At 38.3% G+C, this 72089-nt stretch overlaps 2 long non-coding RNA genes across 4 annotated transcripts; one reads left to right on the top strand and one right to left on the bottom strand.

The window, feature by feature from the left end:
• The first annotated feature begins 19615 nt into the window (after positions 1–19615).
• On the top strand, positions 19616–37321 carry LOC121233367. Its single transcript, XR_005932584.1, has 4 exons — positions 19616–19643; positions 21951–21954; positions 26357–26364; positions 37312–37321. It is a non-coding gene; the product is annotated as an uncharacterized LOC121233367 (long non-coding RNA).
• A 10333-nt stretch (positions 37322–47654) lies between these two features.
• Positions 47655–67144, bottom strand: LOC115342781. Of its 3 annotated transcripts, none has more exons than XR_003923896.2 (5): positions 67050–67144; positions 65676–65773; positions 62201–62383; positions 54282–54358; positions 47655–48450 (listed from the first exon to the last, which is right to left on the bottom strand). It is a non-coding gene; the product is annotated as an uncharacterized LOC115342781 (long non-coding RNA). The 3 variants fall into 3 exon arrangements; XR_003923898.2 differs by having other exon boundaries at positions 47655–48447; XR_003923897.2 differs by lacking the exon at positions 62201–62383.
• Between the last annotated feature and the right edge of the window lie 4945 nt (positions 67145–72089).

Below are 72089 nucleotides of genomic sequence, written 5' to 3'. Positions count from 1 at the left end.
ATTTATCAACTTATACAGAACAAGAGACAGTTCCCTCAACTGTTGGTGGATTATTTTACCTATTTCAGCTTCAATCTACCATATCTACAGCAACTTCATTGAACAGAATGGAGGACACTTATCAAACCTATTGGTTGTTAAATATTTGTGAACACTATTTCTTCTGCTCCAACTCTTAACATAAAAAGTTAATAGATTAAGACACATCCCTTTTATAATTATCTAGTGTTCTGCTATTTTCATACCAAATATTTATTTCAAATATGGTTCTTGTTTTGATTTGGTTTTTTAAAGTATAATTCATAAATAGGAACACTATTTGTTAAGCAGCTACACAGAGATAGAAATAAGTTTATCCACGGGCAATCAAATCCAGGATGAGCCAGCCTAGGTAAGAGACCCTTACCTGATGCAACCAAAGCAAGATGGTTCAAAAAACCCCCCCCCCCCCCCAAAAAAAAAAAAACCCACACCACCACATATGAGAAAAGTGAAATCATACTTTATCTCTCCTTTTACATCTGTACTTACAGGGAACAGCATATACTGTGGTCTTACATGCATTTCTAGAATTTTGAGAGTATACATCAGCAAAGTAGGTTTGTAGATTACTCCGATACAGAATACAACACAAAGTGTCAGAGTTTATTAATAATATGCTGTGGAAAATTACTTTCTCATATTATAAACTGATGATCAACATGTTATGTCCCATTTGCTTACTCTGCAGTGAGAGTCATCAGTCTAAGTGTAAGCTTCTGAACAAAACATCATGACAAACAAGGGAGGTTAAATTAATTTCTTTGCCTTTCTAATAGCCACTAAAAACCTAACAAAGGTATACACACAATACTGACAAAGGCAGGAGATGAGGGTGTTCCTCACAATCATATCAAGCCTTTTTTCCTGTATTGTATTCACCCAGTCTCTTGAAACATCTGGTTTAGGTTTGTATAGTTAGTGTCTTTGAAGATGCTGCAAATTAAGACCAAGGCCTCTCCTATGGTCAGCTCATAACTATGAAACAAGGAAGCCAGTTCACAAAAAAATACTAAATTCAGAAGTGAATGTTAATTAGCCCCCAGAATGCCAGAATACCCTATGTACAAAATAATAAATCAGTGTAAACTTTCATATATCCACAAAATTATACACAGAATCAGTGACTAACACACAACTTAAAACATGCCAAAACGTGCAAGTGGTTTTTTTTCACAAGCTTCAAAGGTCCAAAGGCCCTTTGCTGGCTGTGCCAATAAAAAGGCTGTTGATTCCTCTTCCTCCTCTCCTCTCCCCAGGTTGATGGGATTCTCAGCTCCATAAAGGATTAACAAATACTACTGAGAGGCATGGAACAGATGTACTTAGAAGAATTCAAATTACATTAAGTCAAAGGGAGCCTAGGAATAACTCCACAAACTAACCACTGTCCTATCTTTAGGATAGCAAAAAGCTTTTCCATTCATCACAGCTTGAAGTGGCACTGGAAATAGACTACCTGCATTTTAGTTTCTGTTTCTGCTTGATTATTTACATGAAGTTGAGAGTTAACAGACAGGATTTAACACAAGGAAAACCCCACAGAATGGTGTGCGCAATAATTCTCCCAAAAAAAAGCAGGTACTAAGGCAGTGCAAGGAACTGATTCTTGCTCACTCAAATATTGGATGATTGCTTTAAGACTTGGCCTACTTAAGACACCAGTATTCATTTATAATCCTACATTGGAAACCTTATTTCTTGTTTGAATTTGACCTAAATTCATGAACAGTTTCAGATCACATTTCCCTGTACAGACTATTCACCGAGGGAAAGACATCCCCAACTCTGAATATTAAAATCAGGAGAAAAATATCTGAATAGCTTTCTCCAAGAAAGCTCATGAGAGAATACATTCTGGTGTGGAAATTTTTCTGACCTTTTGTTAAGCATTAATATTAAAAAACTCACAAAAAGCTTTTTTGCCTTTTTAGTCACTCAGCAGTTCAACTTTTTCTCCCCCCGCCACCTTTTTGCACACTAGCAACTCCCAAATGCTACCTGCTTGCTGTTTCTCAGCCCCAGAGCCCTCTATCCCCCTCTACAGTGTTGCACTGCTACCTGTCCGTCATTTTTCATTGCACAGAGCTCAAACATTCATGCTGCAAATCTCATCTTGCATTGCATTCAGCCTGACAAGCTGCTACAGTTAATTTTTTTTTCCCTTCCTTTTCTAAGGGTCAGTTTTACAGTAGGCCACTGATTATCAGAGATTAAGAGGCAAGAAGAGCGATAACCTAAGAAGCCATGTTATGCATTGTCAACTTTTAAAGAACAATTTAAATGAAGAAATCACATGGAAGCACGAAAATAAGCATTCACTTATAGAGTAACATCTCATTGCTTGAGCTTTGACTAAGAGCTTCCTACAACAACCTATTTAGGTAAGGCACAAACTGATGAAAGTATTGTTCCTATAAAGCCCATAGATAATGCTGTACGTGCTAAAACATCAGTTAACACTTCATCTATTAACTATTCATAGAGACAGACATCTTACAGATTATTTTTGTAGCAACCTCCCTGCCATAGGCGTGACAGAATAAATTATGATAAACTATGCAGTTCTTGAAATAATTAAGTATATCTATTGTTCTGCCATTTCATTCAATCTTATTTTCGGTCCCTTTTGTCATCTAACCCTTATCTAATTACTGCACCACTAGGTTTTCTGACATTATTTTTGCTAACTGCTGAGCGTCCCTTCTAGTTATATGCCATCACGTAGTTTATGTTGCATCACAGTTTGTGTCTGTTTTAGCAAAAAATTAGTCCTCATACAGAGCCATTAGGCCTGATACAGAGCTTGAACGCTAAGATTGCAACCACCTCTATCTCCAAACATTAAAAATATTCTGTTGCTGTTTCAGACTGTCAGACAGGTGAATTCACTATTGATCTTCTACTATTCTTCCTTGTAAGATTTAACACTGAAATTGGTTACAACAAAAAACAAGACAGACAAAATTAAACTTCAAATATGAACAGAGAAGAAAATTGGGTCAATTATCAGGCTACCCTTTTTTAATTCCTCAGAGCTAATTATACATTTTCATAATTATAACTTAGTGATACACAAATCTATATATTCACACAAAAATATGCAGTATTAAGTACATCTGGAAAGTCTGCTGAGAATTCCTAGAATAAGGGCAAGAGGAATGACATCAGACTTGAAAGTGCCACACAGAGTAATTGACCATTAACATTTATCCTATCTTAAAAAACTATGTTGCTGAATTGCCAAGAATAATCTTTTTCACAGATATCAAAAAACTTTTCTTTTCTTCTGTGATTAGATCAAATTTTGTCCCCTAGGTAAGTTAAAAACCACAGGATATTCAAAAGGAAGGGTTAGTTTTCACTGGGAATCTGACCGACTGGCTGGAAACATCTTTTTATAAGGTGGCTCTTGATGAATAGATTTTTTCAGAAAAATGAAACCACGGCTTACATGGTAATGACCGGGAATGTGGCAATTTCCACTCTGGTGGTCTGTGAAGAGCAGCTTCCAGCCTTTAAAAACCTGTTTGGGTATTGAATCTGCAAGCTGAGATAATGCAAGGCACCACTTCCAAGTGATGGCTTAGTCATCAAAGCATTAGAGAGCGATTACTTCCCTATCACTTCTGCTGAAAAAGCTAAACTAGCTATAAATGAAGTGCCTCGTACTTCAGCAACAACTGCTGATCTTACAGTACGAGCACACCGAATGCTATGTTTGACTACAGGTAAGACGCTCCATCTGAGAAGTAACCACATTTCTAACCTTCAGATGGGAATCGCGGCCAAGCAGCAGAGAGAGCTTTGAGGGAACAATACATTCAGGGTGAGCACTGCTGGTGCCTCAGTTTTATTCCTCCTTCATTTACAAATATTCAGTGAAGGGATGGGTTTCTAGTTTTGATGGCAGTATTTAAAATAGGATCTCGAGACAGATCTCTTCATATTGCATATGGTGGATTATAGAGCACATAGTTTTTACTGTGTTATCACTATAGGCATACCTGACAGAAGTAAGCACACTGCCAATGTTAAGTAAATTGTCTGCTATGAAAAAAATCATTCAACAGCTAATTCCAGGAAAAACAGCCAGGCCCATGTTATTGAAAGGACCAATGACTTTGTATCTGAGTAGCCTGTATAGTCATTTCCCTCCACATTGTTCTGAATTTTACAAAGTCTTACATCTTTAAGCAAAGATGACAAAAGAAGGCTAAAGCTGAATAACTTCACGATGACTACCTAACTCATAGGCATCATGAAAAATCGTTTGTATAGCACCTTAAGAAAAAACAGAGTTTATTTTAGGAAAAACAGATACCTTGGAATTCAATATTCAATTATTCCTATTAAAAGGGCTACCTGCTACAAGGACCAAGGCAATGTATGGGTTGTCCAGAAATGGACCTGTGTTCTTGTAAGGATTAGGTGGTTGAGCACGGATTTTTGTTTCATTTTTGTTTTAATAACCAATACAACAGTTCCAGACCCTACTCCTTAGCCTTTGCTTTCTCTAGTTCCATTTTGATAATTTTGGTTCTTTAGCTCAAAGAACTGATTTGCTGTGAGTCAGTTGCTTTATTGCTTCACTGCCTCTAAACAGTGATACTGTGATTATATTTTTAAATGCTGAATTTTTATTTGCAACTGCAAACCAGTATTGAGAATAGTTTCTACAATAACAGCACAAGAGAGTAGGGTGATGGGATATTGGCAACAAGGTGGTAGGTGGGGGGGGGGGGGGGTTGGGAGAGGGGTTTTTTTTAATTAATCTTGCATCAGCAACTTTAATGCAAGTCAAATAGATAAGAACAGTACAAATCTCTAGCCAGGTATGGTTTTATAATACTTAAGTTATATTTCATTAAGTATTTGCATTTCTTACAGAAGCTTCATTAAAAAAAAAAAAATTCATTTAACACTTTCCATTACAAGTTCAATTTAAGGACTAGCAACATTTTACCCATGCACTCTACTCAAGATAAGAACAGACAGGGCATTGAAGCTATTATAATCACCCTACATTGAGAAAAAATCTTAGTACTGAAATGACCTTTATGTTCCTACAGTAAAATCACTGTCAAAAGACCTTATTACTTGTTCAGTAATAGATAGAAGAAATAAGCAAGCTCAAACTGAAAAGCAAAGCAAAGTAAAAAAGTTTACTAAAGTAACTAAAGATGATAAATACTTTAGTAGGTCAAGAGAGGCAATTCTCCCTCGCTACCCCACTCCCAAGACCCCATCTGGAGTAATGCATCCAGCCCTGGGGTTCCCAGAGCAACAGCTTTAAACTGGAAGAGGGTAGAATTAGACTGACTACAAGGAATTTACACACAGAGTGAAGGTGCTGAGGCACTGGCACAGGTTGCCCAGAGAGGTTGTGGATGCCCCATCCCTGGAAGAGTTCAAGGCCAGGTTGGATGGGGCTTTGAGCAACCTGCTCTAGTGGAAGGTGTCCCTGCCCATGGCAGGGGGGTTGGAACTAGATGATCTTTAAAGATCCCCTCTGATCTAAACCATCCTATGATTCTAACACTAAAAAGCTAGGCTTAAGGTACAATCATTCTTAACAAATCACAACAGTTGAATGACTATTTCCTTAAGTTGCAATATAAAACAATGTGCTTCCTAGCACAAACAGTTTCTGTCTACATTTTACTCATTTAAACATTTATAAAAGTAATCATACATGGAAGAAAGTAATCCCTTGCACAAGGCCTGCTTCAGCTCACTAAAAATCTTTTCTAGAGATGCCTTTACAAGATACATGGGACTAAAACCTCATGTTTAATTCTTCTGAGAGCAAGTGACACTTAGGATGTCAGGATTGCATTTCACATGTAATTGTGTCATCCACTGTGTCTGCAGCACAAAAAAATTTATGTCATGCATGTTCCTCTACTCATTGGGAAACTATATGGTAATTTGGCATGGAAATTAAGTATACCACCGGACTTGCTGAGTGTCTTCCACATATGTAATGGACAAAGCATCCAGGCTCCAGAAGTAGAAAGTTTAAATTACTTTTTTTCTTTTACCTCTCACACAACATTCTTATGGCATCTGAACCAGAAGGGGAAAAACTGAACACCTATCTGCTGTGGCACCTAATAAATGAACATCTACCAACAGTGTGAGCTCTCCTGCTGGAAAATACTTGACAATTATGACAGACCAGTGCTGGGACCAGTACTCCAAAAGGAAATTGAGATTCCAGTGAAATCCCCCCCATTCCTAGGAAAGAGATTAGGACTGACTGCTCTTATGCAGTCTAGTATTTGTATTAAATTCACTAAAATCCACCAACTCTTCCACATTTAAATTTAGTTTGGTAATTAAGTGTTTTAAGTAATTAAATATTTTATATGCCTTTCAGGAAAAAGTTTTATGTAGCATTACAATATCAAATAACTTTTTTTATCTGCTTTGTTCATTACTTTCATATTAAGTCACCAGATCCTGTTAAAAGCTTTCATATTGAACACTCCAAAGTTTGCCCAGGTCTCTCAGCTGTGCTACATTAGAAAGAAGTTTCACATTTAATTTTCCCCAAATTCACATTTTCCCTTGCACGGTACTTTAGCACTACTGCATCAGTAAACCATAGAAGAGTATTAGCTGACCAAAGACAGGAGAGTGGGGAAATCTCTACAGGTCTGTACTTATTTATAGTACTCTTTTCTTTCATGTGAATTCATATTAATTTAACATAGCTCTAAAGGGAAAAAGAAAAAGAATATGGAGAAATTTAATAAACACTGCATTAGTTATGGGGATTTCAGAAATTTGAAGGAGAATTAGAAGATGAACTTAAAGTTTCATACCACACTAAAACCCACAGATGAAGAACAGAAGAAACAGGGATGATTAAAACAGAAGGCATATGTATTAGTCATCTTTGGAAGCATAATAAGTAGAGCCACTTCTTTTTGCATAAAAGTTGTTTGGGGTTGTTTGGGTTTTTACTTTTCTTTAGAGTTGCATGCCAATTATTACCTCTCAAGCATCACTTGTTATCACCCCACACTGAAAAGCAGCTAAGGAACAGCATACCTGGTAACACAAAGTGACCAGCCATCACATAAACATTATGTTTCCACATACGATTTTCTCACTTCTCATAACTAACTGCTTTTCATTCATTTCATTCTTTGGCGTTTGAAGGTATTCTTGCATGTACACTCTTGCTTCACTTCTGAAAACTCCCCGATAAAACTCCCCGCCCCTGGGAGGTTCTATTTCTATCTATAATTACTGTTCCATAATTGCTCCAAAGACAAGACATCTGTTGCTGCTCATTACCATTTCTCATTGCTGTGTTATTTCTTATGCATTTTGAAAGCATCTTTGATTGTGTAATCATTAAAGGGCTTTGGGGTCTTCTGCAAGAGAACACCAAATCAGATAAAGATTATAGTTAAGTCTCTTGTGAATTAAGCTGTCTGGTAGATCTGAGAATTTAAAGAGAAATTTAAAGGGATTTTAGGAGTCTCTTGTTTGAATTTCACATACTACTGACTTTTTTTCATTACACTCACACATGGATACAAAAGAGCACCTGAAGGAGGAGGAGGAGGAGGAATCCAAAGGCCGAGCAGCAACAGAGGCTGATGAGCAACATCCCTGCATCAGGCACTAAGTGGCAATTTTCTCGGCGCTGGCACTGCAGCATCAGGAGGACCATGACACTTCCAGCACACCAACATGCTCCACACAGCTGTCCTACCAGAAAGTAGCTATTTACTGCCCAATCATTAACGTTAATCTAATTTGTTGGACTAACCAAATAACTAAGTGAGCACAGCATTCTCTACTAAGTACACTCACTTATTTAACATGTGCCTTGTTGCCACTTAATCTTTTACTTCAACTTCTAACTGCTCCTTCCCATAGGTATTTGATTTAGCCATACATTACTTCCTCCTAAGGGTTTCTTTATTTTTACCCCAAATTCTACATGCCCATGCTTGGCTTCTCAGGGTTTTTTTTTTTTTGGTTGCGTTGGGTTTCAGGTTTTAGGGTTTGGGGTTTTGGTTTTGGGGGTTGAGAAGGGGGGGAGGGTTGGGAGAGAGTGAGGGGGTTGCTTTAAATTATTAGAGTTTTCCTTTTCTTGTCTGAACTTCCCCCTGCCTTCAGCAGCCCCTTCAGGTGGGCTTTATTAGCTCTATTTGAGCTCTTAAGTACTTTAACTCCTCAGCTACGAAGTATTTCTCAATGGCTACAGTTATCCAATTCAAATGAAAGCCTTTGTAAAAACAGATACCACTTCCAACATAGACGTAGTACTTAAATAATTTTCCTGGGTTGTTGGTGGTTTGGGGGTTTTTTTTGCACACTCTTAAGGATCTCATTTTCTTGTTAAAAGGAGTTTTCAACTAATTAGACATTTCTTTTCAGTGTAGCTTTGCTACTGGTTTTTGTCTGCTATGACAGACATCACATATCTGAGCCACTCATTCAGCTGTGAGACTTAAATAATGATTCCTGCAAGACCTGCCAAAATACAATTTCTATAATTTACCTTTGAAGCCACATAAGGAAGGAAAGATTGGGAAGGTATGCATGCAACAAAACAAGAAGAAAGCACATATGATGCTTTGCTGCTTGCGGAAGGAAGCTGTACACATTACTTCTTCTTAGATAAGAGTACTATAAATTCAGCCATTGCCAAAATTGGTACTATATTTCATTCCAGTCTATGACCTATAGGCACGAGTAGCGAGCAAAACACAGGAAAATGAGATGAAGTAACTCAGTACACAACCCAACTACTTCCAGATGTTCCACCAAAATATTCTCATGAGCTATAGGTTAATGCTATTTCAGTACTTCCATATTTTTTCTTCAGTTTTTCTTTGCATTTAAGTTCAGTCAATAGTACTTGACTGGCATCAGTAAACAAGTACTGATCAACTTCATTTAGTACAGACAATAACTATGCTATTTCCACTTTTATTTTACTCCCTTGAAGCCCATCCTTAACTGATGATAAATTACACCAGCTAGACCAGATCTCCCATACTAAATCTGCATGGTGTCAACTAACTCGGCCACTAACTGGCATCTCAGGATGCTGAAGTTAAATGTGCAGAAGCCTGGATCAGCACCAGAAAGCACAAAACCCAAGAGCTTTGTACACCAGCTGCCAATGCTTCTGAGCTATAGAGAAATGCTGTCCTGTAGCTATTGGCTTACCTAATAGCCAAACTGTCTACATGGTGCAAGCGTGTGGTTCAGCTTCTACTGCACACACACTGTTTCTAACACCTCTCTATTTCCGAACACAACCCAGCACAATGAAAGGACTGCCCTGCTACACAAGGACAAATCTCCACTGTATCATCTGTACAGTTACAACTGGTATCTGACCCTTTATCATGCCTGTAGCTCCTAGATATACAGGAATAGACAGACAAGAAGTTTTGCACCAGAAAGATTTCTTGATGGAAAAAGATGACAGGTGGGTCATTAAACAAATGCATGACACACCTCTCTATATATGCACAGGTGGAAAAAGGATCTCGTTGCTCTTTCCAACAGTGATCTTTACTGCAGATTAACAGTGCGCAGGGCAGAGGTCTCAGTTAAGTCAGGTGCTGAGACACCATCCTGCCCTGTGCTACACTTCAAATAAGTGCCCTCAGGACTAAGATGTCTTAACACATGTACATCTAAACACGGCTTTGGCCTGTTGGTATGTTTGCAGTGTCCTTGATGCATTTACTTTTGATTAATTGCTCAGTAATCAACCTAAGTCAAGCATTTACAATTAACCAGTGCTGGTCAATAAAAAAGCAAGCCATGCAACCCAACTGGGGGTAGCAGCATATATTTTTCTGAAAGAAGGTTCTGCTTTCATTTACAGTTCCTCACGATTCATTAAAATGATAGTTAGTAGTACCATCTAGTCTTCCATTATTTATTGAACTCAAGCTGCTTACATAAACATTTATATTTGTTTATCAATTATATAAATATAATTGTCCCATTTACCTTTTAAAGAGTAATGAGGTGTTACTAGCTGCTGTTAGGCTGTACAGACTTGTTTCTTTTTAATCAGTTTATGAAGTAGTTTAAAGGCAGAGGTTTAGGGGTTTTTTTCATTAAGATAATCAGCAGTCTATTCATTTCTACTTTCATCTATCCATTCCACAGTAAAAATTACCACTTTTAGGGTAGCTATTAGCAAAATAGTTTTGAGCTAATATTTTGATGTATTGCCTAATGGCAACAAGTCATCTATTGAGCTATTTCAAACAGGCACCATGAAAAGGCTTTTAACATAACAGACTGTTTTAATATTGTTTCCCTAGAGAAAACCTGTGAGCTTGACTTGAATTCTCTGCAGCACATAAATATTTTATACATTGAAGAGGCTGTTGATGAATATATCTGGACTGAAGAGATTAAGCAGACAGACACAGTTCATAAAAAAATTACAGTCACTTTCCCTAAATGGGAACTTCTGCTCTTCAAAGCAGAAGGTACTTATAGTATCCCAATGTTTTTGAAGACATTTTAGAGTAATTTCACAAGAGTGTCAAAAGGACAAACTTACTACAATAAACCTTATTTTAAAAGTTGTTGCAAGCTAGTCTGCTTAAAACTCAGAATAAGTCATTTTGTTCCTTGAAAGCATGATAAATAAAAATGCTGAATTTTACTCAGACCCAATAAATGATACTTAATCACATTAATTTAAACTCACTTCAATAGTAATCAAAATCTAGCATGACTACTGTATCTCTCCAGTTGATCGTCACACCATTTCCCTTTTGTGTAGCTACAGTGAATGACAAATACTGCTACACAAGTCATTGAATACAGGCCATGGCCTGAAACAATGCACCAGGAATTTAGTTAAATCTCCCTTATTCACCTTACAAGAGTGCTCTGTTGGGCAGGATTTCCAGTCCTATATGACATACAGTTCACACAGAGCTGAGAAATAAGAGCTGTTGTATCCACAGACAAGACCTGAAACAATTTCTGTCTTCAGCACAGCACTCAATTGCAGGTGGAAAGTGATTTCCAGTGTGCCACCCTGTCCCACAGACAAACCACACAAACACCAAGTAGTGCTGGAAATTAGGAGTCTTATCTGGGCAATGCTATGCCCACATGCACTGTGCCCAGTTGATGTGTGTGATCATACACACATGTGCCTCAATAAAGCAAACACCATGCCTTTTTCCAAATATAACCTTGTCAAATATTGAGAATTACATAAAGTGAACCATAGTTCAAAAACCTTTCTGGCCCCAAAACTGTAACATAGAAAGCCTCAAACCAGTGAGAACATCAGAAAAAATATTTAAGCTAACACAGAGAAAAAAAAAAAACAAAACCAAACACAAAAAAGGAATATCTTGTTTTCCTACTTTTTTCTTTGAGTCTGAACTTGCTTTTGCACGATCCATTTTTAAGCACAGAAAGATCCAACTGTCAGTTCATCTGCATGTGAAAGAGCAAATCTAAATGCAGATCAGCAAATACTGAAAATACCCTATCTATTCATGCCCAGGTGTTAAGGAACACCCTGGTATGCATGCCCTTCTGCCAGGGTTTGACTTGGGAGCTGAGAAGCGAATGGAGAATGGCTACAGGATCTGTTGAGTGATTTGAAATCTGCAGATTAAATTCACATTTCTCAGCATACAGAGGCTTTTGAAAGAGTCTTTGCAGGAGTGACTGAGAGGTAAGACACAAGGTATAGAACAGTTAAGAAGCCAGTACAAATCAGGATATATGTGTATCTCACATTAAAATGATGTCTCAGGAGTAAGACAGTCCTAGTCCCATTCTGTACTACAGCTTTCTCCTTCAAATATTACAGGAGTATGCTAATACCACTACTATCAACGTAACGGTCAACTAAGACACAGCAACAAAAATGGAAAGCTTAATCTTTTATCTAACAAAAGGCAAACAATTTGCCAAGGAACAGAAACGTAGTCATGATCCCAGGTAATTACTGCAGACCAACATAAGACCAGAAGCAACCTCTAGAACTGAACCCAATGTTTCCCCCATGAGAGGATGGGGAAGCGACTGCAGCATCCTTTCACTTAGGAGTTTCTGCTTCAAAGCAGCAGAAAAACCATTACAGAAGGTACTCAGTATTTAAATATAATAAAGTTCCTAGCTGTTTGTTTAATAGAAATTCCCTTCTCTCATTTAACATTGTGCTTAGACATGAATTGAACACCATCAATCAGCATGTTATCTACTGCTCTGCATGACTACTGTTCCATCAGTGTCAAGAGACAGATTTGCAGTATCAAGTTCTTCAGTGCAGATGTTGTCCCACAAACGGGGTTCATTTACCCAGTGTGCAAGCCAATAACACACAGAGTCGAGGTATTTTCAAATTAATTTCATTGATGCACATGAATGGGTGCCTATCTCAAGACAGCACACCCTTGTCTCAAAAATCCTCACATTTATACACTTAACATACATATTCATTGTTATGTTTCCTTAATGATTGGTTCTTTCTTCGTCGTCCCTCATGTAAATTAGTGCACAGACTCTGTCTTCTTCCTTCATTGTCTTCTTTTGAGTATGTGGTATCATTTGAGTAGGTGGTTGATGAGTCGGTGGTCACGATCTTCCCCTGTAGGAATTACCTTTTACCTAATTCTTCCCTAATCTTGGCAGTTCCAAGCGGTTCTTCAAGGTTTATTGACCAGACCACAATCCATTACCTTTTCTGACAAAAACATAAAGCCTCATTGTCTACTAGTTAGTTCCTAAACCCTAAATCATGTCTAGTTATTGTTTCCCTATTTTAAATATTAACTGATGGGGGCTGCACACAGGACTTCAGCAGCTCCCTGGTTATTTCATATTATACACATTAATTGATAATACAGATGTGGCTGCTTGTCTTCAAATGAAGAGGAGAAAAACAGACAACAAATGCACAACTACAACAACAGAATACCTGAATTTTTTTACAGCAATTTGCTCTAAGAATTCTAGCACCGTAAATACTTTCTGTTTGACTTCTTGATAATGGAACAGAAATTGTCTCAAGGCTTAAAAATAGATGCATGCTGACAGAGCACATTTTAAAATAATTCTTCAAAAGATCTCAACACAGGAGTGTACTTGCAGAAACCAGAAATGTAAAAGTAATTTGAGGAAGCAAACTCTATAAAGGAACTAGATAAATTAGCATAATAAATTCAATTGTTTGGGGTTTTAATCCTCCTTATTCAATATCAGACAGACTTCCAGATTTCCCCTCCAAAGGGGGAATCAGGATTCCAGGAATGCTACAGGTCTTTCCACCTGTTGTTATTCTCATCTCCCTCAATACTGTGCCTCTGGCTGGTCTTCTCTGGAAATACAAACACAACCATCATTTCTGAGTGAACGATTCATCTCTTGTCTTTCTATTCTGTCATGTCCTTATGGCTGTTGATATTTCAGCTACAGCTCAAGAAGGCAAAAATGGAAATCCTGACCTTCCCACTCAAGTTAACTCTTTTCCGAGTCATCCAAGGCAGTACTCTGCTCCTTGTCACCCAAGCTCATCACTTGCACGTCACTGTCAAGTCTTTCCCTCCCATCCCATACCTTAAACCTTGGTTATTATTCTTGTGATCTTTCAGGTTGGGCTTTCCTATCCATCCACGCAACAAGTTTTCACAGCCACTATTCTCATTACAATACATTTATACTACTGTAGTACACTCAACATGGTCTAAAAAAATACTGCCTTGCTTCACTTTTACATTTAAAATGCATCTGTAAACACCACCTTCCTGATACATTGTTTTGATCATTATCAAAGTGTTTTCCTTCACAACCCTTCGCTACCTCTCTTGTTGAAAAATTGGTGCTACACACAAGCTCCAATGTGCAGTACATGTTACTGGTTATTCAAAGCCAATACTAGAATATTGCTTATAACCCTACGGAGCAAATCTTCACTGACTCACTTGCTCATATTTCCAGTCAGTCTTTTTCCTCCCTGTGTATTGCTATTCATACTAGGGAAGAGTGCCCTATACACATTTGCAAGCCAGTTCATTGACCAATCCTCCAACTTCATTGACAGCTCTTCTCACACTTTCACCACTATCTTAAATGCATTTTCTTTTTAAGAAGAAATTATTTTTAAATGCAAGCATGTATAGTGGAAACACAGAAGTTGTAGTCAAGGCGTGGTGATCTTCACTGGTCCGTACTGTTGCTGAGCCAACTACTGCATCACCATTGCCACACACCCAAAATACATAATGCAAGTTACTGCATTCAAAGATGAGGAAGTACCAGAAATTAAGACTGATGGGCAAACTTCATATATCCCACACTAGACCAGGCATGTAACAAGGAAAGGATGGGCATGGAGGGGGAACGAATAGCTATTCTGAAGCGGAAGAATGTCTGTAAGGAGCAAGGACATAAAGGTAAGAATGAAAGCAGGCAGATCAAAAGAGCAAGTCTTTTTTATGACATAAAAGTGGTGACAAAAAAACCAGAAACATAAGATAGTGGCTGCACAGAGAAAGTCAAGACAGGTGAGGGTTCCATGTTTCCAGGAATTCTCCACTTTCACAGAATCTTCACAGGTAAGTGATTTTAAGCCAAACCCCTATTTAACAGTGATGGGAGCCAAAACGAATAGAAAATGCAAAGAAAGGAAAAAACAAGATGTGATAAGAAAGTTTGAAGTGGAAAAGTCCACTGCGTGAAAGGATGATCAGATGGGAGATAAATTGCACAGAAAGACAAACTAGTAGCTCTGATCTGTTCAAAATCAATAGGAATCTTTCAAATAATTTTAATCAATGAATCAGGGTTTGCTTTGGAGAAAAGGACAGAGAGGGAGATTTTAAGGTGAAAATGAGTTAGGAAGAAGAACCTATCCTGAAGGAAGTGGAAACAGATTGGAACACTGATTTTTATCCATTCTTATTGCTAGTTTCATGAACTTCTAGGTAACTTATATCTTCTGCAATTAATATTTCAACTGCAGTCTTTCATCAACATAAATACAATAGAAATACACAGTAATTATACTAGCAATGTCAGTCATCATCTTAATTAAAATTCATTTGCTTAGCAAGTCTCTCCTTTCCACATAAAGTATGTGAGGACAAAACCCCTGACTACCAAAGTAAAATTTTAAACCCATCTTTGTACACCTTTAAAAGTTTTATTACAATCCAAATTCCTAAACGTAACAGAAAAGACCTGTCCCATAGATAATAGTTACTATCACATTCAAAAAGTTTAATAAAAATGACATACAAAAATTTTTGACCAAGACAACTCTTTACTTAAAACTACATCTGCTAAATGTATTCTTTATTTTCAAGCCTTGTTCAACATTTCCTACAATTTACTGATAATTTTCTCCTCTAAAAATACCCAAAAATCTTTTGCAACAAATGCTGAACAAAATGCTGCATATTCCTTCCGAAGAAAGCTCTCACAAAGTACAATTAGAAATGTCAATCTGAAAATGTCAAAATATCTCAAAAATAAACCCTTTGAAATTCCAGAAAGTTAAGTGTTTCAGCATGCTGATCTGAAAACTTTCAAGTCGACAAAAAATGGCACACTGTCTACAGTGAAGCTTTTCCGTTGATACCTCTATTCTGTCCTAACTATTAGAGCCACTCAAATTGTCTTCCTTGGTACACAATTAGCTGACTTGACAAGATTATCAGATAGAATTTAAGCAAATTAAAAACTCCATCACTTGGTGACAGAAGGTGTGTTCCTCCAGTGCTCGCCTACAGGGGAACACAGAGATGCAGTCTGAGCTGTCAGGGCGTAAAGGAGGTTTTTTCACGGAACTGGTTTGAAACAACACACTTTGAGTCAGCTCAGCATAGTAAAACATTATATTCTGAGAGGAACAGTGAAGCCTTTCCCTCTGTGTTGACAGGCAAGTATCAGACTTTACTAGCAAGTGATCTCAGAAACTTGGTTCTAGTATTACAAACTATAGGCATATTTTGGCTTTTATGTAAGGAATAGACGACTGTGGTTCAGAAGCTCAAGTCTAAACATTACTTTTTCTCCAGAGCTGAGCCTGTAGATTCAGTTCTGTGGGCTTTTCATTTAGTATATCAGTTTTATTTGTTCCCTGAGAAGTACTGGTATAGCTAACTACTGATGTCTACAAGTACTTGCATGATTAGGATATGGATTATTGCTTGGGCTGGAAGCAAAGAGACACCTATGTGAATCCCAGTCCGCACCAAGAATAAGTGTTTCTCCGAACCCCCATCCCTCCCCCCCCCCCTCCCTCGAACAGACAGATACATCCTCCTCCTTCCAGGATTCAAACCATTAGTTCACTTGTAATTTAGGCTGATCACCTTTGCAAGCCTGACACAAGCTCTAAATTTGCATTTCTGAGAAGGACTGAAAAATTGTTCAAAAGTTTTCAAGTTGAACCCTTTTTTTTGGGCAAAAGCATTGGTGAGAAGACACTTGGTGGAAGGATGAACGGAGTCAAGACACATGCTATGGCAGCTACTTAACCCCTGTCTGCTGTGTAAGGCCACCACCAGCAGTACAGCCCAGGGCATCCTGCCTCCGCAGGAGTTCCCTCCGCATCAGTCCTTGTACTGAGCAATAGTAACTGGATATTTAAAGGCTAACTTTTCATGTTTCAGTAATCCCCATACCAAATGCTCTTTATGGGTGATCATTTTAGCTGTTCTCACCGTACACTACCAGCCTTTCTCCGCTTGATGAAGAACTGAGCTAGCGAGGCTTCTGCTAATTTGTTAGCTGTTGGAAATACCCATTAGTCACCCATCAGAAATTACTATGTCCTACAGGACACTAAGCAACATATTGTAACAGAGTAATGAAGAGGTCACATATCTGTTCTGTCTGGCTGAGCCAGCTTGCTCCCAGGGCCTTGCATCTGCCACGCTTTTAGTAATTAAAGTTTCTAGAGTCCTGCTTGCTTTTTTTTTTGTTTTTTCTTTGTTAAAAAACCCATCACACACCATACACAGAAAGTCCTTCATATGTTCAGGGTGAGTTTGGTTTTCAACTTTTGCTCTTGCTTCCAGAGAAGACTGACCCAGTGTATTGCTTCAATTCCTTGGAGAGACACCAGAGGAAAAAGTTTTGACACACTCTGCAACTGCTTCTGCCTAAACAAAAGCTGTGCGGTCTCCTGAAAACTTAACAAGGGGACACCAACTGGCCTGGAGAAATCTTGTTCATCTGCAAGCTGGTCTTAACAGCTGCCACTTTCCCTACTCCACCCTGATACTTCTACATACCATCCTTGCCATCCCTATTCTTCATGCTTCAAGTATCACAACAGCTAAACATTGACCAGCTACATCAAGGATCTGCTGAGATTCATGTCATTTACTGAGAGGAATGGAGTTCTTAGTTGAAAAGAAGCCATAAGCAACATCATCACAGAAGGATGACACTGCCAACTGTATTTTTTCTTATCATAAAGTGTGACCATTAATCTCATTGTGATTACTACCTCTGTAATTGTGTGCATGAACTTACTGTAAATTTTGAGTTGGAAAGAATTTCAAAATTTACACTAGGGTGTAAAATACAATTTTCAGTTCAAGTTCTTTAATGATTATCCTGGATTTTACTTGCAAGGAGAGTGGGGGAGAATTCAGAGGTGAAGCAACTTCTGTAGCCAAATGCTAGGAAAGTGTGAATAAAACCAGGAAAAGACTGACACATCAAAATAAACTACAGAGATTTAACCCCTCTCATACACAGTTTCCATCCATTGTCTCTTAGTAGAAAGCTATTTCCAGAAGCAGTCTGCTCTAAAAAACATTGAGCACCAGAGCTAGGCATATCTTAAGGAAAAATGTGTCCATGTTTTCTAAATATTAGCAGATTAATATGGACATACCACCAACTTTAAAGAGTTGAATACTACTTAGGAAAAAAAGTATCTGAATTTATACACACTAGAAAAATCCAATTTTTAATTAAGAGACTACTGGGGTACTCTAACAGTCTGACATTCCTCTTGTGAAGTTTAGCTCCAGGTTAGAAATACTTTACATAGTGAATTTAGTGCACTGGATCCTTTAACAGGATTCTTGAGGTCCTTCTTGAAAGGCAAACAGGCACAGACTCAATGGCAGTGAACACAAGTCATCGTCATAAGCAATTGAGTCTTGGTGGAGCTTATTTTAGTTGCTGCACAGCTTGGTCATCTCTTGCTATGTTATAAAAGGCTAACTTCTCTGGACATGACAGATCAAGGCTTGGGAAGATTTTCAGATTACGTAGACCAGTGCACACACGTGCATTCCCAACATGAACTGAAAGCTACTTATCACTCACTCTGAACTCCCAGAACCCTGCTCACAGATTATCTGTGAATAGAAAGGGATGACAATGACTCAACTCCCTACACATTGCAAATTAACTGCTATTATGAATTACTCATTCCGGCTCTAAACACCATATTTAAATGTGTGAATCTTCTCACTTCCTTGTTAATAGGGAAGGGCACTATTATATTTACATTTCTCTTGGAAGGTTGGTAAAGCAGTTTATGCCATTTCTTCCGGGGGGAGGAAACTGGAAATTGGTACAGACTCCCTGTTAATATCTTTTTTTTTTTTTTAAGTTACTGTTACTTGCCAAAGTTTTACATCAGAACGTTTAAAATGCATCTCAATTCTTTCAGTGTCATGCCCATGCCAACAGAGGAAAATCACCCTGCTCTCTTCCAGCAATTAGTTATTCCCCAGATAACAATTAATGTTCGGGCAATAAACTCGTAAGCGTGGATGAAGATCAAATTAATTTATAATCATCACAGCTGGAATAGAAAGATGTACCTTCATTAAATGTTCTGTTTAATATGCTGTAGTGTATGATTTAAGTGATGACAGAGCCTATTTCTGTCAAATACAAAGCAGAAATACAAAACAGGCACTGGCATACTCTGTGGTCTCATACAGCGTATATGCCACACAGGTCCTACTTTTCCTTCCTGAATGCATCTTGTATACTGGAAGGCATTACAGTGGTTTAATGACTTTAATTTATGCTTCAATAGAGCTACATAGCAGTGTAACTACCTAAACCCAAGACCCTTCCCTTAAATCACATTATCTTCTTTAATACAGAGGGGTGCCCTTAAGAAATGCTCTGGAGGCCACACAGAGACCACCAGGACAGTTCACCCACCCTGAACCCAGGATAACATCCAGGCACAGCAACATCCCTCCTGCTGTATTTTAAAGAACACTGCTAGTTTTCATCATCCATCCTTATGCATTAACTCACATAAGTCATCCTAAGACATGGAAAGCTTCATACAGTAGAAGCAAACCTGAGTTGAATCATCAGCATCAAATATTTCAACATTTGTATTAACAATTAATACAATCTGTATTACCAAAAGCACAAGAGGCAAACAACATCCCCCATCAAACACTGGATTTTTTATGCCCTCCCATTCAATTAAGACACATGCTCGCTTTCAGAATATACAATATATTCATTTGTTATGTCCCCATGACGAAGGGGTTGGGGAAGGCAAGTCAGCCTGATTTATCATACCAAAAAATAACACTACATATAAATTGCTTTGTATTAAATAATGCTAACTTGTCTACCAGATAACACACTTGACAGTTAACTAACATTTCCAAACAATTTACAATGACAAGAAAAATAGAATTAATACAGAATGTCAACCTTAGCTGGCTGGATTCAGCAGCTTAATGTTATTTGTTCTATTTTTTATTAGTGCTTGCCTGATATTTTGGCCTATTTTCAAGTTGGGGTTTTTTTGGTTTTTGTTTTTTTTTTTACAGCTAGGAATATTCTTTTGAACGCAAGTAGTAGTAAATCAAGCCATTACAGAAAAATATTCTACTCCAAAACCCACTGCGGGGGGGGAGTTGAGGTTTGTTTGGGTTTCTTATTCTAAAAACTTATTCTTATGTCGCATGTCCAAATGACAAATGCATCCTGTTTTTACAAGTGTTTCCTTCCAAAGAAGTAAGTAAAAAAACTCAGTCACTATCATAAAACAACAAAGGCATTCTCATTATATCTACTCTCTCAATTTTTTTGTATTTGTTTTTTTAATAAATAGTTTTAATATCATATGTATGATACATAATGACACCTAAACTAAAGACCACATCTATTGAAAATTTAAATAGTAAATTAAAACAGAGTATAATGAAACATGTTGTAACCAGAAAATCTCACTCATGATGCTATTTAAAAACTGAAAGAGATAGTTCAAACAATGAGGCAAAACACAAGTATAATGTGGAAACTTCATTTTGCTGATTTGGGGGGTACAGACCCATTGGGAAGGGGGTAATGCAAATTAGAGCAGTTCATCCCCGTTTCCAAAGGCAACCATATGTACATAGAAAAAATGAAAGAAAATATCATAGCGATTAATATGAACTGGGAGTCTCAAGTAATAAGAGAATAATAAGAGACCAGAAGTCTCACAGTAATAAGAAATGTTGAAGAGGCAAAGCTTTGGTGAAAAAGTTAAATTTCTCAAAGCGTATCGAGAGAACTGTACAACCAGCAGAACTGAAGAAAATAAGAAAGAATGTTCTACCACGAAAACAGCAGGTTCCAAAACATTGACAGTATTACATGACAATGCTTGAACTTCATAATAGAAAAGGAAGAAAGAGTCAAAAACCCTGTCAGCCTTTTTCCCCAAAATGCAGAGCTGTATTTCTGTGACAAGAACGTTTTATTCCAAAACTAACCAAGGAGGGTATTTAGAAGCCACTGCCACCACTGAACACTTTCAAAACATCAATAACTTGATGCCTTCAGCAATTTTTAGAGAGCTGGTCAAGAGCTGAATAGACCATCAGAACTGACCCACAGTGCTGTACAACACTGCTTACCAGGCGCTTGCCATACCAGATACCTGCATCTAAAACCAGCAAAACAGGATGACGTGGGAGACAGGGAAATAATGGAATGGCCAACATATAATTATTCAATTGTTTTCAACTGAGTTATCACAAAATTAATTATAGCATCTGTTGTATTTATGGAACTAGACTGTGTCAATATAGCCTATGGTAAAACATTTGGTTCTACTCGAGCTATATCCATATGGGGTAAAAGATATTTAGGCATCAGAAATAACATTTAGTTATATCTGATATCAGATATTTAGAGACTTCAAGAAGGTGCCTGCAATGATACTGAAAGAGCTTTTGACTAAGACAGATGCCTTCAGAGTGTAAAATGCCTAAGATGGTATATTCTGAGAAGTAGAAAATACAACCAGAAAGCAGAAATCATTATACACGCATGTTGCTGGCAAAAGTGCCTCCCTCAACCTTACGTTACTCGCTGCTTTCATCAATATCCAGAAGATGCAACCAGATAGCTTCTGTCAAATAATCTGGGATGCATCAGTAACACGTGCTCAAATAAACAACACATTGACTTCTTTTAAACAAAAGGTAGTGTATTTAGGGATTAAAATAACCATATTTTGATATGAATTAAAGACTTGTTCCTACCATGCCTTAATTTTTTTTTGTTCTATGGAAACATCTTTATATGAAGTATGCAATCAATAAAAATGTACGTAGATCCTTATTTCCTCCCAAACAACTCTGTAATTAATATAATTTTATTTCACTGAAATTGGGACAAAAGATAGCTGCTAAATCAATCCAAGCTTGTGATATTCTGTGTAAGAATTTGAGCTATCCCACATTTTCAATCACCCACAAAACTATAAATTGATGGATCTGTGCTTGAACTCAAGAGCTTCCCCACCAGAAAAACCCAAACCTCTATTTCCATATTTCTCATTCAGAACACAGTAGAAATATCCTGATGCATTCAGCAAAAGCACTGATGTTATCGAAGTGGCATGCCAAAAGGAGCCATCAGAAAGGCATATATCTGAGCTGTGTGGGAGAAGGGGGTCTGGTGTCACTTTCATAGTTTGAAATGCAAAAACAGTTTTAAAAAGGGATTCAATTAGCTCATACATTTACTGTGAGTAGGAGGTCTCATTGGGGTTGTCAGAGGAAATGATATTTAATCAACATGATGTCAGTCAAGTGCTTGTCAAACCTACTACAATTTTTCAAAATCCAAAATGTTTTATACAATAATTGATGAAAAATTGTATCTAGAGATCTGGCCACTTCAAAATAAATTAGAGCATTTGAGCCTTTTCTAAGAGTTTCTGGCAGGAGAAATTGTTACTATGTTTATTTTTAAAGCCTTTATTTCTACAGTATGGAAGAAAAGTTCAATATAATTCCCTCCTCCACCCCCCCCGCCACCTACCCACCCCACCCCCCAAGTATGATTTGGACCAAATATAAGAATGTTGAATTATATAATTATGAAACTACACAAGACAGATATTAATTTAAGCTGTAACATTTCCTACCCGAGCTGCATTACCACAAGCGTTTCTGAAGAGTGAACAACCTAATCATCCAGAAAGAGACTGCCCCCGTGGAAGTGTACTGGGGCATGTGCAGTTTACTCCTGGGGAAATCAAACCTGCTCCTGGACTTGCCCCACATCAGAGGTTAATTAGCTTTACATTACGCCATTTTAGCAGCACTACCTGGTGCACAGAAGGATTAGACTAGGGTTAGACTTAAAAGACTCTGGAGAGGAGAAAACTAGAAGATACACTATGAACAAGGTTCAGAAGAAGCTGCATGAAGTCAGCTCAGGGCTACTACCAAAATCAGAGCTATAGTTAAGTCTCAAGACTGACTCATGACCTTGGCTTTGATGTTTGATTACGGTAAGTCTAGAAAACCCTGAATTGCTTGCACGCTGTTGCCCTCCCAGATATGCGCACATTGAAAATCCCCCAAAGGGCCAGAGCAAGCACCTGGGAGACAGCAGTGGGCAAAGCTCCACACAAAAATCTTGTGGAACTTCATTTGTCTAAAGGACTGGGGATCAGAAGCTCTAAAGGTTTATCTGGTATAGTCTCCAGAGTCTCATCAGTTTACTACCTCTACCTGCTGCCCAGGGAATTTCTCTTAAGCAACAGAAAAGTTTTTGTTGGTTTTGTTTTTTTTTTTTAAATGGAATAAGTTTCTAAGCAGCAAATTAAGTCAATAGTATTCAATAACTCATAACTACTATCTGTTCAAAATACCACAGTTTTGTATCATGCAGGGATGTAGGTTAGAAAGGTTGAACTACAGGGAGTAGTGTAGTGGGGCACTGCAAGCCTGATTATATTAAGAAACTGTGAATGCTACTCCAGAGGACTAAAACCTCTGCATCAGCTTTCCCTAAAAAAGAGCAAGTTCACTTCAGATTAGGGTCAGGTCACAGAGCAGAGCACATTACAACTTATGCAGAACTACATAAAAAATATGATGGATGAAACAGCTTCGTAAGCATTTGCAGGCTCCAGCAGGAGCTCTCAGCACAGATAAAGCACTGCAAGTTCAAAAGGAATTATTCATAAGAGGAACAGATGTTCCTGCAGCAATAGATGAACAAACCATTAGTCCCAAATCAAATGGAAGACTTCTTACTTCTAAGCTTGATACACTGGTTGCCAACTCCCCCCTAACTGAAAAGAGTTTACAGTGACTACAGGAACTGCATTAGGAGACTAGAGGTAAACTGATAATTAGATAAACTGGAAGAGAAACAACTTACAGTATTAGTAATACTACAGTGAGGCCCTATTCAAAGCAATAGGTAGTTAACTTTACTTAAAAAGCTTAGTTTGTTAAGTTTTTGGAATTACTGTGCCCGTGAGAATTCTTTGCTGCCTTCCAGTAAGCTCGGGTTATAAAAGATGTGTTTCTGACACACATAACTTCATTTTTCTTTGGTTTGGAGAATAACATTCTGGAGATAGGCTTTTGAAATCACTGGTTTGTTTTGCTGCTACTGCAGGAATCAGCCAAGGAATGAAGACTGTCTCCTTTAATCATATTGAGCTCTAAATTGCCATTAAGGCAGAATGTCCTTCCGCAAAGCATGATTCAAAATTATACACCTATATTATTGTATTGGGTCTGGCTGAGATGGAGATAATTCTTCCCATAGCAGCCTGCGTAGTGCTGTGCTCCGTATTGGTAGCTAGAAAGGTGTTGATTACGATTTTGAAGCCGGGGGTACTGAGGTTCAGAAGCCCATTACACCCCGACTGAAAAAGAGATACTAGCAGCATGTAAGTGAGTTTGAGCCGCTTCAGAAGTTGTTGGTAAAGAAGCATATCTCCTCTTGGCACCACAATTGCCCGTGCTACACTGGATATTCAAAGGAAACATCCCCTCTACACATCATGCAACCAGCGCTACATGGAGTGAGTGGATAGCATTCATCACGCAACGAGCTCGACTGGGGAAATCCAACCGCCCAGGAATTCTGGAAGAGATCACGGACTGGCCAGAAGGCAGAGATTTTGGAGCATTGCCTGAGGAGGTGGTTTGTGCCCAAGAGGCACCACCATATAATAAGTTATCAGAAGACGAAAGGCGTTATGCTTTGTTTACTGATGGATCCTGTCGTGTGGTAGGGAACCATCGGAAGCAGAAAGCTGCTGTGTGGAGTTCCACACGACAAGTCATTGAGGCCACTAAAGGAGAAGGTGAGTCAAGTCAGTTTGCAGAAGTGAAAGCCATCCAACTAGCCCTAGATATTGCTGAATGAGAAGTGGCAAGTACTCTATACTGACGCCTGGATGGTGGCTAATGCCCTATGGGGGTGGCTACAGCAGTGGAAGACCACCAATTGGCGGCGCAGAGGTAAACCCATCCGGGCAGCTGCACTGTGGCAGGACATCGCTGCCTGGGTAGAACACATGGCTCTAACGGTACATCACACATGCCCAAAAGCCGTGCCGCTGAAGAACATCAAAATAATGAACAGGTAGACAAGGCTGCCAAAATTGAAGTAGCTCAGGTGGACCTGGACTGGGAGTGTAAGGGTGAGCTATTTGTGGCTCGATGGGCCCATGAAACATCGGGACATCTAGGGAGAGATGCAACACATAGATGGGCTTGTGATCAAGGGGTGGACCAGACCATGGAGGCCATCACACAGGTCACTTATGAGTGCTGCAATCAAGCAAGCCACAAAAGTAAAGTCTCCCTGGAACAGAGGGTGGTGGCTGGGTTTTCAATATGGCAAGGCCTGGCAAATTGACTACACTGGACCACTGCCACACACCAAGGCAAGCGCTACATACTCACCATGGTGGAAGCAACTACTAGTTGGCTAGAAACATATCCTGTAAACCATGCCACTGCCTGAAACACGATCTTAGGCCTTGAAAGGCAAATTTTATGGCAACATGGTACCCCAGAAAGAACTCAATCAGATAACGGGACTCATTTCCGAAGTAACCTCATAAACTCCTGAGCAAAGAAACACAGGATTGAATGGGTGTACCACATCCCCCATCACCCGCAAGCATCTGGAAAAATTGAGAGATATAATGGACTGTTACAGACTACGTTGAGAGCGCTGGGCAATGGGGCATGGAAGCATTGGGATACAAATTTAGCAAAGCCACTTGGCTAGTTAACACCAGAGGATCTGCTAACCGCCCTGGTCCTGCCCAAACAAAACCCCTGCATACTGTGGGAGGAGATAAGGTCCCCGTAGTGCACATGGGGAAGTGGCTGGGGAAGGCAGTGTGGATTTCTCCTCCCATGGGAAAAGGCAAACCCATTTGTGGGATTCTCTTTGCTCAAGGACCTGGGTGTACTTCATGGGTAATGTAGAAGGATGGGGAGACCCAGCGTGTGCCTCAAGGACATTTAACCTCGGGGGAAAAATAATCTGTGATGTGAGTTGTATGCTGTAGGAAGTAACGTAGCAGGAACGACCTGAACCACAGAGGAGTAAACTTCACAAGGAAACAGATGAGTGCAACTGTGACCCAAACCAAGCCGGTGTCAGTGCCCAACAATCAAACATACTGCTTCTCCTGTCCTGACCACTTATGTTGATGGATGGGGCCCAAGTCATAACCTGTGTGTGAACATCTGGAGGAGTGGAAGAAACCCATGGAATATCTATCTGTTAAAGGACAGGGGATAGTAGTTAATAAGAATGTGTAAATCTGTATGTTGGGTATAAAGGTGGTTTAAGTATGTAGTTTCAGTTGTAAGTGTTGGTAAGAAGGAATTTCAGTAATAAGAATTAAATACAATGGCATGGTTAGAAGATATATGTGTATTAAATTATGTGGGACCTGAGCATGATGCAAATGGTATGGAATAAGGGGTGGAGATTGTATTGGGTCTGGCTGAGATGGAGTCAATTCTCCCTATAGCAGGCCTCATAGCACTGCGCTCTGCATCAGTAGCTAGAAGGGTGTTGATAACACACCAGTGTTTTGGCTACTGCTGAGCAGTGCTGGCACAGCATCAAGGCTGTCTCTCCAACACTTCCCCCCGCAACAGCAGGCTGGGGCTGGGCAAGATCTTGGGAGGGGACATAACCAGGACAGCTGACCTAAACTAATCAAACAGATATTCCATACCATATGACATCAGCTCAGATATAAAAGGTAAGTAAAGGGAGACGGAAGGGGCAGCATTTCATATTCCAGAGCAACCACTACGCATACTGAAGCCCTGCTTCCCAGGAAGTGGCCAGACATTGCCTGCTGATGGGAAGTAGAGAATAACATAATTTGTTTTCCTTTGCTTTCACACACGACCTTTGCTTTCACTTTATTACACTGTCATTATCTCGACCCATGAGCCTTTTGTTATATTTTCTCTCCTCTGTCCAGCTGAGGAAGGGGGGGAGTGATAGAGCAGCTTTGGTGGGCACCTGGCGCCCAGCCAGGGTCAACCTACAATTATATACATACATTCAATAAAGAAATTCTAGCAATGCGTCTACATATTTAGCAATACCTGACAAAAATGCAGCTTTGTTATTTGGAAAGAAAACTGCACTTGATAAGTAATTTGGCTCAGAGCCATCCTCAGTATCAATATAGACTAGGGGACAAGTGGATTGAGAGCAGCCCTGCTGAGGAGGCCTTGGGGATGCTAGTGGACAACAAAAAACTGGACACGGGGCAGCAGTGTGCACTTGCAGTGCAGAAAGCCAGTCTTATCCCAGGCTGCATAAGCAGCAGCATGGCCAGCAGGTCAAAGGAAGTGGTTCTGCTCTACTCCACTCTCATGAGACCCCACCTGGGGTACTGCATCCAGCTCCGGCACCCCCGGAACAAGATAGACACAGACCTGTTAGAGCAGGGAGAAAACTACTGGAGGGCTGGAAAACCTCTCCTGTGAAGAAAGACAGAGAGTTGGGCAAGTTTAGCCTAGAGGAGAGATGCCTCCAGGAAGACCGTATTGTGGCCTTTCAATAAATAAGGGGGGGCTTATAAGGAAGATGGAGAGGGATTTTTACCAAGGGCTGTAGTGACAGGGCAAGGGACAACAGATTGGATTATATCCAATTTAGATTGAGATAAGGAAGATTTATTTAAAAAAAAAAAAAAAAAAAAAAGAACACACACAACGAGGGTAGTGAGGCTGGAACAGGTTATCCAAAGAAGCCATAGATGCCCCATCACTGGAAGTGTTCAAGGTCAGGCTGGATGGGGCTTTGAGCAACACAGTCTAGTGAAAGACATTCCTGCCCAAGGCAGAGGTGTTGGACTAGATGATCTTTAAAGATCCCTTCTGACCCAAACTGCCCCATGATTCTATGAAGCATCCAACAGTTCACTGGGATATCCCTAATTTTCAAGCAAGAAACCAATACCATAGAGAGTTTTGGGTGGTTTTTTTTTTTCTTTCAAAGTTCATTAAATCCAAGATATTTTAGACAAATAGCAGACAAAAAAGTAGTTAGTTGTAGAAACACATGTAGCATTTTATACCATATAACTGGACACCAAACATGCTGAGCTTCACTCTCTCAAACATCACCAACAAAAGTACTTGCAAGCTCAGAATATTGAGACTGCTTTGCTTAGTGTCTTTGAAGGAGTGGACCTCAAAGTGTTTATTATAACAACCTGTCACTGGAGAACTACTCTTATGTAGTACATGTGCTATATATAAATACATGTATTTTAGTTAGAAGCCTGAAAACCCTGGGTTCTCTGCAAGACAGAAGCATTTCTGGGATAAAATGATGATTCAAAACCTAAACAGCACATTTAAATGCCTGTCTATTGCTACATCTAACCTCTGCATCTTCAAAACAGGTTTACACAACCTATTCAAATAGACTTCTACCTCCACTAAGATTCACCATTTACATGGACTTCTGTTCCACATGGGTCACAAACTCTGTAGTCCATTGCACAGGTATAGGATTACAGTTTTATTTGAAGTTTTTTTCCTATATCATTAGAAAGAACATTTGAATTAGTAATTGCCCAAGTTATGCTTTTGCTTCTTTATGGTTGTTTGCCACTATGTTTCAAATAAGCTCAAATGTAATTTTCAGAATCTAATACAGCCTATTTTTAGCAGTGCAGAGGGTCTGATTACAATTTTTTTTTTTTTCATTTTACTATTTGGTATAAGATGGGCATTCACATTTAATCATATCCATAGATTACCTCAATGAATACAAATGTGTTACATTATCTTTAAATAAATGAATGTCAATATGTTCTAGGGTAACAGAAGTAATTGCATATTGATAACAGTCATTATCATAAGTCATGGTTGCTGGCAGAAAATCCACTTGTATTTTTTAATAAGGTGCAATATTATGGTCTATTTTGAGATGATAGCTTTCTATTTCCCCATACATAATACAATATCACTTCAATATAGCTGGCAGACCCTGGGAATAGATAAAAAATTCAGAATGTAAACCTGCAAATTGTAAGATTTTACAGTCTTTTGAAACTAGGGTGGATATTCCAAGTACCTCAGCAAAACTGATATGAGGGAATTATTATCTGTGCCAGGCCAATGTACCTTCCATTCCACTCACCACAGCAGATAACAGCAACTAGCATATTACCCTAAATTCATACAACCAGATATTTCAGATTTTGCATTGTAGTTTATTGCAGTTTGCAAAGTAATCTGAAAGACACTTGAGAAAGGGACATCTCTCCCTCAATTTTAAGAGGCACAAAACTTTAAAGCTAACTCAGATATTCTGGGTGCACCTGCTACAGGAGAGTAAGGAAGTTATAATATCCAATATCAAGATTGGAGGCTCTCATTCTGCGCTGCTGCTCTACTTTATTGCTTTAAAGCAGCAGAAAGATAGAAATTGATAAAATAAGCAGACAACCACAGAGTCCTGCACCATGGACAGAATATCCCCGTGAAACCGTACAGGCTAGAGACGGACTATGTAGCAGCTTTGCAAAAAAGGATCCAAGGGATCCTTTTGGACAGGGGATTTTAACACATGTCAATAGTGTGTGGATCAGCAAGATCACAGCAAGGTCAAAGAAAGCTGAGTGATTCTACCCCCTACTTGGCAGCTGTGAGGCCATACCTGGAATACTCTGCCTAGTTTTGAGCTTCCACACACAAAAAATACCAACAACTGGCCCTCAATGGAGGCAAAACCAAAGTGAACCTCTAACTCCCCACTAAAGTGGAGGCTGGAGCTCATGAAGTGTAGAAAGAGATTGAAGAAACAGGTTTTCTTCACCCTGGAAAACAGGAAGCTTCTAAGAGCTGGATCTCACTGCTGTCCTCAACAGCCTAAAGCATGGTTATAGAGAAGACATGACTCCTACTCTTCCCCAAGACAGTCAGTGAAAGGACAAGAAGCAACAATCACAGGCTGCAGTAAAGGAAACTCCCATTACATAGTAAAAAAAGGGCATTTCACAGTGGGAGTGGATAGGCCCTGGCACCACCTGCCCAGAGAAGAACCACCACCTCTGGAGACTTTCAAAACTCAAATGGACTGGGCCTGCCTAGGATCAAGTTAGTTTTCTTCATAGCAGCTCACATGGTGCTGCGGTTTAGATTTTTTTACCAAAACAGTACTAATAACACAGTAATGTTGTAGCTTTTGCTGAACAGCATTTGCACAGCATTGAGGCCTTCTGCTTCTCACTCTGCCTCACCAGTGAATAGATTCAGGGATGTGCAACAGAGGACAACTAGGCAGGTGACCCAAACCAACTAAATAGATATTCCATACCATATTACATCATGCTCACCAATAAAAGAGAAAAGAGGGGGTTTTAGAAGGGTTAGCCATCTTTTGCTCAGAAACTGGCTGGGCATCAGCCTACCCAAAGGAGGTGGTGAGCGATTGCCTCTGCATCACTTGTTTTATTTTCTTCTATTCTTCTGCTTAATCAATTTAATTCTTTTTAATCTTGACACCACCACACCGCACCCCCCAAGTTGTCTCACTTTTATTCCTCCTTTCTTCTTCTCCTATCTCATCAAGGGTGAACAGAACTGAGCAAGCAGCTGTGTGGTACTTCACTACCCACCACTGTCAACCCACAACACCTGAGCAGTGTGGTCCAACTGTGAAGTTGGTCCTGCTTTGAGCACAAGTCTAGACTAGATGAGCTCCAGAAACCTCTTCCAACCTAAATTATCCTGCAGAGCAATGCACAAGCTTCATTCCAAACTTCCCCAGTAGAAATAGCTCCCAGTTTGATAACAGCGAGTACCACACGTAAAAGGCCATCTGAGCCCCCTAACAGTCACAGCAGAGTAGATGGATTTGTGTGTGAGTGCAATTCAGAAAAATAAAGGTAATCACCCTGGCTAGAGTGCTGTCCTGTCCCTTGGGAACAGCACTCCAGCCCTGCCACTATCACCAACTCCCAAGAGACACCCACACCTAACGATGTAGGGAGACCCTCATTTATAATTGCTCATAACTTTTGAGGATAAATATGAAATAACATTGCTTTGTAGTACAGTTGTGTCATTTTATTTAAGTCTCATGCAGGCGAAAGGAAAGCATCAGCTCTAACTTTGCTTAGTCATAGGTAGAGAAATAATATGTTCAGGCACCCAGAGCTGGAGTAGCCAGTGAGCATATTCATCACAAAAGCTTTCTCCTGAAGTGAAAATTCTTAGGGGGAAAAAAAAAATTGAGTGTTCTCCTGAACTCCTCTATAATGAAGTGTAATTAGATCTACATGTTTGTTTCTATGCCATCATTCAATCGGTCTCAAGGCCAAAACTTTCTATTCAGTATCCAAAGCACCCGATTTAAAAAAATCCAAGTATTTTTAAATATTAATAAGAAAAATCCCCCAAGACAGGCCTTGCACGCAAGCTGCACTGCCCCAGAGTACTCCAAGGCCTCACCCCAGGAGGCAGCCGTACCACAGACCGCTTCACATACTTTATTAAAGAGTGTCCCTCAGAGCGAGGCAAACGCTACCAAGCCCCTGTACCGCACCTCACAGGCTCTTTGAGGCACGCACAAGCGGGCTTTGACTTGGTTGGTTTTGGTTTGGGTTTTTTTGTTTTAGAGTTAACTTCGCCACAGACCCAGCGCCTCGGGCCCGCCCGGCCCCGCTGCGCGCGCAAGGCCCCGTCAGCCTGTCGCCTGGCAACCCCGATCTGCCCAGCAACCAGGGCCCCGCCGCGGGTGGCTGCAGCGGCCAATGGCAGAGCAGGGGGCCGCCGCCCGACTGGCGGCCAAGCGCCTGCCCCCGCCGCTCTGTCTCAGCCGCGGCCGAGGGTCAGGTCCCCGCGGGGGACAGCTGCTGAGGCGGAGGTGAGTGCGGCGCGCCTCACGCACCTCAGTGGACGCCATCCTCGTAGTTTTTGTCCAGACGTCTGGTGAACCAGTGCAAACTCACGTATTTGGATACTGCCACCGTGACCTGTCCCATACCCGTCAGAAAGGCAGAGGCCTTGCCCGGTTGCCGCAAGCACAGGCAGGCGGACGGGCAGCGCAGCCGCTCTCGCACAGGCGTGAGGGCGGGCGCGCACCCGCCCTCCCAGGCGAGGCAACAAGTACTCTAACCCTGCTTCTGCGAGGCGGCACAACCAGCAGCTGCTCCAGTGAGCAATAACAGAGGGCAATACCGCAAGCTAATAGTCACAACAAAGACCATACCCTCCTGCGGGCTGAGCTGCTGGTCTTCCTTCAGAGAGGAAACCTGCTTCTGTCTTCTCCAGACCTACTCCTACAGGAACCGATCCTGACTGAAAGAAGGAGTATTGCCCACCCCCCAGGTTTTGTAGGCTGGGAGCCTGCTCTGGGCTGCTGCGGCAGCACCTGGGTATTAGCATTGTTAACTGGGACCAGCTGGTGGGTGCTGCGGGCCCGCAGAGGTGCTGGTGGGAACACCCCCAGCCACAGGTGCAAGTGATAGAGGGGATGTGGTGGGGGAACCTTGCTGGAAGGGCTAGAAGAACTTGGGGGAATCTCAGAGTCAAGTTTGGGTGTTCCCAGGGCATTAGCTGTGGAATTAGGGCTCACCTAACGGCCCAGCAGCCTTGCAAAGCATGTCAGGTGTTAGGCCTTCAAAAGTTTTTCTGGATTGGAGTGATGTGAGGGAGAGTTACACCTTGCCCTGTATCTTTCTTATCCTCTAGAGAAGCAATATACTTGAGAGTACCAGGAATCTTACAAAGCCTTCAGGATTCTCCACAGACCCAAATCTTGCCCAGCTTTCTACATGATGTGGAAGAAACTCCACTCCTCTGTCAAACCTGTGTTACTGACACCTACTTAAAGATACGGCCTCTGCGAGGGACGAAGCGTCAACAAAAATATGTCCTTCAGTATTCAGTTGTGACTGACTATATGAGTTTAAAAATGGACTTCAGTATTCACATACTAATTTTTTTTTTAATGGTAGAGGTCTGCCAATGTTGGTATTACAAGTGTAGTGTAAACTCGACTTGAAAGTGGGCATGTAAAAATACTGAATTTGTAATATTTTACTGCCTCATGAAAGGCATCTAATTTGGAACATTTTTGCAGTGGGTAAGCATTTCTATGAATTTCAATATACATATTTTCCCACAGATTGAAATTTTGATGGAAAGTTGCACATTTCCGAGCTGCAAATACTGTGTGTGCTTAGTTAACAGTTTTATGAGCAGCCAAGTTGTGGTTGCTATCAGGTATCATTTTCTGCTGTGTGCTCTTCTTTAACTTCACAGCAAGTATAAAGGTTGTTCTTAGGAGAAAATCACCTTTCCACTGAGAATTAATCTTTTTTGTTATGGTCCCTATTTCTGGCTTCCACTGTTCTGCTGCTGTCAATATCCAGGTTCTGTACAAGGTGACTGACAGATTGAATGCCCCTTCCTTCTCTCATTTTTGATCTACAGACAAAATTATTTGTTCATGCTTTTGTGCATTTTCTGGTCAAGTAATTTTTCCCTTTATATGACTATTCTCCAATTTTACTAATTTTTTGCAAATATTCTAGTTACAACTAAGGCTGAAATAAAGAGTCATGCTGTTAAAACTGTCCAATGGGTACCAAAGAAGCCAATACTTATGACCAGCCTGTCTAGCCTGTACAGCCTATTTCCTACAATTTTCAGGGTCCTTAAAATTTGAAAGGATTCTCAGTTAACTGTAGCAGCTCTGAAATTGGACAAAATTGTCATGGGTAGTTCAGTGAAGGTCTCTGCTCAAGGAAAGCAGAAAGGGGAACAAGATACTAAGATGTATAAGGAATGAGACTAATGTTGATAGTATTTATAATGCACGTAGGTACAGCAGTAATACTGTTCTCGATATTGAGCAGTATCAGAAAAGTTACGCAATAAAAAGTGATTAAGGCTATCATTTGAAAAGAAACTTAAAAGATGGGATTGTTTACATTCAACAGGAGACACAGAAGGCAATATTTAAAAAATAAAAATATTTCAAATATTTGCATGCATCTCATAATGCTACAGGAGATTTGCCCTCTCTCTCTGTGCATATATATAGAAACTATGTTATAATGTGAATTATCCAACTAAAATAAATCCTTATTGAGGGAGGGGGGATTAGAAATAGCAATTATAATGGATTTTCAGCACAGAGGGCTGGTAACTCCATTACTGAGTGGTGTAAATGAGATCAGAATTTAGTCCAAGAATCTGTTCTCCAGTTCTAAACCGGGTACCTCCCACTACGGCAGATGTGAATACATATGGGAGAAAGAACAGAACAGATCCATCTAGTGGGAGGACAGGAACAATATACATATTGCTGTATTATATGTGAACACAAAGCAAAGTTAAAATTTTAACACAGAACATAGACTTATGTATATGTTTCATGTATGACATATGTTGTATTTTTAATAAGCATTACATTCAAAGTCAGGTAAAGTGATATCACATAAAGATACGATAAAGGAAAATCGGAAGTTATATCATCAGCTATTCTTTAAATCAACACATTCTGCTATATTAGCTTTATAGCTAATGTTAGCTTTAGTATTTTTCTGTGTTTAAGCTTGGAGTCCTTTAAATATACCTAATATGAACTGAAATATTTCTAATAAGAATAGGGCACAGTGGAACTTTTTTATTTCTCTAATTCTTCATCCTTGCCCTGTCTGTATTCTCACTCTTAATGCCCATAGTATTTTTTATTTTTTACAGTGATGACTGGTTTTGTGGAACTCATTTTCCAAAGTGAGTTAGTGGTGATTGTTCATTGCAATGGGATTTTGTTGGTGTTTGTGTCAAATAGTAACAAGCTATCTTTACAACAAAAGAGCTGAGCATCATGATGGAATACCATCCAGAAAGTTTCTGAATTTTAAAAATATGTAAATTATGCAAAACTAGGTCTTGCCTGAAGGGTGAGAGACAAGAAACCTTAAAGTAAGTTGACACAGTTTGTGAAGTGAGAAACCGACCTCATTCTTGTGCAGTTTTTAAAATGTTAGGAAATTCCAAAGAGAAAAGCCTAGTTAAACTGAAAATAACACAGCGCCACAAATCTGAAGTAAACATTTACTGGGATGATTCATTTGCTGGTGTGAATGTCCAGCAGCTTGGCAAATGAGAGTCAGCCACATCTGGTTGAATGTTTATCGTGACACGGGTTTCATGAATACTTTCACAAAGTTTTCATGTATCTGTCCAAAGCAGAAATAGTAATTCAGCTGCTGATTTGGTTTCTCTCTGTATTCTATTCTGTTGCAAAAGATGTTCTCAAAAAGGATTTGCTGCTGCCATAGAAGAGTGCTTTCGATGATGAAAAATGCATCAGATCAAATTATTCTTCCAAAATGGGCACAGCCTTGCAGGAAAAGGATGAAGATGCTACACGATAATGGAGGATGTAATTCTCTTCCCCACCATCACCAAGATGATACAGGTAGATCCTGGCAGGGAGATGCACCCATGCACCTGCCTGTTGTGTCATGCACCAGTTTTATTCCTGCTCTGTTAGCGCGTCTAACTGGCTGGAAGTAAGAGAGAAGTGGCAGAGCTTTCAAAAGATGGTGGAAGTTTTCATCACCATGCCAAGAAAACAGGAAATGAATGGAGAGGTTAAAAACCTCTTACAGCTATCCTCTCCTAGAAAATCTCTGCTTAGGCCTATATGCTCTTTTACACAATTTCCAAGAACTAGAGTATACACAGCAGTAATCAGTGCTGCAAACTGTTTAACATTGGCCTGAAAACTATTATTTGCATGCAGTTTCACCTAGGAGCTTTAGATCTTTGACCATTGTGGTCAAGACTATATAAAGAAACCACAAAAAGTTGCTTACTGTCCTGTAGGGAAAGCAAAACAGTTAAACCTACTAAACTTTAACAATTTTATTTTGTATTATAACTGTATTCCTAGTGTTTAGAAAACTGATTCAATGGGGAGTAAATCTGGTTTCCTGTGAGCCCATCCTTGTAAAGTGTAATAAATGATGTATTCGTTTTATTTTCTGAGTCACTGCGCTGGTTTTGCAGTATATTTGCCATGAAGCAGAAGTTAGTTCAGAAGAGTGCTGCAATCTGTCACAAGAAAAAATGAGAAGACTGGAAAAAAGAAAAGAAAGTAAATACTTTAAATATATACAAAGTTGGAGGCCTAAGGGCCTAATTGGTTTCCTGATGCAAGGGTGAAACGAAAGCCTTCAGTTTAACAGCTTGTATAGAACTGCGAGCTACCATTCTGTCACCCGCTACTGAAATGTTGGCCCCCTTTGCTGCACATTTTATTAAAAAGAAGGTAAATCTGCACTCTGGATTGTCACTGGGCAGCTTCCGGGACTACAGTAAACCACAGACCATGGTAAGCAGAAGATAGCTGAAAACGACCCAGAGGACAAGAATTCATAGTTCATCAAAAAGCTCAGTAATAGTCTAAACTTAGTGGTGACTTAGAGAGGAGGCAAAAAAGGAAAAATAAACAGAAAAAGTCTCAGCTTTATGGAAATGAGACATTTTTTTGAGATGCCTGCACTCTCTCTTGCACAGACTAAATTATTTGTTAATAAAAACTGGCACAAAAGTTATGTGAAAAAAAACAGAATGATGACCATGGTAATCAATTGGCAAATGTTCACTATATAGATTTTTCAGTGTACTTTTTTTTTATAGTATTGAATTCCTAGAAATGGTTGGGTTGAATCATACCCACTTCAGACTAGTTTATTTGTCAAGACCCAGCATAATAAATTCTTAGCAGATCTAGATTAACTGTCCATATGTCATAATGGTGTACTGTTTGGTATCAGCTGATGTTTATTTGTTCAGGAACCTAGCAATACTTTTCAGGGCTGTTAATATCACCTAAATTTAAATAATTATCTTAACCTCTGTACATTATTTATGCAGTCTAAGGGAAAAAATGTAGGACCTCCAAAAGACTACTGATAGCAACAACTTAGTTTAGCATTTTGGATTGCCTGCTGGAATGTCCTCTCTCGGTTAGTCATATGGTAAACTGAGGGAAACTGTTCTTCTAATTTAGACATTTGAGTTAGTTGCCAAGTGGCAAGAAGTATAAATATCCCCATTTTTCTTCTTTTTAAATACTTGCCTCAGGATCTCATTTGATCTTGGGGGTAATACACTATTTTAAAAGTAGCAGGATTAAGCCTTTAGCAAAAAAAAGAAAGCAAAATTACAGAGAGAAAGACTATGAGAAGGAATAAAAAATGGAGCTGGCAAATAATTTAGCCATTCTTCTATGTTTGCATTTCAACCACTTATTTATATCTAATTAAATCAGGACATTTGGTTGTATTTTCTATGAAGACATTGATTTTTTTTTTATCTGCCCTCTCTGAAATGATCAATTTGAAACAGATTTTTTAGACTGTAATAAAAGAAGTGTATTTCATCCTGAAATCATCTTCAAGTTAAAACAGAAGTCAGTAAAGATAGCTACAATGTAAAACAATCTACTTTAAAGATACCAATTTGTGCTTTTTTAATTCACCTTGTCGAAAAATTTAGAAATGTTTGAACATACTTGGTTCAACTGAAAAGTGCTGGTTTGGTTCTTGCCATTTCTGAGATTCAGAAGTATCTAAACCTCACCTCGGGTCTCTTCCAGTCCATTTCTTCATTATTTCTTGTAGGTTTTCCAGTTTCTAATTTTCTAGAAAATTGTATTTTCATTAATAGATATGACATAAAGTGAAGGTTTAAATAAAGTAAGTGTAGATAGCAAGCAAAAATATTTAACAACAAGGGTAACTGACCATTGAAAATAGCTCAGATAAACTGTGGAGTATTCATATTTTTATCTTCAAAGCAATGCTGGAAGATGGGTGTTATGAGAATAGTAACTGTTAAAAAAAACATAAATTAGGCTGTCCAACCTCATTTAGGGTGTTAGATACTTCTAACACAGAGATATCAGGGTAAACGTAGAATCTTGTGCTTTACTAAAAGATAGACAAGATGATCCATATGTCTCATCCATCTCTACAGATACTTGATATTTTCAAGTCATCAAAGCAAATGCTTGTCAGATCGAACTGCTGAATAACAGTTTACAATGCAAGATCCAGCATTGCCTTCTAACATCAGCAAAATACAGATATTATTTAAATGTATGTATATTTATACATAAGTGTTATCCACACTACTGTTCCGTAGATTTAACCTCATGTTTGCAAATCACATGACTGGTGGAGTTCATAATCCCAAAATCACCAAGAACCATGAAGACTTGCAGTAGACTAACAGGGCAAGACACGGGCATAGAAAATGCTGCACCATTGTTCCACGAATAATTAATCACTCAAAAAAAAATATTAAAAGTTAAACTATATATATTTTTTTGAACTTTTCTAGGGCTTAGATAAAAAGTGAGCCAGCTGAGCAGAATCTTAGCTGGCATGAATCCAGATGGTGCCCCAATTTCCTTAAAGAGACATCAGTGTCTAGTCTGTTGTATCTGTTCTCAGAAGAATAAAGAGAGGACAAATATTAAACCCTATTAAAGTAACTCATGTGGACCCCATAAGCGATAAGGTGGTTGATGAAACAGCACATAGTGTTCCTTCCATGTGCTAATTTGCAGCATAAATTCCTGTTCACTCCCCTCTTTTCTAACCAGAACTAGTACTTTTCGTGACTGAAGAGAGTGCACGGAGCAGAAGAATAGTCCTGGAAATAGCAATTGAATCACTTGCTGACTCAACAACAATTTAGCTAAACAAACGGGGTCTTCAAATTCAGTTATCAGTGGAGAAAACAATGTTTTTCTTAAACACTTATTGAAAGATCTGGAAAAAATCATGTATATTCTTACCATGGAAATCCCCACTTACTTCAAGTGCTTCTCACTCATCTCTACAGAGAGTAAGATGCTTACATTGGACTAGAGGCTGATGAGATCTCTTTCATATGAGATATTTTAATTACTTTACTATATATAACTTGTATAACATTTATTTTTTCAAATATCAGCCAGTTTCATTACTAAACTTTTCATAAAACATTTATTGCACTTATATTTATAATAGAGATCAAGAGAAAGTAGGAAGTGGAAAGAAACTGGAAGGGTCAATGAGAACGGAAAAGCTTTAAATCAGTCCAATACAAGTAAATGTAAGAAGAATAAAGGTTATTTTAGACATCTGATATCTGGTCCAGAAATGTGTAAAATCAGGAGAGCAGAACTCCTTTTAGGAAGGCGTACAGTTGTTTCTTTAGACATGAATAGCTCAGTGTGCAAAACAGTGGTTAACAGGGCATATAATTTAAAAATCCAGCTTCCACAACAGATGGCTTTATTTGCCATGTTTAGAAACTTTACATGGGGGAATCTTCCACTGGAACCACAGTTGTGTGTGCTGCAAAATAATCAGATCTGGGTCAAAAAATCAGACTGCCCTAATGCTTGGTGCCAGTGTTTATGTAAGATTGTCACAATCTGTCTAAAGCAGAAAATGATCCAAATAATTAGACATACTTAGTGTGTGATGTTTTCCCTCCTAAAATAATTGTGACTGTCTCAACTGGAACATCCATAAGGGAACAGGTTTCCAGTGTTGCTTTTTTCCCCTTGGTACAGTGCTTGCAGTGTGACTTTTGTAATACCCTTTCTTGCCATAATGACCTGTAACCATTCAATCTGTCAACCTTCTGATAAACTCTGGGAAATACGAAGCTGTGTAAAAATCATGGTGTGCTGAAGAATGAAGAGTGGCTCGTGAATGGAAACACTGAAGAACAGCTGTAGGAGAGACTAGAAAGAAATGCTGCATTACAGCACAGGAAAACACTACTCGATCCTCTTTAAATTTCCTTGCTAGTGAATGTCTTGGACCTAAGAAAGTACCAAGTGATTTTCTCTCTCCTCGTTTTTATGGCTAAGAACGCTGTTGACCAGTATGACCAGAGGAAAAGTAAAAGGTGCTATAGCACAAAGGCACCCAAACAAGTAATCAAAAGGAAAGACTGGAACACAGAAGGCAGACTGGCAGTAGTAGTCTGTGTTATGTGGTGGAGAGACAATGTTTTGTTAGGAGGACAAAATTGACTTAATTAAAATGGAGATGTTTCTGTAGTTCATGGGCATCCTGCATTCAGACAGAGCTGCTAGGAGCTGATCTCCCTTTAAAAAATCTTTTGCCTCCTAAGTTCAGTTTCTTTCCATGCTGTTCATACTTTAACTAATAGTAATTAGTTTTTTAAAAAATTAGTAATTAGTAAAAAAACAATTATATGGTTAGTTTATGGATCCTGAGGTTTTGAGGTTTCTTTCAAATTTCCCTAAAGCCAGAAGTAGTTTCTAATGAAATTAAGGTCATTGACCAGTTCCAGAGTGTGATTTGCTATTGGCAGTAGTAGAACCAAATTTCCATAGTGGTTCAGTCGTAAGCCCGAGTCCTAAACCGTATTTTCCTGTTTTGTGTTTCAGAGGAAGGTCATTAGTATAACATAACTGCACGGGTGTTACTGGACTTCTCAGGCAGATTTTCAACCTGTGGAGCCAGAACAGAAAAAGAACAACAGAACTGGTAGATAAAAGCACAGAGAGAACTGGGATGTTCTTCCACATTACCAGTTTCTAAACTAGCAAACAATCATTAACCTAGAACTGTTACTAATTTTAAGTAGGAATGAACCAAATGAGTTTTATCAGTTCACTGACATAACAAATTGTTTGAGGAAAGTAAAAAGAAAGGAAGTGATACCAGCACGCTTATCTAAAGATTCATTGTTATTGTACAAGAAACTGAAAAAAGGCTGCTCAATAGTGTTGCCTGTCTTAAGCTAGAAAAATTGTTTGGTTTATACAGGCATTCACTGAACAGCATAATCAGGATCTTGGGGATCTTCAGAAAAAGAAATGAGGACAATTTTAAATGCATTTTTTAAAAGTAAGTGTATGTTGCAAGGGGTGGCAGGCTGATTAATGTTACTTCGGGGTTTATGGCTTGATTAGCTATAAATTCTATGTTGCTGCAACAACACTGAGGGCCAGAGTTTTTATTATATATTTTTTTAAATTGTGGCATTATTTTCTGTGTTTGATTCTGTCATTTTTCTCATACTGAAAGTTTGTTGCCTTGCTGATTTTTACACTGTTGACTGTCCAAATTGTGCCAGACTCCACTGAACAAGTCTGATATCTTGGCTCCATTAAACCAAGTGGCAAGCTGACTTTTCAGTGAGAGAAGGATTTCATGTCTTCACAGCATATGTTGTAAATTGCCTCGAGGGCAGCCTCACTAAAAAAAACCCGAGGAGAATACGACAAAGTCTACTGTTTCTAACATGCATATCAATGGGCTGGAAGCTTATCAGAGTTTGAATGTGCTGTGGAGGTATTTTGCAATATATCAATGCCAAAAGTTGCTGCTAGTTCAACACTTTCCATAATGATTTCCAAAGAAAGGATCTAGAAGCCAGAAAATAAATGGGTTAAGTGCTGTGCAAATTGTGTGCCTTTTGACATCAGCCAACTCCTTTGAGGTGTTAATTTAGAGAACTTGTCTCTCTACTCCATAAGTTTAAGCATCATTTCTTGTTAATAGGCAGCTAAAGCACTCTGATGGTGATAAATTTTTGAGATAAGATATTTGATAACAGTTCCAAAACAGAATAGTCCTTTTCTTCTATAATTTTGGGTAACTATATATAGCATAAATTTCTTTTTAGGAAGACTTGGGAGCCACCAACAAAAAATAATTTTCTTATGAGGAAAAAAAAAAAAGTGTCGATTTCTAAAGTGACAGACAACCCAATTAATGGATATTATGGCCAAAATACTTCGTATTTGCCTCCATCAAAATGGTGGATGAAATTGGAGGGGGGTGGGCAGGAAGGAGGGGGAAGAAAGGAAAGAAGGGGACACTATTTTTTCACGTCTCTAACAATACCATGTATTTTGCTTTTGAAATTTTTCCTGACAGCAGTATTGTCTCTTCAAGGAATGAAGTTAGTGAAATTGTTCCTGCATGTGTTTTTTCTATTAATAGCACTTGCAAGCAGATTTCCTGCTGAGTTTGATTCTGTGTCTTTCATCGGCCACATCTGCCGATTGTGCGAAAGCCTATGTGCGAGATCAGTGACACTGAGGAAGGGCAGTAAACTGACACCACATTAATTCTCCATGGCCAAGCTGTAAGTATGGCGTACAGTGGAGCAGTGACCATTCTTCTATCTGTAGTCTCTTTGAAGGGTGGGCTGCTAGGCAGCGAGAGCTTAGCACTGCACCTGTAAGGTCTGAAAGAACCTCTGCATACCTGGGTCTGCGATAATAGACGCAGAGGCAAGGATTGCACAGATGAGTTGAATTTCTGCTTTACAGGCTTTGGTAGGAGTTAAAGTAGCAGCAAGTAAAATGTGAGTTTAGTTTGTTGAAAAAATTAATGAATGTGATTGTGAAAGTAGTTACAGAAGGGAACGTATTCTGACTGCTGTGAAGCTCCTTGTTTTTGTTCAGAGCATTAACCAACATCGTGTACTAGGCCTTCCAGAAAGTTGCTAGATATTGAACATTGCTACAGTGATATCAAGTTTATCCTAGGTCCTAGAAAAAGCAAGAAAGTGAGATTGTTTTCATGAGTTCTGTATGAAAACCAAAAGCCTGCTCTTGATTTTCTGGGTCTTTTTTGGATAATGATTAACAGTTAATAAATAAGAGGTTCAGTATTATCTCATTATCAGTGTTTTCAAAAGTACAGAATTTTGTTAGACATTGGCTTTGTGCCCGCAGACATAAAAATTCAGAAGAAGTTTTCGTGACTTAAAATCATTAAGCTAACATCTGAAAGAGTCCTATGGGAGGTGTTTGATGGTTTGAGATGTGCTGATAGTGATGGATAACTACTTCAGGTACCAGGCCTTCTAGAGTGAATTATCACTCTGAGAGAAGTCACGGTTAGCAGAAGGTGAGCGTGGAAAGTCAAGTCCCCGCGGATGAGTTCAGCTCTCCTTCTCAGTGGAAGTACAGCCACCTGTCGGGGTGTGAGAAGCCCTGTCCTACCTGCTAGGACTTTCCTTCTAAGAACAGCATTTTGCCTTTCCGTCACCTGGTGCTGATCTGTTACTTAGACATCAAAAAAGGGCAGAAATTTTTAGGCTGATGTGGTTAATCCTACCGGCAACACATACCTAAGGCAAAAAACCTGAGTTGGCTGTGTGTTGAATGCATGTGACACCAAAGATGTCTGCCTCTAATTAGGAAGGTATATAGACTGACAGTTGGTTTTTTTTAGTTTAACATATCATTAACAAGAAACAAGCTATGATTTGAAAGAAAAAGAGAAAAGACAAACTTAAAATGATTTTCAGTCATTTAAGTTACATAGTTCTCACTCCAGAAGCTTTGATCATGTATAACCCTGTTGAAAGGCTGAATTGTAATCAGCCTCACATATGTTATGTTGCAATGCTGTGGCACTAGTGCATGACAGAATTTTATTTTCCATTAGTTCATTCTTTGCTGGAAATATTAACACCCTATGTGCTTAATAGTCCAAAAAATGAATGTTATTGCTTTTTAAAATTGCCTGTTAATGAGAATTTTGCTTGCTATTAAAAAAAGTCTGAGTGCCTTAGGACCATCTTTTGAATGCTGACATACCTGTTTTCAGCACCAACAGTGTTGAACAATCAAAACAAAATCATCCGGACACCACTTTTAGTAAAAGCAACCATGTTTTTTCACTGATCAAAATGGATGTTTACAGCACCTGTGCAACCAGGACTGATTTTGAAATGGCTTTTCACTGAACTATGAACAATTTCCTATCTAGTCCAGTGCAGCAGTGGTGGCTGTGCAAACACGTATGTGGAACAAAGACAGTTATTTTCTAAGGAAAAAGCCCACTGTTCTAAAAAGGCTGGTTTTAAGTAGAAGAAAAAAAGATGGTAGGAAAGGTTGCGTTGACCTGAGTCACAGAATCCATGCAAATACTCAAGAAAAAGTGAAAGGTCCAAACAGCACTTTGCTTTCTCTTCTGCGCTTGTGCAGGGTCCCATTTTCTGTAGCACCCGTAGACCTCAGTTGGAATTAAGGTTGGCTGTAATTTCTAAACATCAGGACCACACATTGTAACTCTTATCACAGACCCCTTGAAAGAGCATACTTCTATTGCCTAACAGCCCGTATCGATAGGAGAGAGACCGTCAGTGGAAGCAGAACAAAGTGAAGAGAAGGACGATTGGAAAACTTCCAGCCGGTTGCAGGTACGGTTAATTTGGTGGTCTGTACCATGTGGCACACTGACAGGGCCTGGCAAAGCTGTCGGCACTTGCAGGAAGGATCATTTACCCTGGAAGGGGGCACTCACTCGACTGCAGGAGGGGGCTGAACGCACGCTGGCATGTGGGAAAGGCTCCTACAAATCCCAGTCACACCCAATTTACCCAGCTCTGCCAGCAAAGAGGAGAGATTTGTAAGAGCTTCTGTATACTAACAAACCACTTAATTAGTAATAAGTACCGAGTGCAACTGTGCACTCTAAAGAAAGAACGGAATTCATATTGTTACCAGTTTTACAGAATATGAACTAAATCTGGATTATCATACCAACAGTTTTTCATGTAATGAAAAAAAAAGGTTTACTAAATTAATGGTTCTGCTTTCCATCATATAGGGGAAAAGAGATCATATGCACATGGACACACTCAAATACAAGGTATGATTAAATAATCTTTGTCAGAAATAATCTTTTCATTATATTCTGGTAGGATACGGAAATACCACATCTAAAAATATTTCATTTTATCTTTCTGATGTCCTATGGTGGTGTTCTGAGAGGGAGCTGGAGAGCTGTAGACAGCCATGGGTATTTTTATAATTATTATGTTCTATGTTAAAATGGAAAAATAAAAGCAGGAACAGAAATTAAATTTAGGAAAAAAGAGTGCACCTCCACTCAGTTGTAAGTAAGAATATATTCAGATCACAAAACCTTCTTTGATGGCAGCAGATGTAGTAACTGATAGAAAGGTGTCTTGTTGGACAACTCGGGAGGGAAGTTATGGGCTGAGTGGGTCTGATTAATGATTCGAGATGACATACTTCCAAAGGGATCACTTCTGTTCCTACTTCAAGCATCTTAACAGGCAAGTATCTAACACTGTTTTGGCCCATGGAGTGTTACATTTCATCTCCAGGGCTGTCATTCTGGCATGCTTCATAAGTAGTTAATTGTGATGAGGGAGGCAGGGGGAGATGGAGAGATAAAAAAATCTCCTGCATTTATCACTCGATAATGCATTTTAGTTCTTTGGCAGCATATTGGGATACTTTTTTTTTCAGCCATTTGCATTTATTTTGTAACAAGGCTTTCTTTTTTTAAATTGATACCGGGCAAGAGAATAGGAATAAAACATTTTTTGAAACTCACTTGTCTCAAATGAAAAAAAACATTCAGTCTGGGAAAAAAAGATTCTGTGGGCAAATGTATCATCTACTTTCCTTCTACCAAAAGCTGCTGAAGGTACTGTACATAGCTGATGAGCGTGCTTACAAGAAAGGAGTATTTTTTTATTGTTATTTGTTTACTCCTGTTCCCATGATGCTGGCTTGGTTGTTTGTCTGAAAGAGGAAGCTAACAAAAGAAAAGTGATATTAAAGAAAACAATGTTTTCTTTATTATTATTTATACTGAAAACTGAAAATAAATTGAATATAATGCAGCATAAAACTATGTTGCTTTTTCAAAAAAATTCACTGAAGCTGCATTTGTAATGATACGTCCTGGGTTTTTGCACAGCCAGTGAAGTTTTATATGAAACATCTAATAATGTACCTATTGGAGATGCCCAGGTATAATTTAGGGAACCATATATTCCCAGCACACCACTGAGAACAGTGTAAAGAAATACTTTCTTTCCTGGTTTAATTGCCAGCATATCTGCTTGTACGAACTGTGCACTACTCCATTATGTATAAATATATATTTTTTCCCTACAAGCAATCACCACATAACACATACAGGGTGCAGACCTTAACTATACATAAATAAACAGTTCCCAGAGGGCTTGCTGCTGAGGCTGTATTTTCTGATACTCAAAAATACATTCTCGGGCTCTTTTCTTAGATCTCTAATTTCATCATGCACCTAAAAAATATGGGACAAGGAACCAAGCCAGATCCTCATACATTAGGAAACCCATACATGAACTCCACAGCACATGGAATTAATGGCTCAGAAAGACACTAGTAAGGTGCCCAGTCACTAACAATTCATTTGTCGTACCCGTATTTGATAGCAATTCATGTGTATCAGGCATGAATTGTAACTACAGTGTAACCTTCTTTACTGCACTGCTTAATATTTTGCCCTCAATACCACAAGGTTGGTTCAAAAACTGAACCAGAAATTAAATTAGTTCAATCTGAAACAAATACATTTGATCCATTTTCCTTGCTTAAGCAAAAAGGTGATCCGCACACAAAGTATTTTAGTTGGTTTGGAACAAACCAGACTGCTCTCAAAGACTGAAATGGCTCTCAAAGACTGAAATTAGATTTCACGAAATAGCAGGAGGAGGAACCACTACCACCTCTTTCATCATTTGATAGCTCACACTATAAATCTTCAATTTCTTCTTCTACAAGATGTGAAACTACTTGTCTAAATTCCCAGGCGTTATAGCTAAAAGGCACTCTGGGATGAAGATGATGAAGGAACTAGGCGGAAGAAGGGCTCTTAAGCTCTTCTGTAGTAATTGATGAACTTGCTATGTATAGTTCAGTGCATTTGCCAGAAGTGGAGCAGATGCTGGCTGGGCTCAGCTGCCAGGTGAGTGAACCGGTTACTGGGCTTGAGAGCTGTAACCCTTTGCGCTTTGCCAGTGCACAAGTGGCACAGTGTCGCTGGGGGGGGGGGGGGCACCCCAGCCCCTTGTCCTGAACCCCTCTCTGGTACATCACACCCCCCAAAATGCAGAAAGGGCAAAACACAGTCCTGTCATATAGGGAGTGCCTACAGCTTATGACCCTAAAGAGGCGTGCTTGACCTCTGCTCTGAACCAAGCCAAGAATTTTCTTTTCTTTCAGTGGAAAACCGGTGTTTTGTACATTGTACGATTATGACCACAAATTGATGTATGATATAAAATGCAGACATCAAGGAGGGAAGATAAGCCCTGTATGAAAAGGGTTTACAGTTACTTTGCTTGTCTGCTATACTGGTGTCTGGAATAAAGATGAAGTACCAAGTGTAAAAGACTTAGACCCTGAAAGAATGAGGAGGAATAGGTCTCCCTGGTACCTGGAGCCCTGTTTCTAAGGGTAAGGAAATTGAAATCTGTCTGCTGAATTCCATTCTGGTAACCTGGTCGTCTAATAGTGTCCTGTAGCACTGTAAAGTGGTACAGATGTTAATAAGCTGGAACCTCAGATTAAAAATATGTGCAATATGAGGAGAAGCTATACAAATTGAAACTACATCGTCTTAAAATGGTCTGAGGAGGAAGGCAGTGGTGTAATTAAAGTACTTAAATTTTTGAATAAAATAAATGAGGTCAACTCAAGTTGCTATGTTCACCAGAAAAAAAAAAAGGCATTTAATTGTTAATTAAATAAAAAACAAATTCAGAGCAGATGTTTCTAAGTACTTTTTCATGTACAGAGTTGTACTGAAATAGTAGCCTTACCAAACACAGAAAAAAATTACTAGCCCATTCAAGAAAGAACGAAAAAGAAAATACACAAACAATAGGCTACAGAAAGAACCCGGATGTATTATTTTTAGATGCCTGAATTGCAGCCATTAAAAAAATGCTTTTCCAGATCTCGCTCTGCCTTTAGTTTCCATAAATTAATAACACACGTTCTGGCAGAAATAAAACTATATGGCACACTTGCCTCAGAAAACATAGGTAAAACATGTCTCCTCAGCCACACAAATGCAGGCTCTCTGTATACTGGCTCTAATAAAAGTCTGTGAATGCAGTTGTTTTTTTCCAAGCATTCCTGTTTATTTTACATTAAAGTTATATAATGCCATTAATGTCCACTTATAAAGGTTTAAAAGGCTAGATATAGTCTTCTTCAGAAGCGATGGCAGTTTCCATGAGAACAGTGTAATTTTCAGTACAGAAGAACAAATCAGTGCTTTAATGACAGAGTAGATACTGAGATTAAACGCAGCGGGTTAGTGAAACCTGCTTGGATTTCGAAAGGAGAGTGCATGAACTGAGATTTTAAGAGTGGACTTTCTCTGACTTCCTTATTGTCCCTGCATTAAGCATCAGAAAACATTCCCTTTGGCTCACATACTCCACTTTGTACATTAACTACCCAACAGAAACACTAAACAATAAAATCGGCAAATGCCAAACAACATCAAACACTGTTCAACAACTGTTCTTCAGTTTCACGTAACCCTAGGTCAGGCTTTTCCATGCAATTAGGTCATGTAAGAAAGGAAGCGATGCCAATGGCATCTCCTTTATGAACTCACTTCAGATCTTTCCCAAGGTCAAGACTTTTTGTCAGTCATACTTCACAGAATGGACAGTGCTGCTTCTTCCAGGAGTTTGGGTCCTATGGTCCAGACAGACAATTAATCCCATAGTGTAGCCTTGCCTCTGTCATCATTGGCCTTCCATATTGTACCGAACCCTGCTGAAATACAGAGAATTTTCAAATTACAGCTAACTCCTTAGAATCCTTCTCTGAAAAGAAGTCATGTTTCCCAAGATTAGTGATGATATTCTGACGTGCAGAACACTTGGCATACACATAGTGCATATATTAGTATCAATGCCAAAAGAAAAATTCAAAATATTAATTTGAAAATTAAGTTCTTAAACTTTCCAGTTTTCCCTCAGAGATACAAGCCAAAATGTTCTGTTGCCTGAAGGAGATCAAGAGTGTCATTGTGATTTCTTTATTTTATTCCTCTAAACAATTACTATCTGACAAGTTTTAAAAGTAATTATTTAGAGGAATAAAATAAAGAAATCAATACCTGAAGGCACAGGTGTATTACTGTGCCAGAGAGCTCTGCTCAGGCCATGCCCTTGTGCACTACTAACTAGCCTTTTTCAGCAGCTCCTCTGTCAGCAAAAAGTGAGTATTTCTTCAGTATACGATTGATACCTGGTTCAAAAGTTTCACTGTAGCGCAACCGTTGTGGAGCCTCCATCCTTGGAGATACTCAGAAGCTGTCTGGACATGGTCCTGGGCAGCCAGCTCTAGGTGGCCCTGCTTGAGCAAGGGGGTTTGACAAGATGACCTCCAGAGGTCCCTGCCAGCCTCAACCATTCTGTGATTCGGTAAGGTCCCACAGTATAATTATTAAAGGCTTAATAGGCTTTTGTAGGCTACATGAAGTACTTTCTGCTGGATTTTTCCCCTATAGGTTGTATGTTTCTTCATTTATCAGGCCTTAACCTGTATCTTTCGTCTCCATTTGAATCTTTGTGATCGCACCCAGACTGTCTGCAAGGCACATTTGGGTTGTATGAATGAAACTATTCAGCAGATAGAGACCATGTCAAATTTAAGATTCTCCATATGGACCTTGACTCCTTGACTGGTAATTTTAAAGTAATTATTTTGATGGATATTATTCTTCAGGTTTCTTTGTGATAATTTTTCTGTATGTGAGCAATTTCCCCTTTATTTGCTGTATTTTATTAAAAGTTGCTAAGACCAGCAGGAAGCCAAACAAGAATAAAGGTTCAGTGGTACCTTCACCTACAATTACAGAAGCTGATTATGTGCCATCTGACCCTTAAATGGGATGTTTTTATAGCTCTCCACAAGAATAAAAAAACCTCCCCTTTGCCTACCAAACCAACTTGGTAAACAAGGATTTCCAAAACAATCAAGATTTGATTAAAAAAAAAAAATCTAAATTCATAAAATCATCAACCATGCAAAGTCCATATCCTGATTCTCTGTATGAATACCTGCTAATTAAAGATGAAAGGCTCATAATATGGCTTTCAGGTAGGCATCAGAAACATAATTTGCTTTCTCAGCAATCCTTCAAGAAAACACAATGTCCACATTTGCTGTTGCACCTGTTAAATGTGCCATAGATATGAGCCCCTCACTTTTGATTGCCTTCATCATGTTGTGTTGCAGGAATGCAATGCGGTGTGACCTTTCTGACAGCATGGCAGAGCAACAATCAGTTCAACACATCTCGAGCAAGTAGTTTTTGAAAACAGGAAAGCGAACATGCAGGCCAAAGGAAAGCCACAAACTAGCAGTGATTCTTTTGCAGGGTCCAAAATGTTTCTGTTCAGATGAAAACTGAAACACTGGCACTCTTTTCTTGCCCTGAAGTAACTGATTTAATTTAAAACACCTTACACTGTCCTACAGGAATTGGAAGGGTGAAAGCAAGAGGCAACTTCAGGAAAAAAAAAAAGGTTTAGTATTTTCAGGGTAGGGTTTATCGCTTTGTTCTATACCATTAATTACACATATCATGCATCTGATCTGACAGTTTTATTGTGCTTTGTATCTTTAGTTAATCTTTTCCCTGGGAGGGAAGAAAGAGAAATTAAAAACTTGCCAGTGTTAAGACTCAGGAGAACCCCCTTGTCAGGATAATTTATTTTTTTTTAAAGTCCATACAGTTGCTGACCACAATTTTCAAAGCAAAAATTTGTGTCTAAAACCAGGATTCTAACCTCACACTTCAGAAACTTAAATAAGAAGCTTGATGTAATGCCGAGCAGCTAGTAATCCCAAAAATGCCGGAGAACTGCTGAATGCTCTGCGCTTTGAAAAATCAAGCCAGCAAACTGCACATACTACATTTTCAGGTTTTCATGAAGATGTAGTTGGGAATTCTCAGATTAGTTTGAGAATACAGCTGTGGTTATCTTACAGGAGGAAAAGGAAAATGGATAATTTAGATTTAGATGCTAAAATTGAGGTCTAGGAAAACTTGCTTTCCACCTAACTCTCGGTCTGTCTTAGTTTCAAAACATTACCTGTAAAACGGTAATAACATTTTTTCCTACCATTTCTGCTAAGCTCAGAAGGTCTCCGAAGACTCGCTTCCCTTGCTATGTTTGTGAAATTTATATGCCCAGACACTGCTTCAATGTACACCAGAATAATACAACACCAGGCTAAGGAACACAGACTAGTGCTAAATGCCTACTTCTTAAAAATCAGACCTGATTATTAGCAGAAAAATCCGTCTTGGTTCATCACCTCCTTAGCCCTCCCTCTCCCCCTCCCTACAGTCTGTCTTTATTGGGTGCTCAGCCCTCAGAATTGGACCTGCAGGTTTCCCTTGGGCAGCACCTTATACCGCCTTCTTCCACCTACACAAACAGTAAGTGAAATAGTGTAGCTCCATGATTTTGGTGAAAGGGTGGCCGTGGGCTTTGGTACCTTGGCTTGTTTTCGGACCTTAAAATTGAGGAGTGTTTAACATTAGGACCTGGCTGAGCACCTTCCTGGTGCATCACAGAAAGGTTCTGTCGCAGCCAGTTTCAAGCTTATTGATTTATGGGAGAGATTTTAGGCTTCTTAACTCACCTCCCAAATATGCATCTATTAATAGGAAGCTTGATGATCAGCAGGCTCCTGCCCTATAACTTTGATTTAAGTATCTCTCCCGCGTCTGTGCTCCACCTCTACTGAAGAACATCCTGGGAGCTGCCGAGCACCGTTGCCAAACTCCTGGTTCGCAAAGCACACGAGTTAGCATGGGCGGCAGTCACTCCTAATAAGAGTTTGCACTTCTTCCGTTCAACTTTAAGCCTCGTTTTAGAAGCATCTAGCATCAACCTTCTGTAGCTGACCCTTGCTGTATTTAACAAGTATCTTTTGTTTCAGCAGCTTCTCTGCTAATCTCACACTTGTGTGAAATTGTTGTTGACGAGGTGAGACCCTTTGTGGAGCTGACTGCTGCAGAGGACCTGCAGCTTAAATGAAAATGACAGCACGTCAGCAAGGCCTAACATAAATTCTTTGACAGACTATAGATTCACAAAGAGAAGTAATTCTTGCTGCTGTCATAAAACATGGCTTTTTTGAGATCTCGGGACCATATGGTACCACCGTGAATGGAGCAATTGCTAGCACCATCTACCGGTAAACGCATTGAAGTGAAAAAATAGAGGCGTTTTATTTCCTTAGAGTGGATCTCAGAAGAAAAAAAAACACATTATACGATCATCTTTCAGATATGCAGCAGTCTGTGCCACACTAATGACAGCTCTCCAGTTGCACTGGTAGGGAAGGAGCCTGAAGAATGAACTACGAGCTAAAGCCTATTTGTTCCCTCCAGCCCACGGATGATACTTTACTTTTCAGTTCTGCCTTGCATTAAAAAAAACATGGCTATTCTGCTCTCTGCACCTCTTTTCCTCTTACTGGGAAAACTACGTTAGGATGTGGTGCAACAGGATAACAGCAAAAGCATCACATCCGAGTGCTAGAAATACAGAGTCCTGACACAGGACTTGTGTATCTGAGAGGAATTCAGGATAGATGGAGCTGTGTCAACATTACAAAGGAACTGGGAATTATAAAAGAATTTTTAAAAAAAGACTGTACTGTAGTACTATGACTCACTGTAAGTCTGATCCAAATATTATCAAATAGGAACACCTTATTTTACTCTGTTGGGAATTAAAGTAAGCGCTAGGCAAAGTATATTGACAGGGAAGTTTGATACTTCGTAAAAACTTTTCTGATTTAACTGTAAAACTGTCTTTCCTCAGAGGGATGGTACTATAGTTGACTTAGACATTTTAAGCACAGCCTCCTGATTTTTTTGAGCTTAGACATTATTTAAGTCAAAAGGAACATGCAGATAAATAGTGTCTTAGTTTAAAAAATCACAATGTATTCCCCCATTTTTCATTGATACTGATTGAAAAATAATTCGGGGTCTTGCATTAGGTTCCAACATCAGAAGAATAAATTAACACTATCATATTCAATCAATTTTGGTTGTGTTCTCTGCACAAATCAAGTCCAGAAGAGATCTTAGCTAGGACATTTAATTCCGATCCTTTCACCTGACAGTAAAACCAGAGCCAGATCGAGATGATTTTATGCTCATTTATAGATTATCACAGGGGATCATAAAGAAATTCACCAACACCTATGTCAGAATCAGGATGAAGTATTCAGACTGACAACCAGACAAATCAGGAAATGCTGAAGTCCCAAAGCCCTTGCTCCACATTTCTTCCTGAAATCTCCACATCTCCACTCTAAACTACAGGACAAATGACAGCCTGAATCTGGTCTTCTGCCTAAACATGAAGATTTCTGACAACCAGTTACTCTCTTGAAGAGACTATCTGTTTGAGGCAGTGGTCAGCAACTTTCAAGCTTCCAGACAATGATGTTGATTCATTACCACTTATATCTTCACAATTTCCTGCTATCCTTTACCGCATAGAGCGCAGAGACTACAGCTAAATACCAAAAAGCAAGAACTGGTACAAACATGACATAACACAGTAAAATCCTGAGCCAAGATCTGTTGAACCAGCCAAATTGCATCCCAGTGAACTATTTGAAACCATAAAACCATCAGTTCTGAGAAGCTGTACTCTACATCAGTGCCCAACACCAAATACTACCAAGAAGTCTTACTGTATTTCACTTTTAAGTAACCTAGACATTTGGGAAGCTTCCTCAGACAGCACGGACCCCCTCTGCCTATTTCCATCAACTGAGAACCCAACTATGCTCCCACAATTCACTGCATTCACTCATTGAGAGATTACAATACTTCAAATTTTAACCAAAAAGTGGTGATCCACTCCATGGTTCTGTAGTCTCAAGAAACAGCCCCTTGAATCACCATTCAGCTTCATTCAGGAGATAATTCTCCTTTTCTTCCCTCAAGTAATATGATGTTTGTTGAAGAAACCCACCTTCCAGATGATAGTCATAACAGCTGTCCGTTTAGGACTTGTCATGAAATGACCACTCAGATCTAAGACCATAACACTTCCCATACTTTGTTTTAAGTGCAAACTACGTATCTGTACCATTGCCCTAAAACATATATGGAGTCCCGACTGTTGAGATCCAAACGTCAGCAAGACCCAGGCTTAAATTTGGAGAGTTCACCAGTAAAACAATTTAAACTGCTACAGAGCTCGTGTTGTGACATGCGTCCACTGCCTATGCGTCGCTCTCCTTTGCTCCACCAGCCCCTCTTGGCTTGCCAATGGCTCTTGACCCTAGTCCTGACAGCTCTGTAACCAGTTTGTGTTTGGTCAGTGCTTCCACACATGTGTAAAACCACCTTGCTCCACATCTGCCTATTGATCCTTTCACTTCCTCCTTTTTCCCTTCATCAAATATCAACAGACCTCTCTTCTTTTCCAGGGTGCCCCCCCCGGCATTCACTGTGGGTACTGCTATTGTTTTAGGCCACAGCCACTGGGCTTATAGATGAAGCTTCCTTTAAAAGAAAATCTTTAAACTTTCTTTGATGAACACGTACAACTGACCTGTTTCTTCCCGTGGTGGAGGGCAAAAGACCATCTCATGACAGTTCTGGCAGTCCTCCAAGTCCTCCAGGAAGTATCTAAGAAACGAGAAAACAAAAGAAAGTAAAATGGTTTGTCTGATTCTCTCTCCACCAAAATAATGCAATTTCTCTTATGTTTTGGAATTTATTTATATCGGAAATAAGGTTAGAAACCAAAGTAAATAATTCTGGCTTTTTCCCCTTGTTTCACTTCCCTTTAAAATACTGTTGCAAACAGTATTATTTCTTGACAATACCTGTTACTTTTGCTTCAATCTTTGTGGCTTTTTACATGGTCAAGTATTCCAAGTAATGTTGTTTCTCTGCCTGAAAAAGCCTAGATAGCCCAAATTTTTTATTTGGTTTCTTCACTTATCCTTAAAAGCTAATTGGTTTGTTGTTTTTCTCCAAGCCCTACCCTGGATTTTATTAATCTGTGACTGCAGGAAGATAGTTTTGTGGTAAAAGTATAGGCATGGTTATAGCCTTGATTCTCTGTCGCAATTACGTGACTTCCCGTACATCATATTTCTGGGCCTGATTCTGACCATATAAATCCTGTAAGGTGCTGCAGGTACAAGATGTCTCCTATTCCTACTGATTATTTTATGAAGGCATTCAGCATGTCACAGATTTAAGCTTTGTTGGTGCCAACAGCTCCCAGCTGGGTGAGAGAACAGAACTGAGCTCTCTGTGCTTGTACCTTCTTTAATAAAGAAAATTGGGAGGCATTGAAAGCATCTAAATGCTTATAAATTCATCAAAATTGAGGTGTTGAAGTCTTCTTTTCTAAGGTGACTTGGTCATTAGATGCCTAGTTACTACACCGCCTCAGTAGGACTCCTCAGAATTTTATGCAATAACTTTTTCTTCTGTTGCAACAGTCCGGCAACATTTATAAAGAAGAGCCTCAGATGAAAGGACTTGTAAATGTAGAATATGTTATTAACTCTCATTAATTCATTTCATGAACTACCTCTGGGACCCTCTCCTGATGTCCTTCTTAAGTTGCTGCTGCATCTGGAACTGTTTCCAGTTACAGCTGGGATTAGTATTACACAAAGTACAAATTTGAGTAACCTGGCTATGAAAGGAAAAGAACAGGCTGTTCACATGATGTGTATTTGTGTTATTATGCATTTTTATATCTCCTGTAAATGTTAATGAACAAAAAAATTTCGATTGTCGGTCTACCTTCTTCCTGATTAATAAATTTGCTCATTTTAAGCTATGATCCTTTACTTTTTCCTTCAAACCCTGTTGCCTGAACTATTCATTAATTTTCCAACTAAAAAAATTCTTTGGTTAACTCTTCTGCATATTTATTGGTTCTTTAACTATCCAAAGAGTGCTGGACATGTACCAGAGAAACAACTCCCATTTCAGAAATAGGAAATTCATATTTATTTACTATGAAGTGGACTAGGTCATCTTAAAATTAACCAATGAAGTAAAACCAACAAAAATAGTGCCATAGGATTCAAGTGTGATTGATTGGTTGCAGCTGCTTTAAAAACAGGTTCTTCTTCAAAACATGGGGTTTTTTCTTCAAGGAAAAAAAAACCAAAATCATGAAGGTAAGATTATCCCTTATTTGATGTTAAAAAAAAAAATAGTTCACTGTAATCATTTTTCTTCATCTCACTAATGAGTAAGTCAAATTCCTTTCAGGGACAGATTAGACTTTCTCATAATGTGACACACTCTGGAATGCTATTAATGTTCTGTGCTGTGCATACAGTGTTCATTTTGAGCTACCTGTATGCTGTTTCCAGCACTTTAAATGATTACATAGTAGGTATGTGTTTATATATAGCATGTAATCATCTCAAATGCTAGGATTGCAATATGAATAGATAATAAGAAATAAACTTTACTTTTGATTACATAGGTTTGTGGTTAATTGTTTGAACTTTGGTAAATGAAAGAGACTTAATTAGTTTTTAAAAAAAAACAAATCCTGAAAATGGGCTGTTATTATTTAAGGTTAATATATATTTTATGGCTTTTATGTGCAGAGTATAGCACTTTTTGGGGTTTTGTTTCATTTTTTTATTCAGTTTGGTTTATTACTTTATTCATTGATTTCCCATAATAATGTTTGTGCTTATATACTGCCTTTCAGCTGAGGCTCATAAAGTACTTTACAAACATTAATATATTTTTCTCACCACTTTTATTTACATTGCCCTTCTAATGAAACTATCATAAACTAGCTGTATATAAATTACACTGAAGTAGCAACAGAAGTAGAAGACAGAACGTGCACCAGAAAAAAAAAAAAAGACAAAAAAAAAGACAAAAAAAAGACAAAAAAAAAAGACAAAAAAAAAGACAAAAAAAAAAGACAAAAAAAAAAAGACAAAAAAAAAAGACAAAAAAAAAAAGACAAAAAAAAAAAACAAAAAAAAAAGAAAAAAAAAAAAAAAAAAAAAAAAAGACAAAAAAAAAAAAAGACAAAAAAAAAAAAAGACCGGAATGAAAGCCCAAAAAGCTACATCCCAGGTAGCTGTTCCAACTTCTAGTCTGCCCTCCCTGATGAGACGTAGGATTGTGGACTGAGTCAACTACACAGCGATCACTCAGACATTAGTCTAACCTGTTCTTAAAAATTTCCAGTTATGGAGATTGTCTGGGGAGAGTACAGAATCTATTCTCACACTGAACTACCCGTATTGTTAGAAACTTTTTCTTAATGTCTAATCTAAATTGGTTGCTCAAATCGAGTTTAGCTCATTACTTCATGACTTATTCACTTGGACATGGAGAAAAATTATGCCCTATCTTTGCACAGTGTCTTCTGAATTTGAAGGCAATTACCATGTAGCACCTTGGTCATCTTTTCTCTTCAGATGAAATAACACCAGTTCATTAAATCTTCACTAGTACAGTCCTTATCATTGCCTTACACTTGCCATTCTCCAGTCTCGTCCTCCACGAAGCGTAGTGTTGAAAACGGACATAGGATTTCACCAGGGTGCCTTCACTTACCCTGCAGGGCGTGTTTCTTCATGTGCACCCAGGGGGTGCTTGTATTTTGCACAACAGCTTGACAGCGTTTAAGTGTTTCCACTAGTGATGCTCAGTAAGACCCCAGATCTTCCCCTGCAGATCAGCCACCCGGCTTGTTCTGAACTGGCACAGCTGGTTATCGTTGTAAAAGTTCAGCACCTCATATTTGCCCTTATTCAAGTCCACTCTGTTTTTCAGACTGTTTCTCTAAACTATCAAGTTATTTGAAATTTTTTCTTAATTTTGCAACAAGCCTGAAGCTGCCTAGGGTGGTATTGTCTGCATATTTACTAAGCATAGCCTTTGTTTCATCATCCAAGTTAATGATGAAAATGTTCAGTTCTGCTGCAAAGAGTACACAGGATCCTGCTTGATAGTTTGGCAGTGAATCGTTAAGAACCTCTCTGTAAATGTGGCTTTCCAGACGGTCTTGTATCAACCTTAGGGCAGTTTAATTACAGACATGCTTTCTCCAGTTTACTTTTGAAGCTGCCATGTTATGCTGACAAAGGTCAAAGTACACAACACTGACTAGTTCTACTATAGCTGCTCTATTCTTTCATAGAAAAAAGTTGGTTTGAAACTCAGATAATATACCCTTGACAGATCTTTGTTGCTTCACACTTTCTTGGGTTGTTTTTGTTTTGGTTTGCATTTGGGTTTTTTTCCTTAGGAACAATTTGATTGCTTCCTCAGTATTTTTTTCTGGGAAGGCTGACTAGTCTTTAATTTCTCTGATTCCCCCCCCCCTTTTTTTTCAGGGTCTGGGACTACATAAGTCCTCCACACTTTCTCAAAGATAACCTTTAATGTCTCCATTTGATTCACCTGATTCTTAGCTTCCCAGTGAAGAGAGACCAAGTCCAATGAATTTAAAAAATGGAACCTTGCTCAGTTGTCTCTGATGATTTCTCCCCCCCAAATCCTGCCTTTTTGCCACTGGTAATGTGCAGCTGATCTTCCTACTGACAGTTGAACTCTGATCCATTAAATAAAAAAAATTTTTAAAAAAAAAAGTGGTATGAAGTATGTTAGCTTTCTCAGTGGTCCCTATCAATAAAATTGCTATCTAAAACAGTAGACCAGCACTCTCCATCATCATTGATACTCTCTATATTCCTTCCTGGTGCGTCTTATTTTGTGCCCTAATAAAAAGGCTGACTACTGCAATAACCAGAATAAACTCCTGCAGAATGCCACTCAATACGTCCTTCTACTTTTGTCTTACATGGTACAATATATCATTATTAAACCATTCTTATCAGCATAAAGGGCTATTTGTAAGACAAAAAACCTTTCAGCATCTTCATATTCCTTCCAATTCTTGTATGAGATTGTTACAGAAATATAGATTTGACAGGAGTCTCAAGCAGTTTCCATAAAAAGTTCTTTAACCACAGGCACTCACCACTGTCATTCTGCTTAATATTTAATACATTTCACCTACAGGGTTATAATATATATGGTGGTGACGTAACACTTGACATCAGAAGAGTTCAAAACACTTTCCACACTGAACTTTTTAATACAGCAAAAGTAAGTAAAGTGACTTTCCTGAGGTTGCCCAGCAAGTTATTGGCTGAGCCAAGAACGCAGTCCAGATCTCCCAAATCCCAGGCCAGTGCTCCATCATTATGCCATCCAGCCTCCCATATTATTAATGCTCAGCCTAAATATATTCTTGTAGCAATTGATTTAATGCTATTAGTTTCAGACAGCTAATTCAAAGCTCCTTTAGCTATCCAGCCTCCAGGGTTTCGCTGGAACAAAGAACTTCAGGACTGATCCAGAAAATAACATTAAAACTTTTTCTGGAAGCCTAGCTACTTTTTTTAGTTGGAAAGTTATTTCAAAGGGAAACTATCACCTAATTCTAAATCCACTGAAAATCAGATGGAAAGATTACATTTAACTGAGTATGTTTGTGATCAAGCCCACAATGTTTTTCTGCATTTCATTTTCAGACTACAATATTCAATAAAGATGTATGGTAGCAATTAATGGGATGAAGTCAAGATAATGATCACGACACATGAAAAGAGAATTAAGTAAAAAATCCTTAGGGTTTTAAAGAGATAATTGGGGTGGGTGGAAGTGGGGGCTGCAGAAAAATTACATTCATCCGCCACCTCTTGGGCATAAGAGCAGATAAAGGTTCTGTGTGAATAATAGACCAGATTAGAACAACAACAAAAGGGAGATAAAGTATCTTCACATAAAGACATGAAAAGGATTTCGGAGTGCCTCAGTCCTTTGGGAATGCCTAGAAGGGTTCAGTTCAAAGACCTCTGAAGATGGCAGAAAAGTTGGAGAGCTCAAAGAAAGTTACATATTCATTAGTCATGTGTGAAAGAGTGCAGAGGAATCAGGACAGTTAGAAAAATACATGCTAAGAGAAAGATCAAGAAAAGGTACAGAAAACCTCATCTCAAATAAGCCATGTAGTCTTCTATGCTTTTGTCTTTCATAATCTGTTGTGTTGAGCTAGGTGGAAGAGCAGAAGGTAAATACACTTTTCAATCTAGTATCTCGGATCTGTACATAGCTTTTCTCACTCATCCGGCTTTCTCCGTGGCATAGTTTCAAGTTGCTGTAGCTTTCAGAAAGCTCTGCTTATGCTGTGTGTTCTCCATTATTTGTGTATCAAATAATGGAATATCATCTTCTTTCCATTTACGCTCAAAGGACATTTGTTTTTCTTGTACAGTTAGCCTTGTTTGTAGTCTTTGAATCAGACCTTATTCTTTATAGTGATTTTTAATTGCCATTATATAACAATGCCAATTACTAGGTTTATGTCAATGAAATCTACCATATGTTTTACAATTTAGAATAACTTATTTTTATTATCTTTGCTCCAATGTGGATGTCAGTGTTCTTTACAGCAACTGTGGCAATGTAATAGCCTCTGTTTTCTACAGCTGGATACATTAAGAGAATGCCTTGTGCTTCAAATACTCTAATGTGTACACAGATAAAACATAAAATACAAAATCAATTATTCAAAGAGAAAATTTTAAAATTGCAATAATGTAGACTGGAAAAAATAATATTTTATCAGTTCTAAGCAGAAACAGCCCTGAACAAAAGAAAAAAAAATCAAATTTAATTATACCAAAATTTTCAGCATGTTGATACCAGATTTATTACAGAGATATAGACAGGCTAAACATCTGAATTTTATTTTTTGTTCAGATTCAGTGTCCTCTGGCCATTTGTGATGTTTCTTGCAATTTTTCTGCAGTCTTTCAAAGGAAAAGGATACACAAATCTCTCCCAAAGTTTTTATAAATATAAACATAAAATACATTGATTTTGTGTATTTATTCCTTAGTTTAATATGTCCTAGTAATGTCAGCCAGGTAAAAGATAAAATGTAAAAAAAAACGTAGTCCTAGTTCTGCAGACTTCAAGATCTTTTATTATTGTTGCAATTGATTTTTTTAAAAATGTTTAAATAGTTAAGAAACTAAATTTTAAAAGGTTGCTATTCATCTGAATTTTCACAAACATTATAAACAGCAAATAAATAATTATATAGATGACATTGTTAATCCCATTTTCATCAGCTGGTTAATGTTAGTGTATGAAGTTGTATCTTCAGAGTCTAATTTACTTTTTACCCTATTTACTCCCATATCTGGCATCCTTTTCTCTCATTATCTCCTTCTGTGTAAAGGAAACCTTGAGAAAAAAAAGACCCTAATTTCCTTGTGAGCTGAGCTCAGCAATGAACCCGTTAAGGTTAAGGATTTCTAACCACCCGTTTTGTTTGCTTTGTCATTTTTCACCTTCAATAATGAGAAGCAAAAGCTAGGGAATGTCACTTTTATTGCCTTTTTGGACAACAGTAGCTCCGGGATGGAGACTAAAACTCAGAAAAACAGCTGCAGTTGCTCGCACACTAAAGCATATTGCCTGTGCTATATTCCGATTAAAGACAGGTGTGCTTTTCTGTATTAGCTTTGTTAGTGCTGAGTTGCTGTCTTCTCTTAGCCCAGGGCAAACCTCATGGTTTTAACAGTTTTCAGAGAAGTGCATTTTGCCCTTCACCTGAATAAAATTCAAGCCTTCTTTCACCCTCCAGCACTGACTGTCATGCTAAAACCCATGCAAAGACATAGGTATATACTAACTTGAGCTGAAAATAGGTGGCTATGAGGTAGCAAAAGCTTTTTGTGCCATAGGTGGGTTTGGACATTTTCCCTTTGCATTGGTCATGCTTCCTCTGTGTGCTAACCTACCTGTAAGAAGTTGTTTAAGGGTTTCTTCAACTGCTCTGTGCTAATGCAAAATTTATATTACATCAGGCTGATGTTTCCCATCTAAGTGGAGCTGAGTCTAGTGCTTATAGACTAAAAAGCCTAAAATAGCCAGGAAGTATTTATTTTCTTTTCTGAAATTTTTCTGTGGGTCAAACTTATGAAATGGTCCTGAGAGAATTCAGTGCATCTGAATTCAATTTTTCAAATATCCTTTCAAACAGCAAGCCATCACATAACTATAGATATCTACACTTCTGCATCAAGAACTGTGTTGTATGAACATGAATTGTTTATTTCTACAAAGCTGAAAGTTGGTAGCATCAGCATTTTGAAAGGATTGATGAAAGCAAAATGATGACAAACTTTTTATGGAAGTATCTAAAGAACCACTGAAAAGAAAAAAGTTGAAACTACCTTTCTCTTTTGAAACTGGCATTTCTCAATGCCATACATCTATTCAGCAATTGAAAATATAATGATAGTAGAAAGTTACCTTTACAAATTACCACAGCATTTTTTCTACTAGAACTTCCTTATCAGGTAAAGCTACAGAAATGTTAGGATTATACTGGTTGAAATATCTTTACCATCTTCCCAAAAACACAACTCTTACACTACTTACCATCATAATTATCTTTGGCCAAACACAGTGAAAAGACACATATATACCAGGAGGACAAAACGGTGGTATTTGATGGTATTTCAGATATGCTTGCCATTAACAGCCGACTGGGTGGGGTTTGTTTCTTTAGATGAACTTTCACAAAACACACACTTTCTAATACTAAGTCTGGAGCCTATAAATCTATGAGAGAAATCTTAACTCAGGCATGTACACTTTCTTTAAAAAACCAAATAAACGAACAAACAAAAAAAAAACAAAACAAAAAAAAAAACAAAAACCCAAACAAAAAACCCCCCACAACTTTAAAAGAATTTTGCTTATTATTGCTACACTCTCTATTGGCAGCTTCTGATAGCCCAATAGTAATCTTATTGAACCAGAATTGATTTGTTCATAAAATCCAGGACAGTCTCACACAACTAATGAAGTAGCTGATGCTTATTCTAGTACAAACAGAAGTTTTTACATGGGGCATCACGAAAAGTTTATGAATTCACTGAGGTTGAAGAGAAGACAAGAGAACAAGAGATAAACATTAAAATTCACATAAATTAGATAAACTTTTCTCATGTATGAATGAAGGCAACTTCCTGAGAACTCTCAAATCTGTTTCATAGCATTAGCACTTCATAAGAAGTCTCAGAATTCTGTTTCCACTTCATTTCAAAATATATCCCCAACAGAGCATCTCCCCAGGTAAACACCACACTGATTTTATCAGTAAAAAGTACCAGCCAAAAAGAAAAAAAAAAAGTCTTGAAATATTCTTCTCCATTGACAGCTGAACAATTTGTTTCAATTTGTATTGACAAATATTTTACCATGACAGGTATTTTTAAAGCTAAATCAAGGCCTGACCTCACTATCTGCAAATGCAATATACATTTGCAAACTAAATTATGAAAGCAAAATTCAGTAACTGCATCTCCAAGTGCCTGATTCACTCTTTGATACTTAGAAAAAAACCTAAGATTTGTCAAGACAAGTGTAAAACTGTGGGCAAAACATTAACTCACATGAAGAAAGTCATTATTCTTCTGAATATTTTCTCCTTACCTGACAAGTCAGTCCAAAGATTTAATCCCCAAACAGCGGGCCATCTTACATATAATTGCTAACATTAACTCCAGTGTTAATACCAAAGTATGTAACGTGATAGATTTAAGGTCGTAAGACATATTCATACCTTTTTGGTTAAACAATAGATTGGAGCATGCAAGGTTATGACATTTGTTATTTTTGGCAAAGGTTTATAAAGGTTTGCTATGTGCAGTGCATTAAAATGCAAATCTCCTTAGTATAATAAAGGCACATGGACACAGTGCTGAAAATTTATCCAAAGTATAAAAATAAGTGAATAAATGGTTGCATTCTTAACATATTCACTAACTTTTATGCTTCTAATTTACTATTCTCATCCATCCTATTGCTAGAGGAATCATTTAGTAAAAGTTTATTTCATAGTGAAGACCAAAACTATTAAGGAAGGAAGCAATTCTTTCCACTACTTTGAAAGACAAGAGCTTGACATGCTGTGTATACTGCCTGAATTTAAAGATATTTAGTTTGTCTTTCAAAGGAAGATTGTGACAAAGCTGTCTTAACGTAACCCATCTTTCAATCACAAGTTATAATAATCATGAGATACAATATTCCTGGCCTGTGTCTACTGTCTTTATTTAATATAAAATGCATCAGTCAGCCATGTCAGAAAAATTTGACTCCAGCTCCCATTTGTCTGCAATATCAAATCATCTGGTAATGCAAATAAAAACACAACACATCACAACTTGTAGCTCAAGCTTCAGACTGCAGAATAATGGTATGAAATAATAACTGACACATTTAAGTTTAGGATAGTTCCAAAAATAGTTAATGCTGCATACCGTAAAGAAATATTAATAGAACAGGCCACTTAAAGATCAGAGCACCTGTGCTTTTTATCACTACAATTCGGCATTATATACTTGCATATCAATGAAATACGTCACCTAAGACATAGTGCTGTTTTCTCATATGGAAACAGTCTTTTTCATTTAATTTAAACTGCAGTTCAACTCTTTGGGGTGTAATGGTAAAAACTGCTTACCTTTGTACAGATTTATTTCTATGTCCAGTTATAGCTGATATTTTACTTGGTTAAATCTCTTCTTTTCCCCTCCTCATGCCATTTTTACTCTTACAAGCACAGACCCAGTAGAGCAAGGAGCATGTGAGCAGGGCACTTGTCACCAGAGCCATCAAAGCTGTTTACTATGATCAGAGTAATTATATTATTATCCATGTTAGTTCATTAACGATGAATGATGCAAAAGGAGCAAACAACTGAGTTGGGCTCCCGGATCTCCATTTGAATTTCCATTAAGGCAGCAAACAGTTCTGTGAACAGTAAAACTGCTGAAAGTGTGTCCCTGGGGATTTATGCTTTGTGGTTCAACTACCGGTTGTCCAAAAGTGCCAATTCTCATTGAGCTTCCTCAGTGAGAAACAGTTTGAGAGAGTATTTCTGTGTGGATGCTCTGGTGTCTAATAAGAGCCGAGCTGCCAATAAACTCTCTCATGTATTTGGATTCCTGTTTTCATTGAACATGCAGCATTTTGGAGGCAACATAAAAATTACAGAACTATAACATGCCTTACAAATTATCTTTTTGTAGCTGATACTACATAAAAGAACAAGCTTTACTAATACAGCATCCATACACTGCAGAATCCCCCACTCTTTCCAGTTCTTTCTAAAATAACATCTTATATAAGACAAGTCAAATGCTTTCACTGGCAGTCGGGAATTTGGGGAAGACATTTTGAACTCATAAAAGTATAACAGCATTTAATTAGAAATTACAACGTACACCTTAAACAGTCAAATATTCAACAAATTATTTTGTTCGTTTCATTAAATATTTCAATAAATGTTTATTTCCTGCAACTAGTGTATCTGATTTTAATTCTCACACCTATAAAACACAGTCCAGCCAAAGTGAACATTATCTATGTGATTTCCCAGTAATTCACAATAAGACTGATATAATAATTGAATTTTTTTTAAGCAATTATGTTTAAGCTACACGCATATGAAGCTTTTGTAATGAAGTGTAAGAGCTCATAATCAGTTCTTTTCCACAGAAACATGGAAAATAGCTGCTCTTAAGAATATAAGGAGATAAAAAATCAGGTAGAGCAGGTCCTTGCTGAAAGCTGATCACATGTATGCATTTTTGCCACAAAAAAAATCATATCAATCACTCAGAAAAATGACCAATAGAATAGCATATTTTCATCAATTGAACTACAAAACTGCAGGACAGACATAAAAAAGCTGATGTCCTGGCAGTGACTGTACGTCTTATTCATTTACAATTTTGAATCACTTTGGACTCTTCGGTGCTAATTTGCATAATATAAGCACAAAAACATTCTCCAACAGTTACTCAGACCAAAACGCCTTGGTGGACTTATTCCTAAAATGTACCTCTGAAAGTGAGACTCTCGCTCTCCACAAAGTGTCAAGTGGATTCTGATGATGCAATATGAGCCTTTGTTGACAATTTCATTTCCAATATGTTGTCACTGTTGGCAGAATGAAAACAATTTCCCACTCATGTTAGATCCTCCTATTGTCTTCCGAAGAACTTAAAAATAACTAGAGAACATTTTATATGTTTGAAGTAACATTTCACTGAGTTATGAACATTAATGACAATATTAACTTAAAATGTCAATACATACATATACATGAAGGTACGTGTATACATATTTTTATGTGTAAAATTTACACACCTACAAGGGTGAATGACTAAAAATTACATACATATGCATATAAATATATAGACCTCACACATATAGGCATAGTTTTCCTCCACAGCTAGAACACCAACATGCAATAAATCCATTTATAATCATCCACCAAGCACAAGAAAAGTTTCCCATAAATGTTGTCATTTGACCTATTCAGAAAAAGTCACCAAAAGGCCATCGATCTCTCATTGGATTTTGATTACACACACTTTGAACCAAGGATCTTTACATTTACTGCTCTCGTTTATCACAGAATGTTGATTACAAGAAACATCCAAATTCTGACATTTCAAAGGTCAGTTTGCAGTTTTTAAAAATTCCCCTCCATTATTCATTTTACTGCATGCTCTGTTCCACAGGTAATCCATTAGAAACACAAGTTTACTTCTTGATCTAAATAATTTATATCAAAAGCTCAGATTTGAGTGGAATTAAAAAAAATACTAAAATGAAAGAAAACTGATTATGCTAGTTATTCATCAGGGGAAAACATTTTGCTCAAGATAAACATCTTCAAGTTTATATAGATGTAGGGGTGGTTGACGGGTATTTTTGGAGGAAGGGGGGTGCTGGTGTCTTTACTAATTATATGCTAGATAAAGGTGTGATACCAAACTTGAAAATAAGTGGTGTGTATAGTTTTAATTTCTGAGTTACCACATTGCCACGCATAATGTCAGTAGCATTACATCTCCCCAGATTCCTTGAGTTCTTCAAGTTCATGCTTAGGCGACACGGCAGGCATGTCTAATCAGCTCCTACATTCTGTTTCAACATTTCAGTGAAACACATTATCTTATCAAATGCTTATAAAATAAATGTCTTCTCCCACACATTTTAGTTATTTCAACTATAATGAATGCCGTGGATTACACAGGAAAAATATAGAACTTATCCAAAATCTTAATTTGGTGTTCTGTTGCAATAATAAAGTGAAATAAATTTTGATAGTTCTGAGCATTAACATGATAATTTATCAGGAAAGGGGAACACTCATCTCTGATTTATTTGTTTCTTAAAGAGACAGAAAGGTATTTGCTTCCCTTACCAATACTAATTCTGGGAACCTTGTAGGAAGATATTTCTAATTGAGCTTGAAAAACTCACAGGTGTACATCTTCACATAGACACAGCGACCCGTAAAAGGATATTAGAATGTGAATGGCTTTTTATGTGCCTTATCAACTATTATTCAATATGCGCAAATACCACTAAGTGCATTTGCGGGATCACCTCTAGGCTTTCCCCCCCCCCCCCCCCCCGCCACTAACCTACCTGCCCTGGGATTTTGCCACAAAATTATATTGCCCTTTTAATTAACTACGGATACTTAACTTCAAGAGAAAGACTGGTAATTTCTGAAGTGGTAGGTGCCTCGCTCCATAACTACTTCACATAGATGAACCCTGTACAGCTGTTGACCTCAGCGGCCCTGTTTGTAACGTCTCTTTTATGTAAGTGGCTCAGACCAAACCTGGTGAGCTCCACTGACCTGCGTTAACCAGGCGTTTGTATGCATCTCAGCAGGTATCAACCTGTTAGAAGAAAAGCTATGGGACTGGGGTAGAAATACACCATTCTTAAACTTTCTAAGTAACAAAACATGAAACCTAACAACCTGCCTCACAAAATTGTGTTCAGGAATCCTAAAGCATGTTTTTTGGTGCACACTTTCATAGGTTGAGTTGACCTGTGGTGTTACATCTTGACTTTATTTGGAGAATTACAAATGCAAATATTTATGATTATTTATATTAATAATATAATTATTGCATAATTATACACTGAGGTATATTTTGATAGAGACTATATGGGATATCAGGGCTTTGCATAATGCAGTGTTGCAGAGTAATGATATAGTTAATCCAGAATAGCTGAACAAATAAAATCAATCTTATAACTCTAGTATTGCCCCAGGACCACAATAACATATGCCTTTTCCCTTCAGAATATTTGGTCAGTGCACTTTAAAATGCATAACATAGATATGCTCAGGACTGGTGTTACGACTTTTTGTGTAGGAAACAGTTTCTGTATCAACATGTCGTACTGGCTGCCATTCCTGAAAGCTATTTTTATTTGATTGCAACACGCACAGTTGAGGTCCAGAATCACTAAAATCTCTCAGCTGTTTTAATGCCATAAAAGATGGTAAGAACCATGAAGTGCCATGACCAAAATGTGTATAAACTGGTGCTTCTGAACATAGAGACTCACAGATGCAGGATCAGACCTTTGATGTACCCATGTAACTTGTCTACTACAAGGCATGGAAGAAATCTCCCCGCATTAGTGAATTCCTACATGTTAAAGATCAAAATGAAAAAGAAAAAAAAAAAAAAAAAATCATGTGCTTTCTATCCCCACAGCCCAGACATTTTTAACTTGTATTTTTTAGAGAGCTACAGGATGTCAGATGGCTGCTCTTCTTTAAACCAAGAATTGAACTGGTCCCTCGGGTCGTTCAGATTTGAGAAATGAAAAAAAACACTTTTAAATCACTTCCTTCTCCATCTTTTCTATGCCCTGCACTGATTGTGGGTTTTCCGGCTTCGTAATTCAAATGAAAGAACAGAGAATTCTAAGCCACAGCTGGCACAATATCATACTCCATTTCATTAGTCTTTTTAATACAGATTAATAATATTCTCTCATGTTTTGATGGGATGATCACACTTCCTTATGCATCACGAGAAGCACTTTCTCTAGACTACATTCCAACTAGTGCTGTAGGATCATCCAGGAAGAGCTGTTAGGAGTTCTTTTATGTCTGTGTTTGATAGACATAGGGTAAGTACACAGCAACATAACAGGGAGACCACGTGCTATTCTTTTCTCCCATAAACTATCCTTTGCTTTTCTCCTGCGCTGAACCATGCAGCCCAGCTCAGCACACCGAGATGCAGGGAACAGACACATTAGGGAGGAGATGAAAAAACTGACAGAAGGTACATTTTCCACCGGCAGGTAACATTTTATCCACAGAGATTACCCAAGGTGTACTTTACACGCAGTATTTTCTCAATCCTCATTCAGAAATATTTAGGATTTTGTAGTGTTCGCAATGTTGCTTAGATTGCTGTTAATCTTAGCAATATAAACAAAGTTAGGCAAACACTAATGAGCTATACCTTTGTTACAGTGCACATCTGAGCAATGTATGTATTTACAGCATTACAGCTTTTAATTATGCATTAGATTGAGTAGTCTGGATTTTCTCGCAGCACCTTGATACTCTATGAAAAGTTAACTTTAGAATTGAATGGGGCAGCTATATTTTGCCTGAACTAATTTGCCATGTTAAATGTAATTGAGCAACTGGAACATTTCCTACATCTAATATTCTTAGGAGAATTACAAATCCAAACTACCTGAATGGGCTGTTCAACACTCACCACAATAGCATAATGCAATTCTTTTTATGTCCCTTAACTCAGTCCACTTCATAAAGTGAATTAATTTGTGCTGTAGATATATCAACTGTTTTGCATTGCATTTGACATGAAAACTATTGTTAGCTGAGTAACATTTTCCTATTGCTGAAATGTACTTATGTACTAAACCGGTTTTAAAGTTTTTTCATTAGCATGTTTAATAGGTACTGGCTTTGATCTCAGATATCTACAGCAGAAGGAGTTCTTTGGAACACCATGCCTCAGAAGATGTATTACAGACTAAAGCAGAACAGACACCTCAGTGTCAGCTATAAAGGGAAGAAAGGAAAGCATGCAATGTTAGAAAAAGGATGATGTGCTCCAAAAATACAATGCTGTCTAACTGAGCTATCTGTTTTCCTTGTTCTGTTTCATAGTTTCATATAGTTCAATTTCACCATTATTACAATTAATTGAGTTGGGACAATTTTAAAGCCATGTAGGTACTTTCAAGATACACAGCTGTATGATACAACCAACTAAAGATGGAACAAAAATCCCAGTTCTCCAAATAGATACAGCATAGGTCTCAACAGAAGTACAAGTCACTACCAGTTGTACAAAACCTCAAATCTGAGTTCAGCTAAACAGTGGAAAGTCTGAATCTGAACCCAATTACTGAAAGGCTAATTTACCTCCATTTCCCTCTGCTACAGAATCATGCAGTGAAACTAGCTACACTGAAAACTGACTATACAGAAAGACGTATTTTCATATTCAATGGGGTGTCCTCCATTTCTCTATTCAGAACAGAGTTTCTGATGACTTATGAAAACCACATTTTATTTTCAAACAGCAGTAAGTACTGCTGAGATAATATCCTCAAGAAGAAGGAATGGGCTAGACCCTCGGGAACATAATTTATTTGTACAGTTTTCAACCCCCTTACTTGTCTAATAAAATCCCTTTTTTAAAGCATATATATAAATGTAGACACTTTAGTAAGCTTTTTTACAATCCATGATGGGCCAAAGCTCTCAGGAAACCTTAATTCCCTGATACAAGCAGAGAATTTGGCCTAATGTTATCACAAAGAAGAGTTTAGCATGAACTATTCAGTATTATAAAAGTTGCTGGCAGTTTATAGACACAACCTATGTATTGTAATTCCAGGGTTGTTTTGTTTTGAAAAAAGGTCTAACTTCTTATAACCACTCCAACTGATTGTATTCCTTTCACAATGGCCTTTATTTAAAATAGCACAACCAAATATGCCCTATTAGAGAAGGAAAAAAGTTCTAATTTCCAAAATTCCTCTTTGCCATAAATGAAGTCCTCATAAGAACTTTCTGATCAGAAGTCATATGCTTAAAGTCCATTCTTCATAGCCAGAAGTCTGTATATAATTCTCTAATTGCACTTAACGGACTGCTTCAGGACATGACAGGTATATGCAGGAGTTAAATTCAGTGAAAATCCTACATGCTACTTGGGTTTAGTTCAAAACTTTTTTTTTTAATTGGAGAATAGGAACTTTTTGGACTGGTTCAATATTTCTTGTGTTAATAAGCATTTTTGAGGCAGGTACACCCCCACACACTGCTCTATATACAACAGAGAACTCACATGCGTTAACAGAACTTGCCAACTATCAGTTTAGCCAAGATATTAGCACTGTTTGTACCAATGAACACTGAGTGTCAGCATTAGATAAAGCACTTAAGAGATTATTGTGGAGGATAGTCTTTCATGATGCTGAAAGCAGACAGATTAGAAGACTGAGCATATCTTTCAAACTCAACCACTGTGTAACTATGCTTTTATCTATTGTACACTCTCCTTATACATTTTCTTTTTACAGTTTTTTATCTTGTGCAGCAGACAGAAAAAGCTTGGAAAAAAAAGAATCAAGCTGAGGCCAAAGATGGTTGAGCTTTGAAAAATTAGATGATTTTGGTTCCAGCGAAGGTAATTCCAAAATTGTCTTTAATGGATCTACAATTTCAGAATTTAAGTACCTAAGACATTGGAAACACTCACGGACTTAATTTGAACTTCATGGTGGTGTTTGAATCTGTGCTGGAAATCTTTTTGAGAACAGAATCTATCTGCCCTCCTACTTTTTATTAAGCCAGAAACATTGTCAGAATTGCTTTTTTAGTGATCCTTAGGAAACTATTCCTTCAATAAAATGGTAAGTTCTAGGCACTAGTAGCCCAAGAGTTAATTCAGCTGACTATTGCTCACTACATGACTCGATTTCAGCATCTAACCAGGAAAATCACAATTGCTTTGTCACTGAGACAGGGTTTACTTCTGAAAGGCCAGCAAGAATTTCATAACCAACACACCCAATTTCAGAAGAGTACAAAGAGAAAAATCAGATTATGCATAAAGACAAGATTGCCCACAAGCTTCATAAGCTTTTCATGTTGTGCTTGCAGTCTTTGTTAAGCAAGAGGACAAGAAAAAGGAAGTCCAACCACATACAATTACATGGTCATGCAACACAATCAGGCTTGCAGCAGTACCTGTGCTTCATGTCTGCCTGTTGATACCGGTGTAATTTTTAAACATGAGCTGTGAAAAACTGCTTAATGGCAGGTTAATTTCATTTATTCTTATGCAGCCTGCTATTGTAAAGGAATAGCAGTAGGCCTGAAGTCAGAAGGGTGACTTAAATTACCTTCTTTTTATGCATTTTGTCTATTTTT

The sequence above is a fragment of the Aquila chrysaetos genome, chromosome 6 (genome assembly GCF_900496995.4).
Source record: "Aquila chrysaetos chrysaetos chromosome 6, bAquChr1.4, whole genome shotgun sequence".
Taxonomy (NCBI): domain Eukaryota; kingdom Metazoa; phylum Chordata; class Aves; order Accipitriformes; family Accipitridae; genus Aquila; species Aquila chrysaetos.
Note: the sequence above shows the minus strand (reverse complement) of the source record. Positions and strands in the feature narration are given on the sequence as shown.